The sequence below is a fragment of the Phyllostomus hastatus genome, unplaced genomic scaffold (genome assembly GCF_019186645.2).
Source record: "Phyllostomus hastatus isolate PE091 unplaced genomic scaffold, TTU_PhHast_1.1 phas_contig_40, whole genome shotgun sequence".
Taxonomy (NCBI): Eukaryota; Metazoa; Chordata; class Mammalia; order Chiroptera; family Phyllostomidae; genus Phyllostomus; species Phyllostomus hastatus.
Genome location: NW_025333872.1, coordinates 34,465,356 through 34,537,444, shown reverse-complemented (window position 1 = coordinate 34,537,444; position 72,089 = coordinate 34,465,356). Strand labels below are relative to the sequence as shown.

At 37.3% G+C, this 72,089-nt stretch overlaps 1 protein-coding gene and 2 pseudogenes across 1 annotated transcript; 1 reads left to right on the top strand and 2 right to left on the bottom strand.

Annotated features, from left to right (window-relative positions):
* Positions 1-6,415: 6,415 nt before the first annotated feature.
* On the bottom strand, positions 6,416-7,443 carry LOC123821807 (annotated as a pseudogene).
* An 8,282-nt stretch (positions 7,444-15,725) lies between these two features.
* ELOVL4 (ELOVL fatty acid elongase 4) lies at positions 15,726-47,862 on the top strand. Its single transcript, XM_045842576.1, has 6 exons — positions 15,726-16,161; positions 39,384-39,571; positions 40,703-40,783; positions 43,597-43,768; positions 44,800-44,927; positions 47,355-47,862. Exons 1-6 carry the CDS (start codon positions 16,062-16,064, stop codon positions 47,625-47,627), a joined length of 942 nt encoding a protein of 313 aa, XP_045698532.1. The 5' UTR covers positions 15,726-16,061; the 3' UTR covers positions 47,628-47,862.
* A 16,541-nt stretch (positions 47,863-64,403) lies between these two features.
* LOC123821806 lies at positions 64,404-65,383 on the bottom strand (annotated as a pseudogene).
* Positions 65,384-72,089: the final 6,706 nt, after the last annotated feature.

Here is a 72,089-nt window from a genome sequence, read left to right as displayed (position 1 = left end):
GGCCAGGTCTAAGAGCAGGAGCACATGGATATGGTAGGCATACTGGGATGCTTTGGAATTCAAATGCTCCATTAAGTGTTGCTAATCTTCTTTTTTTTTTTTTTACCAAGTATTCAAATATCTAGATACAAAGATGCAGATTCTTTTAATGATTGTTATTATTCTGACTTGGCGGATACAGATACTTGTAGCAGTTCAGTAACCTAGGCTATTTAGTGATCCAAGTCCCCAATATACAAACGCTTATCAAACATCTGTCTGTATCATGTTGGCTGATGTCTTATTGGCCAAGGCTGACATATGACCAAATCCAGAGTCAGTCTGAAAGGCGAGCCACAAGGGTATGCATACCAGGAGAAATGAGTCATGTGGCATTAATGTGACAGTCTGCCATAAAATCATTGAAGATTGTAATATATAATTATCTTAAATAATTATTAAAATGGGAGCATGTTTGGTCAATTGAAGATCTCAAACTCAATGTATAGATCTTTTTTACATATTTAGTATTTGCATTAAATATACTATTTCCATTTATTATCAATATTACTTTGTAGTTCATTGAATTCATAGATTTTTTTTTAAATAATCCTTATGCCCAAGTGGCATATTTTTTTAAAGATTTTATTTATTTATTTTTAGAGAGGGAAGGGAGGGAAATAGAGAGAGAGAGAGAGAGAAACATTAATGTGCGGTTGCTGGGGGTCATGGCCTGAAACCCAGGCATGTACCCTGACTGGGAATTGAACCTGCGACACTGGTTCGCAGCCCGCGCTCAATCCACTGAGCCACGCCAGCCAGGGCTGAATTCATAGATTTTTAAGAGTATTATTGCTTCTTTTTCTTAAGTTACTCTGCTCCTGGATTTCATTAAATGTTAGCAATTGATTTAACAATATAACCATAATAATTATGCAGTGAATCAAATATTTTAGTACTTAAATTTTTTCTCTTTAGTAAAGAGAGTTAGGCATGTTACGGGATCAAAAGGAGGTTAAAACATTAAAACTATATTTATGGATGAAGTCCTAATTTTAAAATAGTATATCCCAAAACAAAAAACAAAACTCCAACTGCATGTACCACACAAAATACATGAATAAACTAAACTGAGCTCAAGAGCTATCAGCTTGCAAACTGTGGCTCAAAATAAAAGTACATGGTAAAATTAATATGATAATATAACAAGTCAGTTTTTTGCTCTATGCTAAGTGGTCCAGACAGGCTTCAAGAGAGTTACAATATTAATATTTTCCACCATCTATCATTTTCAAAATGAAATCCTCAATCTAATTTGGAAAAAAAAATCAGCCATACAGAAAACTGTTACAGAATTATGTACATATATATTAATGATAAGCATAAAATCAGTTTTAGTTTTGCAGTTAAAATGCTAGTTAAGAAAATGTGCATGCAAATCTTTTAGTCAGAAGGATTTTCATCTATGCCAATTGATAAGAGCTGGCTAAATCAGGCCTGTTTTATGTTTACTGGTAATCACTTTGTGTAGGCAGAAATGGGATGTGTAGGGCTCACTGTGTAGTCTGCAGACCAATAATGTCAGAATTACCTAGGAACTTTTTAAAAATACAAAATCTTAGGCCCCATGACAGACATACTGAATTGGAATCTGTAATATAACAAGATCCCCAGGGGCTTCTGTGTACATTAAAGCTTGAGAAACTCTGACCTAGGATATGTTTACTGGTTAAAAGGTGTCTTTTTCAAGGCACTCGAAGGACATCATCAGTGAGCTCTTGATGGTAGATGTGAAGGATGAGCACCTGAAGCAGGGCACTGACTCTGTCCTTTGTGAGAACAGAGATTGCCTGAATTGGCTATAGACCCCCATAGAAACCTTTGCTATGGACTCCATGCAAATATATTATGTTACAGCTCCTCAAGCAGCTGAGAACTATTTTCATATAAATGTCATTTTTCTGAGAGGACACAAAATCTCCCAGGTATACTTGCTGTCAGCACATTCTGCTGAAACTCACTCCTAAAACTTTCACCAGCACTTCATTTTTTTGACTCAACCTAGTAGTTTCCAGGAAAGCCTCCCTGCTTACCTCACTGCAGGGAGCACATGGCATCAGCTTGTCCTGTTGTTGGTCATGTTAATTTGATCATTTGGTTAGAATACTATCTGCCAAATTTCCATTGAGAAACGTCCTTTTCCCTTTGTAATTAATGTGACCTGCAGAGTGATGTTTCAGATTTTGTATCTTGTTAACTTTAGCTAATAATTTTAGTTTCCATTGATAATTCTAGCCAGAATCAATTACTATGGTGAGAGAAAAATTATGGCTTTCTTACTCTTATCATTCCTTCTACATTTATTGGTGAGCATTTTCATCAAAAGATACAAAGATGTCACTCATTTACATTACTTTTATGGAAACAGTGAAAATTTTGTTTTGCCACCTCTGATGTAAGCTACTTTCATTTATATCTTCTCATTACATGATCATTTAAAGTCTGTGGTGTAGGAAGCACTAAGATGGAAATACCAAAATAGTGGTTATGGTAGCATTAGTTTCTTCTTTTCTTACTAAAACTTGCAGTTTTACAGGGTATGTGCCATTTCTGCTGCATGAGATCAAGAGAACAGATGCTTTAACATCCATACTCTGGCAGGGCATGTAAAGGGTATATCAGAATTTATACATTTCAAGAAATCATTGACTAGTTTTAGTGTTTTATAGTCATAATGTTTTATTTTTTTGTCTACTTATTTTTTTACTTTGTTTTTATTCAACTTTACTTTTCAGCTCCCACTTCCCTACTCAGGGGAAATATCTGCTCATTTACATCTGTAATGCTACAAAAACTGAAGTAAAATTGTTGCATTTCAATTATAGTGAATACAGATTTTTATCAATATTCATCTCATACTATAATCTACTATTTCTTCACTAATATACTAGTAAAGCTCAGTAAATGACATTATAATAATATGCATTATAAATAACAACCTTCATGGTGTCTTGGCTCATTTATTTTTGCCAAATGATTATCAGGAAAGTGGTAATTGGACAAGAGATAGGATGCCTGATGTGTGTGTGTGCAGGTAGGTGCTGGAGGCTATACTCACCCCTTCCCTGAATCCTGCCATGTTAACTGGCCTGAGAGAGATTATGACATGTTTTCATCTATATTTTCTAGATGAACCTATTATATCTACTTATCCATTCACCCATTTATGCATCCAACCAACCATTCATCCATCCATCTGTCCATCATCCAACATTTGCCATTTATATTGATCATCTACTTGTTTCCAGGCATTGTTCTTAGGACTTCATACACAAAGATGAATAAGACACAATCCCCATTCTTAAATAACTCATTACTGTCTAGGAACAAATCCTCCTTTAAGGCCATCTCTTTTTTCTTTCCCAGTTATTTTTTCCCAAATGTGAGCACTGTTTGCATTTTTCTCAAGGGTGGTGCATATCAAAGCTCCTTTGAGGATTGTTATCTGCATCTGCTGCTTCTGGGAAGCTGACAACTGCTGTGCAACGTCTCTCAGGGTCTCCTTGCGAGCCCACTTATTAGAGGAACTGTCTATTTCCCTCACCTGCTGTGAAATCACTGAATAAGGAACATGACACAGGAGAAGAAGGCAAAGTGCAAAATTTGTTATGAGAGGACAGATAAAACTTCTAAATAAAATATGTATTTTCCTTTCCCAGTATAATTTTAATGCAATATCTAATGGAAGATTAGAGAACATAGCTCATTATCCTTCTTAGGAACTGTAAAAACAATGAAAAGTTCTAAGTTATCTAAATTACATTTGTGGTGGCTAAATTTGTTATAATCCTTTTAAATTATCTTTGTGTTGGAGGAAGTTTTGTCAACATGAAAATAAACTACCTAGCATGCTATAATTTTTCCCCATGGAAAGAAATAGTTAGCAATGGTTATTTTCTTTTTGCACATACACAGTTACTTTTAGAACATTATGTATGGTTACTTAATTTAATTATTAGTGATGAGAGATATATCACAATATCTTTTTAAAAATCTTTTCAATTTCCAATAAAGAATTTATCCTCTTTAAAGTATTGGTAGTGAACAATTTCAGTGACAAAAATGCCATGCTTTAAGTATACTTTAAAATTCATTGTCTCATTTGACCTGCATAACAATTACATGAAGTAGGCAAGGAATGAATTATCTTCATTTATTAGATAAGAAGAACCATAAAGACACTAGTGACTTGTCCATGCCCACATGTGTGATAGCTGGAGATAAAAACAGAATGGAGGCCCCCTGATTCCTGGTCTGGTACGCTTTCCATCATAATATGCTGTGTTCCTAGTTACTCTTAAAATCTATGATCTGCTGCAGACAAAATGACCTAGGAAAATTCTTTCAGTAAAATAAGCAACCTGCCAGCTAGGAGCTAATAAAATGTTCTCGAAATATATTGCTCTCTCTCAATCTTATCCTTATTTATCCTAGACCATTCACTTATTCATACATCATACATACATACATACATAAATGCATACCACAGGAAATTTACCAAGAGTCAAATTATTTCACAGTTTTGTGGATTTTGTGCCAAACATTAATTCATGTCATCCTTTATTTGGAAATCTTTTGTACTATTCTGGATGAAAATATTACTAGTAATAGAAGGAATGTTGCTGAATCTAATATGTTGTTGGCAATTAAACATTGGGAGTTTGCTGATCAGTTAAGTTAGCTCTACCAGATAGACCTTGTTACTTATAGATTTGATTTAGTTTCTCCATAAAATGATCTCAGCTGGGCAGAAGGGAATAACATTTCTCTCACTTTTTGCTTTGACTTTATAACCAGGGAGAATTTTATGGTCATGTAAGTTCTAGTCACTGCCAAACCCTTGCAATGTAATCCAATACACTCTGGCCAACACGACACTTTCCAGTTTACAAGAATTTCCCCTCAAAGAATGCCCATTGGCCCCAGCTATAAAATTGAATGGTGAAAATTATTTTAAAGTAAAAAATAAAAGTTATAGAAGGCAGCTTCATGCTGAAGAAATCACTTGTGATTTGATTTTCAAGTAACAATGGGGTAGTATCTGACATGGTCAGTAGAAACTCAATGAGTGTTTGTTGAATGAACATGAGTTAGTTCATACATATTCATGACATCAATCTTAGCTATTACCTTTTCTAGTAAGCCACTGACATCCCAGTCTAAGTTAGGAGATCCTTCATTGTACTTCTGCACTCCATTGCACTCTTATTCTTCTGTTTTAATTTGTCAGCAATATTGTTGGTGAGGTTCATATCATCATTATTACTATATTTATTGGGTGCCAGAGGCTGAGGAAGTGAGAGTAACCCACTTTCCAAAGTTACATAGTAGGAAAGAGTCACTTATCATCAATCACCATAATTTATTGTACTCATCTTTTTACTTATCTCTCTACTACACTGTCAATTCTTTGAGGATTACCTCTGAGTAACAGCTTTGAATAATAATAATAATAATAGCAGCAATGAACATTTATTTAGTATTCACACCACATTATATGGCTACCCTCATTTGAGTTTCACATGTTTATGCTGCAGATACTATTATAAAGGTACATAGTAGTTATTTCTTTAACAGATAATTCTAGAATTGAAATAATCACAAATGGTTATAACATTTTTCTCATTTATTTATGATTTAAAAAATAATCTTTTTATTTTTTAAAGAATTTATTTTATTTTATTTTTTAGAGAGAGAGGATGGGAAGGACAGAGAGAGGAAGAGAAACATCACAGTTGCCTGTGCACACCCCCAACTGGGGACCTGGCCTGTAACCCAGGTATGTGCCCCGACCAAGAATTGAATCAGACATCTTTTGGTTCACAGGGCAGCTTTTAACCCACTGAGTCACACCAGCTAGGGCTAAAAATAATCTTTATGTTTTAGAGCAGTTTGAATTTAAATAAAAGTTACAAAGAAAATACAGAGTTCCCATACACCCCACGCTCAGTTTCCCTTACTGCTAACATCTCACATCAGTATGATGCCTTTGTCACAATTACTGAACTAATACTGAGTAAGTACTTTATTCATATTCCATTAGTTTTTACCTAATGTTCTTTCTCTGTTTCAGGGTCCCATCCTGGATACTATATTACTTTTGTTTTTTATGTCTTCTTCTTCTCTCTCTCTCTCTTTTTTCCTCACCTACCAGTTTCCTTTTATTCCTCACAAATCCTGAGTCAGGTGTTGTGGTTCCTATTTTGCAGATAAGTGGATGGAATCACAGGTTCAGGTACATAGTTAAGGTCACACAATTGGGAAGAGACTACACTGGGATTTTAACTGAAGTCCAAATTGGCTCCTAAGGCTTAGCTCTTACATGCTGTGCTGGGCTTCCTGGAGACAAGGTACAGCTCTGGTCCCTATAGGGCTCTCAGGCCTTCACCAGAGGCTGGGAGGCCTTCCAGAGGGTAGACATCTGAGTATACACTGTGCCCCCACCTCACTGCTCCTCTCCATAGTTTCAATTCATGTCTCCCACACAGGCCCAGGGTCCTCCTGGGGCTACACACCACTTGGAGTGGTCTTCTGTGGTATTGAAGGTGGGCCCAGCTGGCCCAGGGAAGGCTTCTGGGTTAGCCAAGCAGTAGCTGGGCCCCAGAGCAGCTGGAGGGCAGGGCGCCACTAGAGTGTTGTCAGAACTGGACCTGCAGATTGCTACCAAGGGCTTCTGCTTCTACCAACCAGCCAGAATATAGGTCATCTCCAAACCTTCCAAATTTGGCAAAGCTCTGTAAGATGGCCCCTGCCTTTGATGGGAGTGTTACACTGCTATTCCAGGGTCTGTGGTGAGCATAGTAGCCCTTGACCACTTCCTCCAGGTCAGGTAATTTCTTGATGAAGACCCCTTCTAGTTTGAAGTCAGACACCTGGGAGTAGGTGTAGTTCAGCTGTCTACCAATCTTTGAGAACTGGTCAAGGGAAAAGACATGCAGAGTAGGGCCTGCCCATTATTGGGTCCTGAGGTGGCCATCTGTCTGCAGCACATGTAGGAAACCCAGGGACGCTGTGCAGCAGCAAGAAGCCCCTTTCTTCCTCCAAGAGCACCGCATTCTTCATGTGCCCCTGGTTAGAAGAGTTCTGCAACCTGAAGTCATGAGACGGTTGGTCATTGTAAAGTAGGTGAACTGACTGGTGTTCCTGTATAGCAGCAGCAAGCGGTTCCTGCCTACAGCTCCCTCCAAGCCGTCGAAGGACCCTGTCCCATCATGCCAGACCCCTAAGCCTTCATCATTATTTGGATGAAGCCCCCAGCACTCTGACCCCCAGCACTCCTCCCCTGGAGGCCTGGCAGCTTGTAGACAAACCAGACCACAGGCTGCTCCAGTCAATGAAGCAGGCCAGGGTCCCTGCAGGAATGCATAGCAGTGAAGTCAGGCGCAGCAGGCTCAGTATGGCCATAGGGTGGGACCACTAGATCAGGAGGTGGGCCAGGCTTGGCTCCTGGTGACTTACATTCCCCAAATCCCCCTAGAAACCTGGGGCAGGACCCCACAGGATGGAAATTTCCCCCCTTTCATGTCTTCTTAGGTCTCTTTTGGTGATGACAGTTTCTCAAACCTCCCTAGCTTTTGATGACCTTGATAGTTTTGAGGAGTACTTGTTAGGTATCTTGTAAAATGTCCCTCAGTTGGCATTTACCTGATGTTTTTCACATGATCATACTGAGGTTATGGGTATGAGGAAGAAAGATCACAGTGGTAAAGTGCCATTTTCCTCAAAGCAGAGCAAGGCTACATACTATCAACATTTCTTACCTTTGGTAATGTTGACCTTGATCACCTGGCTGAGGTAGTGTTTGTCAGACTCACCCATGGGAAAGTTACTCTTCTCGCTTCCCTTTCCACAGTGTGCTCTTTGGAAAGAAGTCTGTGTGCAGCCATGACTTAAGGAGTGGGGCGCTACACAATTATTTGGATTTCTTCTGCAAGGGATATTTACTTCTTCTTCCTCACTTATTACTTTATTCAATCATTTATTTATGTAGTATGGACTCATGAACATTTATTTTATACTTTGGGTTACAATATAAAACTGTTTTCTTGCACAATGTGTTTTAGCTTTGGGCATTGGAAGCTATTCCAGTTGTCTCCTTTGTCTCCTTGCCATACCCACACCAATTTGTTTTGTGTGTTTTTCTCTTTACTTTTGGATACTAAAGAATGTTCTGGGATCATCTTATGTACTTTCTGCCCCAGTCCCAGAATCAGTCACTTTTCCAAGGATCCCTGGTTACTTTGGAGAATAGTATGAAAAACCAAGTTCTGGATACTAAGTATGCTCATTGCTGGTATGATGTCAATGACTCTCAGCCCTCTCAGCTGACAGAGCAAGAACATATATGTGCATACACTAATCTGTGTATATGCAAATATCTATAAATATATCTACATGTAACCAGCTCTATCTACATTAAAATAAACATGAGTTTATAATGGTATCTGTTAGCATAAACTTCCACTCCAACAGTGAGAAACCTGGCTCACACCATTTGCTACCCATTTACTTAATTGTTCAATTCCAGTGTATAGCTATAGCAATGTCAGGATTGTTGACCTGTACAGCCGTGGAAAGCAACTTTATCAACTAGTACACATTGCCTATGCATAGTTCCTTTTGCCTTTAGCCTTATAGACTCTACTCATTTCCAAATTTACTTAAGCCAGCAAGTTTTACCCTGGCCCTTTTCAGTGAGGTTGTTCCATACAGTTTATGTCACAATTAGATTCTTTTGACACAGTCTATATTCCATCCTGAGATTTCCAAACCTCCTAAATGATTTTTTGCATTTTTCATTTGTTAAGGCTCACTTTTGCTGCAAAGTTTTATAGGTTGTGAGATATGAATTGTGTTATTTATACACCACTGCAGTGTCATGCAGAACAGCTTTGCTGCCCCACAAAATCTGCTGTACTAGATATAGCCAACCCCCTCCTGACTTCCTCAGCCCTGAAAGCATAGTCCTTTTACTGTCTCTATAGTTTTGCCTCTCCAGAAATGTCAAATGGAACCATACTAGTTTCTTTCACTTAGCAATATACTTTTAGCTATGTCTTTCATGGATTTATAGCTTATTTCTCTTTATTGCTGAATAATATTCAATGGTATGGATTTACCACAATTTCTTTTTATTAATCTACTGAGAGCAATTTGGTTAATTTCAGCTTTTGGTGATTATGAGTAAAGCTGCTACACAGATCCCTGTGCAGCTTTTTTGTGGACATGAGTTTTCAAATTAGTTGGGTTAGTATCCAGGAGCACAATTTCTGGATTGTTCAGTAAGACTATTTTTAGCATTATAAGAGACCGCCAAGCTGTCTTCCAAAGTGGCTGTACCAATTTGCATTCCTGATATTGGTGAATGAGAGTTCCTGTTGCTCTATAACCTCACCAGCATGGTATTGTCAGGGTTTTTTGGTTTTTGGTTGTCTCTCTCTCTCTCTCTCTTTTTTTTTTTAGCCATTCTGACAGACAGTGGTATTTCACTGTTTTTTAAATTTGCAGTTCTCTAATGACAAGTGACATTGAGCAGCTTACATCGTCATTTGCCATTTGTATATTTTCTTTGGTAAGGTGTCTAGGTCTCTTAATTATACCTAAACTGAGTTGCTTTTAAAATTATTATTGAGTTTTAAGAGTTTGTATATTTTTGATACAAGTCTTTTATGAAATAAGTGTTTTGCAAATATGTTCTCCAAGTCTGTTTTTTTTCATTCTTTACATAGTGTTTCACAGAAAAGTTTTTAATTTTAATGATTTACTAGTTTATTTTCTTCCATGGGTTGTGCCTTTGGTGTTGTATCTAAAAACTCATCACCAAAACCAAGGTCACCTACACTTTATCTTGTTTTCAATCAGAGGCTTTATTATTTTGCTCTTTACATTTAGGTTCATGACCCAATTTGAGTTAATTTTGGTGAAAAATGTATGGTCTCTATGTTTTTCTTTTTGTTTTGCATATGGACACACAATTTCTACAGAACCATTTGTTGCAAAGACTACCTATTTTCCACTGAATTGCCTTTGGTCAAAGATCAGTTGACAATATATGTATGGGTTTTTTTCTGGGCTCTATTTTTCCCCATTGTTCTGTGTGTCTATTCTTTACCCAATACCACACTGTCCTGATCACTGTAGTTTTAGAGCAAATCTTGAAATCAATTAGTTCTCCAATATTGTTCTTCTTCAGTATTATGTTAGCTATTCTAGGCCTTTTGAATTCCGTAAAAACTTAAGATTGTTTGTTAATATTCACTAACCAGATTTCTGGGATTTTGATTGGTATTACACTGAATGTATGGATTAGGTTGGGAAGAATTGACATCTTAACAATAGTTAGTCTTCCAGTCAATGAACATGGAATATCATTTCTCTCCAATGATTTATTTCTTTTTTGATGCATTCCACCATGTTTGTGTAGTTTTTATATATAGATCTTGTTTATAATTTAGATTATATAACTAAGTTAAATTTATATCTAAGTATTTAATTTTCCTAGATGACACTGTAAATGGCATTATTTTTAAATTTCAAATTCCAATTGTTCATTACTGGTAAAGCAATTGATTCTTGTATATTACCCTTTTATCCTAGGAACTTCCCGTATTCACTATTAGTTCCATGAGTTTTTTGTTGTTGATGATTCTTTCAGATTTTTCACATAGGTAATCATTAATAAAGACAGTTTTATTTCTTCTTTTCTAATCATACATTAATAAGCCATTTTTGTCTTATCATACTGGCTAGTACTTCCAGCACAATGTGGAATAGGTGTAGTGAGAGAGGATATCCTTCTCTTGTTTACCATTTTAGGGAAAAAGTGTTCAGTTTCTCATCTTTTTGTATGATGTTAGCTGTAGGTTATTTGTAGTGGTTCTTTATCAAGTTGAGGAAATTCCCTCTATTCCTTGTTTGCTAAGAGTTTTTGAAATTTTTGTTCGGTTATAGTTGTCCTCATTTTGCCCCATTACTCTCTTCTGCCCTACACATCCCCACCACCCACCTGCAATCCTACCCTCCCCACCGCCATTGTCTTTGTCCATGGGTCCTTTATACATCTTCCTTGATGACACTTCTCCTTCTTTTCCCTGTTACCTCCCACTCCCCCAACCCCTCTGGTTACTGTCAGTTTGTTCTTTATTTACATGTTATTGGTTCTATTTAGTTTGCTTATTTGTTTTGTTGATTATGGTCTACTTATAAGTAAGATCATATGGTATTTATCTTCTACTGCCTGGCTTATTTGCTAAGAGTTTTTATCATGAATAGATATTGGATTTGTCAAATGCCTTTTCTGTATCAGTTGGTAAGACCAATATGGTTTTTTTCCCTTTAGTTTGTTGATATGATGGATGACACTGACTTTTGAACATTGAGTCAGTTTTGCATAATTGGAATAAATCTCATGTGGCCTTAGTGTCTGATTATTTTTACACACTGTTGGATTCAACATGGTAATATTTTGTTGAAAAACTTTACATCTATATTTATGAGATATTTTAGTCTGTAGTTTTCCTTTGTTGTAATGTGTTTGTCTGCTTTAGGTATTGGGGTAGTTGTGGCCTCATAAAGTGCATTAGAAAGTTTTCCCTCTGATTGTATTTTCTGGAGGAGATTGTAAAGAATTGGTATCATTCCTCCTTAAATGTTTGGTAGAATTTACAATAAAACCATCTGGGACTGGGTGCTTTCTCTTTTGGAAGGTTAGTATATTTTTGCCAATATATCTCCTAAGGCAAGGGAAATAAAGGAAAAAATAAACAAATGGGACTACATCAAATTAAAAAAGCATCTGCACTGCTAAAGAAACTGTCATCAAAATGAAAAGAGAACAGAATGTATGGGAGAACATATAGGTCAATGACACATGGGACAAGGGTTTAATCTCTGAAATGTATAAAGAACTCATATGACTCAACATCAGGAAGACAAACAATCCAATTAAAAAATGGGCAAAGGACCTGAATAGATACTTCTCCAAGGAGGACATATAGAGGGCCCATAGACATATGAAGAGATGTTCAACATCACTAGCCATCAGAGAAATGCAAATTCAAAACACAATGAGATACCACTTCATACCTGTCAGAATGGCTATCATTAATAAATCAACAAACAAATGCTGGCCAGGCTGTGGAGAAAAGGAAAACTTAGTGCACTGTTGGTGGGAATGCAGACTGGTGCAGCCACTGTGGAAAACAGTATGTAATTTCCTCAAAAAATTAAAAATGAATCTGCCTTTTGACCCAGTGATTTCACTGCTATGATTATACCCTCAGCATCCCAAAACACCAATTCAGAAGAACCTATGTACCCCTATGTTCATAGCAGAACTACTTACAATAGCTGAGTGCTGGAAATAGCCTAAGTGTCCATCAGTTGAAGAGTGGATCAAAAAATGGTTATACATTTACACAATAGAATACTACACAGCAAAAAGAAAGGAGGAGCTCCTACCTTTTGTGATGGCATGGATGGAACTGGAGAATATCATGCTAAGTGAAATAAACCAAGAGGTGAAAGGCAAATACCATATGATCTCACTTATAAGAGGAATCTAATGAACAAAATAAACTAATGAGCAAAATAAAACCAGAGGTATGGAAACATGAAACAGACTGACAGCTGCCAAAGGGGAAGGGAGAGGGGATAATGGTGGAAAGAAGGAGAAGGGACTAGTCAAAGAACATGCATGAATGACCTATGGACATGGACAACAGTGTGGGGATTGACTATGGGAGGAGGGGGTGGGCTGGGTGATGGAGGGCAAAGGGGAAAAAATTGGGACAACTGTAACAGAATAACAATAAAAAATTTTAAAAAGAATAAGAGTTGAGATTATGGGGATTTTTATTTCATTGTATTGTCTGTTCCTTTTTCAATACTCATGATTATCAGAAGAATATATTCATTTGATGTAATAAAAATAATTATATACAAGATAACAAATAATAAACACTGTAAAATGGCTTAAGACAAAGATTGTAATTCCAGATTAGTTAAGAACATAAATTATGTCATGGGTTCTACATATTTCCCTTATCCTTGTGGAGTTGGGGAAGAGTGGTAAGGGGAATAAAATAAAACCCTGGAACTAATAGACAGCAGTTAGTATTATTAGTGATTTTCTCCATTTTCTGCAATATTATCCACTTAGCAAATTTTACTTTGTAAGATTTACGGTCTTTCTACAGCTCTTTTATATCAGACTACTTCCTTTCACACCTAACTCAGCAGATTCCTATGTTCCTCTGTCTTTAAAAGCACAGGTTGCTGACAATATTGAAACATAGAAAGGTGAAAACACTAGGAAAAAACGGATAGTTTATGTTGTTAATTCTGTATATGCTATAAAGCATTTTTTCTATTTTACATAAAGTAATTTTTTATTACAATCGTATCATCTCCTTTGGTTTTTATAGATTACTGTGTCTGTCTTATAGTTAATCCACAACAAAGAACTCTGTTCTCAAAAGTTTTGCAGATACTATGGATGCTTATATTTGATTTTGTTCTGTCATGATGTCTTGGTTAGATGGCTGTAACTCCAGGTGAGTGGACATGCAGGATTCCTTCCATTTGCACAAACAGACTAGGTAGGCTTTTGTATTTCTAAACAACATGTGAATTGAATACTGTACTCTTAGTCTCTAGGCTGGGTAATAAGGCTCCAGAGTGTGTAAGTTCTAGGGCTCTAGTTCTTAGGTTATGTTTGGATATGTCATCAATGCTAATAAACATACTACTCTTCCAGGTAGAGTGTGGAGATGTGCGTGCGATTCTTGACACTTTTTTCAACACTTGTCTAGGATTTTCTTATATGTGACTGGCGCCCCCTAGTGAATAGCGGGACTTACATTGACTTCCACTATAAAAGAACTTGTTTAGAAATTTTTCTATTTATTAAACAAGACGCTGAAGTTTTGTGTGTGTGCATGAGGGTGAGGGTGGGATCTGTTTTTCATTAAAAACATTCAGGATTTCACAAAATAGAAGTAGTAATCAATTTACTACATAAAGTTCAAACTAATCTGAACTTGGCTAGATCATCAAAATACATGAACACATCATTGATCTTCACCATCTCTCCAAATGTGGAGACTTGGGTGGACTTTTTATATAGCTACTAGAATCTGATACACATAACTTGGGGCTGAGACTTGAGAAACTATAATTTCAACCCCAAAACCTTTAATCTGGTAAATATATTTGATAAATTATATTTTATTTGGTTAATTTCAAGATTAGAATATATAATGAAAACGGTGGTTGCTTAAATGATAAAATAAATCAGTTACTTTTAACTATGTCGTCTCCCACTTTAAAGCTCTTGCCACTTGTAGCAGTTCTGAAAAAAGTGTGTTATAATTTTAATATCATCATAAATATTAATTATTACTTACAGCACTGAATTAGGTCCTCAATGTGGAACCGAAAATAATTCTTACCCTCTAAGATGGTTTCAATGTAAAATAAAGTCAAATAATATATAACCAGGTCAACTGGAAAGTAAATCAAATAAACATGAAAGAAAATATTCGCATTACTTTAACAGTGTCAAAAAAAAAACCAAAACAACAAAAGCAATCACACACTTGACTCAGTGGCCTTTAAATGGAGCACCCTAAACTAACAATTAGAGAAAAGGTTAAACAAAAAGTAGGTGACATGTTTAACTAACAAGTAGGTGAAAAGATTATTGGACTGTTCTCGAAGATCTTGTTTGATATCAGAAACTATCAAATTATTAATTTCATGTGGTGTATTTTTGCTACTTTTCAAGGGTAGATTACCCTGTTGCCTCCTATCTTATTATCCAAACAGGTGTTTTTTTTTTTAATTACTTTTTCCTTGTTTGCCTAGATTGTCCTTTTAGATTCACCTCATTTTCTTCAGGTCCAAACTGACCTCTCTAATTATAAGGCAGGCCCCTTTTGGTCCTCCCTCTTCTCTGAACTTGTAATGGCGTAATTTAGCACAATTCTATCTCTTTGATTATTCCATGTATATTAAAAGGCTGTACAGAACACGTGCAAGCATTCATTCAAATTACAGTTGACCCTTGAAAACAGGGCGGGGATGGGGGCTAGGGCCGCTGACCCGTAGCAGAACATTCGCATATTAACTCAAGTAGTCCATCCACTTACGCGGATTCTGCATTGTATTTATTAATCTGTTAATGGGTAGACCCCTAAATCCATTCTCCATCATTGTAGCTTCACGAATTTAGAGGGATAACTTGTGCATTTCCCTTGTTCTGGTGGCAAGCAAGTGCTGACAGGGTGAAGGAAAGAGAACACAAGAAAAGTCGAAGTGAATGACAGGTAAGGACAAACGCACCTCGCTAACCTCATCCTTCAGCACAAAACGCCCATTGTTCCCTGTCTTGTTTCCTAAGATGTGTCCCGGGCGGATGCAAGGTCACCGTGGGACGGCGGGTACTCCTCCGCCGGGCCCAAAGCCGGGGAGGTAGGTGGGGAAGAAGCCCTGGGAGCCTCAAGGGGGAAGGTGGCGACCTAGAAAGGGGCCGGGACCCCGAGGCCCGGGTGCAGCGGCGCGCGCGTGCGCCGGCCGGGCTGCCGCCGCCCCCTACCGCAGCATCCCTTCGCTAGTATCCGCGCGCGCGCGCGGGCGGGAGGAGGGGCGCGCAGGCCCCACCGCCCCGTGCGCGCCCACGTGACACCAGCGGAGGAGATTGGAGCGGCGACAGCAGGAGGCGGCAGACGGGTGCAGCGCTCGGCGCTCACGACAGGAGCTCCCCCTCTTCCTCCTGAGCGCCAAGACGGTACCTTCTCCTCCTCCGGGCCGGTAGTTGCCGGTAGCTGCCGCCTCTGCCTCCGCCGCATCCCCGCTACCGCGGCGCCCGGAGCAGGAGGAGAAGACGCACCTGGGCCGCCGCCGTTGGAGGGAATCCCAGCTGACGCTCGCTCCCTCCTTCTGCCGTTGCCTCCGAAGTCTGCCCTTCCGCGGGGTCTCCGCTTTCTCCTCCCGGCCGCCGCCAGCTCCTGCTCTCCGCCGCGATGGGGCTCCTGGACTCGGAGAAGGGCAGTGTCCTGAATGTGGTGTCCACGGCGGTCAATGACACGGTGGAGTTCTACCGCTGGACTTGGTCCATCACAGGTAAAGCCGCTGGCGTCCCCGTCTTCGCCCGGCCCCGTGGGCGACACCAGCCCCCTGTGGCTGTTGGGAGGCTGTGGATCAGAGGAGGTGCGGGGCGCTGGGACCCCGACGGGGCTCTGGTTAATCAGCTCCGAACGTTACGGCCTCACTGCCCCCGCCCCCCCACGCTCGCTCGGTTTTCCCTGAGCTTCCACCATCTCTCATCGGTTTCTCAGATGCAGGAGCTGACATAGCAGGTGGAGTCTGTGCTGCTGAGAGCTCGTCGCAGGAACCTCCCACCCCTATGTTCCCACATCTCCAGATCTCATATGACAGTTCTAAATTATGCACAGGATTGGTTTTAACATTTAGTTATATTGCGTGTGGAGAGATGGCTCGGGCAGGTGTCGGGGCGGTGAACTTCAGTGTTGGCTGTCTTTTTTGCTTCTTCGGCCTCCTGGCTGCTTTGACACAACCTGCTAACCTGCTGGTATTTTGGCTAGCTCCTATAACATAATTTGGAAATAAAAGCAAAAAGCCGTTGTTTGGTTCCTTGAGCCTTGAAGAATGTTAGTTTGTGAGGCTCTTTGACAGCAGTTATGTTTGAAGTGATTGTAATGGCTTGGCGCAGTGCAGTGCAGTCAGGGGGAGGGGGAGGCAAAAAACAACAACAACAAAAAACCACTGGGAAAGAAAGGTCTTTACGAAAGGGGTCTCTACAGCAGCACCTAGAGGTTGTCCTAGAAGCTTACATACATATACAGTTTTCTTAAATCAACAAACTTTTTCTTATAGTTGTTAGAGTTTATTCGACAGTATTGTCCCATGGTTGATTTACACATGGTCCCTTCTGCTTTTATAGCATAAGCTATTGTGATGTTATTTTCACATTTACCCATTTATTTTATCCAGTTGTTTCAGTTGCTTTTGGTTTTAGGCCATTTAAAAGTTTTGAAATAAAAATTAGGTTAACAGGATTTTAGAAATGATCTTTTTTTTTTAAGATTTTATTTATTTATTTATTTTAGGGAGGGAAGGGGGAGAGAGAGAGACAGAGAGAGAGAGACAGAGAGAGAGAGAGAGAGAGAGAGAGAGAGAGAGAGAGAGAGAGAGAAACATCAATGTGCGGTTGCTGGGGGTTATGGCCTGCAACCCAGGAATGTACCCTGGCTGGGAATCGAACCTGGGACACTTTGGTTCCCAGCCCGCGCTCAATCCACTGAGCTATGCCAGCCAGGGTGAACAATTAGAAATGATCTTTTGATTTAAATATTTTCAGTCCTTGCAGTATTGCCCTGCATCCCAGCAGGGGAGGAAATTAACCTTGCACGTTGTGACTCTGCCTTTCTAGAAATTATAACATATTCCTGTTGTTTTTGTATTCATTAGAGTAAATGGGTAGTAGTTACAGCATGAATACAGTACAATGCACGGGATATATGCTGTGGAGAAAATGTGTTGCTATAATTATTTCTGGGTGAGACAAATGATTCTTTGACATTGATTTGGCTTTAACTTCTTTTGAGAATTGTGTTCTTTTTCATAAATTCTTAAGTTTGACACAGAGAAGTAAGCTATTTAATTAGCTATTGCAATAGAAAATGGTTAAAAGAGGCTTTAATGGAGTTTTTCCTTTTTAAGTCTTCTGTGTATTGTTTACACTGAAGTTATGCTGTACCTACATAACCTGGTAAATGCACATATATATATATATATATATATATATATATATATATGCATTTATATGTGCAATATATATATTTCCTGGTAAATGCATATATATATGCATTTATATATGTAATATATATATTTCCCTTCATCTCTGAAGTGATTTTGGTTATTTAAACATTGCATCAGGGTTTGCCATTACACAATTGTGCAGAGCCAAACATCAGAGAAGCTCTCTGGCAGGTAATTGCACTTTGCATACTTTAGAGTTCACACATTGTCAAGGTCCTCCAATCTCCATATAGCCAGAGCCACACCCAGGAGTTCTCATTCCTGTCTGTCATTTCCTTCCCACCTCTTGAGTCCCGGAGAGAATTGAGAGCAAAGATAAAATATACCTTTGTATGGTTGTTAATTCCTTCCTAATGATGTTTGTGTAAAAACATCATGAATGAAATAGGGAAATTTTGCAGTTGCCTTATGTGAAAGTTTGCTACTTGCTTATGAAGACATAAAATAATATTGTTGCTGAGACTGAGAAGTCAAAGTAGCCACTGGGACCAAGTGATCTCCAACTAGCAGGTCAGAGGAAAGGTATTCACCCATTCCTTTGGCTATCCACTTACGAAACCTGAGACTGCTTCCTTACTTTCTGTAATCAGCTACCTAGTGTAGATAGATGGTATGTCTTAACTACCTTAGAGGCTTAGTGGGATGCAGCCTGTTCTGCCTTGCTGCTGTGTAAGGAGGAGTATTTTTCAGATTCAGGTAGAACAAGCATGAAGCCTATGGTGTTCCATTTCTTTTCACGGCCTCATCTCCTCCCTTCCATGCTTTCCAGATATCTTTTCTTTGACTCATTAGCACTGATCCAATTCCAAGAGGATATCTTCTCACTGTAATTTCATGAAAATCTGGGCGAAGGAGTTTCAAGCATATTAGATGAGGCTGAAGAAAAAGTCGATGAGTCAGAAGTTTGGGAAGGGGGGCAATAAAAATGGGTGGAGAGAAAGATGGTCTTGAGAAATAGTGGTGACTGTTGTGAAAGGACCCAGATTATTCAGGGAGAGAAGTGAGGGAGCCCTGTGCCATGAGAGCTTTCATCCTCAGGACTGGTTATATGCTTCTGTCTTTCTGTTCTATTACTTCACCAAGTCTTTTTCACCACTGATGTTTCTACCTAAGTGTAAATAAGCTGTATCTACTTGGTACTGTTATAATAGAAATAATACAGATCTGTAGAACATATTTGATGACCCAAGAGATTTTTGTCTTAGGACAGTTTCTGCAAAAATAATATTTTGAGCTATTTTATCAAATGGTGCTATTTAATAAAACATGTCCAAAGCAATCTATAAAGCAATCTGTAAAAACTGGGCTTTTCAGCAGCACATATCTAGCAAATACAGCATGTGGTCCATAGTGTATCAACACAGAAAATGTCCCTTTTACTGTACCATTGACACTTTGTACATTGAATGGAAACTTTGAAAGAGTTGTACTTTTAGAAAAACAATAAAAATGTTTTTATTTCCATATACTATTATCTTTTTAAATATTTTAAACAAGTAAATTAATCTTGGTTTATATTACATAAGAAAGTATAGAGTGATGTGGGACTTTGCACCAGTTGGTGGTATGAGAGTAGGTAGTTACTCTGATGTCATTGTGTTTATTTTTTTCTATTCTTTTACTTAGAAGTATATTAAAATTATTAGGACTGGTATCCTAGACTCAAAGTGAATATCTAATCAAGAGATGTAAAGTGATGAGCCTAAATATCCCCCAATCTGTAACAACCTAAATTATCTACATCACCCATTGTTCATTCATTATTTTAATAAATGCTTATTAGTAACCTTTTGTGTAACTGACATTTGGCATAAAAACATCTGGATAGTTAATAACCAGCCTTCCTGCAGTAAGACCAAATGTCTCCTGAATCACTGTATTTCTTTTTGAATCCCTGTTTTTAAACAGCCATTGTTCATGGTGTATGTATGCACATGCATGTGTATGTGTGGGAGGTTGACATTGCTCTCCATTTGCAGATATAGTATCCAACATTTTGATGAAAAATTTGTGTCTACTTGGGAGTTTAAGTTAGAGTATGAAAGACCAGCCTTGCTGGGTCCTTACATTCACTTTGGAAGGGGCAGAAGGAAGAGGGAGAAGATTGGTAGAGGAGGAGGAATGATGGTGAAGTTTGGAGGCCAGGCTTAAATAATCATTTATTCTGTCCACATGACTTGCCATATGCAGGCACAGTACTGGGCTCTGGGGAGAGAATGAGAACACTCGATCATTAATTGTCTTCCTGCAGCTTACAAGTCTAGAGGGTCAAGGCCATGGTCTGAGGTCAGTGTGATCTGTCAGCTAGGCCTAGCTGGGCCTAGGGAAGGTTAGAAAAGTCCTCTACTCTTCTCATCTCTCCTTCTACCTGTACGACAGTCTTAATTGTGACAAGCATATTCAAGCTGTTTTAGAATATGTTCAATCATGTGAAGCTGCTGTGGATACTTTGGGAGAGTACTTGGAAACTGGCAGTGTGCTGAAGGGCCAGTGAATCATCTGATTTGCTGAAACTGGGGGCTTGTGGGAGGGGACCTTTAATTCAACTCGAATAAGCTAGGCTAAGAGCAGCAGGTCTGTTCCAGAGATTGCTAGGCCCCAAAGAAGCTTGTGTCTTAAACACTGTGCAGTATATTTACATTCATTTTATTTTTATTTATCACAGTTAATGTACACATTTTTATTTGTTATTGTCAAAAGTAGGTTTTGTTTTTGGTTTGGATTAGTTTGGGAACCCAGTGACCATTTTCAGTGTTTCTCCAATAAAAGGTGTTGCAAGGTCTAGGCAGCTAATTAAAGACAAATAAGTGTAGTATTGCCAGTTCCCAACATGGGATTTCCCTTGGTCAGTGTTTTCCATGAGGTTCTAGAATTGTTCTTCTCTAATAACCAACCTGAAGCTTTTAAGAGGTCCACACCATTTTAGGGTTTTCTGGGGGTTTTTTCTTTGTTAGTTTGGTTAGTTGGTTCTTGTTTTTTCCCTTCACCAGAGCCTGGTTTAGGTGGCAGAGTCCTGGACTTCTGTGGGGGATGCTCTTGTCAGTTTCCTCATCAACATACAGTAGAAATCTCATCACAGATGGCACTGTAAGAGAGTAAAACAATGCCAATTCTAAAACTGGTGTCAGGACACAGTTTTATACAGTATATTATATTAGTTTCTTTGGCTGAGAGAGAAAAGGTTTTAAGAATTACTCAGATAATTATCAGACAATGCTTCTGTGATCTTAAGAGCCATGAAGAACTTAGTCATTCTTTTAAAATTCAATTTGTTTTATTTTTCTCAAGTCATATGATATTGTCATTAGTGAGTGATTTATTATTATTAACATATTATTTTCAATTTGAATCATTTATTATTTTGAGTTATTTATTTTGAATTAAACATATATGAGCACACAGGGAAGAGTTGTGTAACAAAATCTGTCTCTTCTCTTTTTGGATGGCTTTTTTTTTTCCTTTTCATTCTCAGGACATTTCTCCTTAACAAATCAAGGTGCTATTGTTTTGTTTTTCCTTGGAAGGAGAATGTATTAGAATATATTTTTTAAAATCATGTGGTTCTATTTTGTTCATTAGTTAATTTTGTTCATTAGATTCCTCTTATAGGTGAGATCATATAGTATTTGTACTTCACTGACTGGGGATGGGATGGGTGGAGGAGGGCAAAGAGGGAAAAATTGGGACAACTGTAATAGAATAACAATAACAAAAGATTTAAATAACACATATAAAAATCTAAAAACAATCACATGGATATGGACTTTTAGAAAGAAGGGAAGAAATACATAGCCTTTCACAACCAGTTTCCAAATTTTCTTTCTAACCTGGTTAGTTGGTATTTCCCTGCCCACAGACATGCAGCTCTAGCCAACGTGGATAGCTCACCGTTGAGTGAAATGTGTGCGTGCCCCACGGCCCTTTCCCAGTCTACTTCTACAGATGTCCTTTCACCAGGACCACCACAGTTTCCCTTCTTTATAAAACCTTTCTTGGCCATGGTACCCCAGGATCTTCATTGCTTCATTGCTTCATTGCTTGCCTTTAGCAAGTACTTTTGTACCTCCTCCTACCATTCTTTCTGTGAGTCTATTGTCTCTAACTGTTTAAACCATTATTATTTACCTTTTCACTTCTTTGTATTTTTCTCCCTGATACTAGGGAGTAACATATGTTGATTTCATTTGGATGGAGAAAATGACCCCCTTAAGCATGGTTTCAGATAGTGAGATATTCTGGTTGCTAAACGCTAATAAGATTTTGGATCACACTAAATCACAGGAAACATTTTTAAATGATTTTTGTCATGTTAGTCATAAATTCAGTTAATGTTGACTAAATTTAATGAAGGAATCAAACCACTAAATCATTTATTAGCTAAAAAGTTACTTTCAAGAGATATAAAATCAGACAAAATTCTCTTTCCCTCTTCATTGCCTATGCAGCATTGTGTGGTGCGGGGAAGTGAGGAGGGCCACATGGAATAGACAATGGAAAAAAGTACACTGGACAGGATTTAGATGAGCTAGGCTTTAGTCCTGGATCTCCTGCTAATTAGCTTTGAGAGTTTGGGCAAGTCCATTTGCTTTTCCAATCTCAACTTTATTCATTTGTAAATACAGAGAGTTAAATTAAGTAATCTCTAGGGTCTCACCCAGATCTAAAAATTCTGGTTATAGGTGTAACCTTTTTTTCTTTTTTCTTTTTATTGTTGTTCAAGTACAGTTGTCTCCATTTTCACCTCACCATACCCCCATCCCTACCTCCCACCCTTAAACCTACCCCCCTTTGACTTTGTACATGTGTCCTTTATACATGTTCCTTGATGCCCCCCCACTATCCCCTTTTTTCCCTCTCCCTCTCTGATTAATAGCAGATTGTTCTTTATTTCAAAGTCTCTGGTTGTTTTTTGCTTGCTTGTTTGTTTTGTTGATTAGGTTCCACTAATAGGTGAGATCATATTTTATTTGTCTTTCACCTCCTGGTTTGTTTCACTTAGCATAATGCTCTCCAGACAGCATGGATGGATCTAGGTGTAACTTTTAAAAAATTCTATAAATACCCTGGCTGGAGTAACTCAGTGGATTGAGTGCAGGCTGCAAACCAAAGTATCACAGGTTTGATTCTCAGTCAGGGTATATGCGAGGGTTGCAGGCCATGACCCCCAGCAACTGCACATTGATGTTTCTCTCTCCCTTTCTCTCTCCCTCCCCTCTCTAAAAATAAATAAATAAAATCTTTAAAAAAAACATTTCCCCATTAGCTAGATTTAAAAAAAATCTTTAAAAAATAATAAAAATTCTGTAAATACGTGAAGCAATTTCAGATGAACAAACATTGATCAATAATTCAAAAACCTCATTCTGTGTAATAATTACAGTCTTTCCAACAAAACAGTTATCAGTGCTGCTCAGATAGTATAAGTAACAGATTCATATTTAGTCTGTTTTACTTTCTCTTATATGCTCCATAAGAAGTAGGTAAAGGAATAGAAAAACAAAAGGATACAGATGTTTAAGCTCCTACTGTGACATAGCTTTGTTTTACACACAGCACTGTGATAATACTGTATCTTATTAATTATCTAGTTAGTCCTTGAATAACCAGGAGTTAGCTATTTTGTCAAAAGTAGTAGCAATAACATTAAAGGATAAGTTTATTATACATTATACATATAATGTATACAATTATGTATTACATTTATTATGTAATATGCAACTACTGAGGATGGCTTGTTACATGGTCTTGGGCAAGTTATTTATGATTCTTTGGGCCTTATATTTCTACCTATAAGGTGAGAGAGCTGAAACTCTACATGATCTGTTAAGGCCACTTTATTGAATCTTTATAATATCTCCTAAAGCAATGGTTTCTATAGTTTAAACTTAACCTTTATATTTTTTCTATAAAAATGTAAAATTTTATAATACATCATTATGAAAGATTTTCAATTATAAACACTTTTTCTTCTGCATTTCTAATTTAAATTTGGAATTGTGGCTTAAAATTTTTGTAAAATTCCTAAAAATGTGTAGGTTTTTGAATATGGAGAAAACAAAGAAAGTAAATGGCTCTCATTGAGTATGTTTCTTAACTAAAAGATTAATTCAGAAAACCTTTTGCTGTATATTTTTCTTCATAAAATGTTGCTATTCTTAAACAAATACCTTAATGTGGCATTTTATTTGTATTATATTTTAATTAAAATATGTCTTGAAATTTGAAATGCAAATGTATTAGATCATTGAAGGAATGAATAAGTTACTTTTAGATGTAGTCACATAAACATATTTGTGATTTCGAACTGGAATAATCAAAAGAGTAAGCTTGTTTTCATTTTTATTTGTTTATCAAATGAAAACTTAGGCATAAGATATGTATTAAAGAATTTTGTATATTTTTACACACTCATGGTCATAGCAGCATTATTCGTGATAGCCAAGAGGTGAAAGCAACCCAGATATTCAGTGATTGATGGGTGGATAAAGAAGATATGGTATATATATACAATGGAATATTACCCAGCCTTACCAAGGAAGGAACTTTTGATGCATGCTGCAGTGTAAATGAACCTTGAGGACAGTATGCTAAGTGAAATAAGCCAGTCACAAAAAGACAAATGCTGATTAATTCCACTCACATGAGGTCTCTAAAGTAGTTAAAATCATAGAAAGAAAAAGTAGTCAGGGTTGCAAAAGGCTGGGGTGGGGAGGAGGAGACGGGAGTAGTTGTTTGGGTGCAGAGTTTCAGTTTTACAAGAAAAGTTCGGACACTGGTTGCACAACGATGTGTGTATACTTAGCACTATTGAACTGTACGCTGAAAAATGGCCAAGGTGGTAAATTTTGTGTGTTTATCACACTGAAAATGAATTTAATATATTATGTAATTAATATAATAGCACCTGTATAAATTATCTTTTTCAGTGTTAAATGCTAAAGCAATTGATTCTCCTATTTTTCAGCTTATAGTAAAATGGCTTTATATGGAGCAAGCATAGCTGTTGCCTTAACAAAAGTCCCAAGGGGCTAGAAAGCAGCAAAGAACAAGGAAGACAACCTTGCCTTTGTATTTTGCTTTCCAGTTTTACCAAGAACTTCGCAACAACCCTGGGAGATAGGCCTGGAGACATTTTTATTTCTGTATGTGCAGAAGGTCCTGAGAGTCATAGAAGCTCAATAACTTGAAGATGAACACTGTATTGGAAATGGGTCTAAACAGGTCATTTTGTCTCCCCATCACACTAGCCAAGCAGGAAAGCAACAATCGGTCCTCTGGCCTATGTATCTTCTCTTATTTTACCTAATACTAACTATCTTGTCTACATAGTATCACTATTTAGAATACTAAATCTGAGCAAAGTCATAATACCACTAGAGATAATCTAAAGAAAGACATCTGAAATGTTCAAAGGGACTATAAGGCTGTTGTATGAGATTAAATTAAAAGGTGATATTTCTTTATATAAATTCACATATTTATGCCATATAGAATATACAGTATAATTTACATATAAAATATAAAATGTGGTATTTTGCTTGAGAAGATAAAATTGACCTCCATATGATGGAGTAACTTAAATTCCTTAAAAAGAGTTTATCAAAGTGAATTATGAACCTGTTTGCCAAATTTCATAATACAAGAACTAGAAACTATTGTTAAGTAGTAGAAATTGTCTCCATTTTTCCCCCTTCACCTACCTAGACTTCCCCCCGACTCCCTCAGGCAATCCCCACACCATTGTCTGTGTCCGTGGGTCATGCACGTAAGTTCTTTGTGAGGCATTCTTCTGTACTCCATGTATATGTATGTATACATACACACACATATATGTATATATTCTGTACCATATAAATATTTATATTTCCCTTAGGACCTCCTCTTGAACCACATGTTCCCCTGCCTTGGCATTGTTTTCCTGTTCCCTATGAACTTGCTTTATGAATATGTTATTAAAAATTAAATCTGTTGGGGTAACATTGGTTAATAGCATGTAAGTTTCAAGTGTACAGTTCTGTGACACATTATCTGTAGATTGCATTCTGTGCTCACTACCTGAAGTCTAATTTTCATCTTCCCCCTCCCTTACCTTCTTGTCATTTTTTTAAACTATGAATTTAGATACCATCTGCACATGGTGGAACTCAGTGCTATTTATTGAGCTTCTAGTATGGGACCATGTGGATTATAGAATGCTGTAGTATGCATTTTATACACCTTACCTTATTTAATGTTCATAGAATCCCAATAAAGTAGGTAGTATTTTATCATTCTGTGATGAAGAAATAGACTTAAAACTACACAACTGGAAAGTAACAGAGCTGGGATTAAATCTTCTTCCCTTGTGAGTGACCTTTCCAGGCAGGAGTACAACCTCCTTATTCGTTCAGCAAATACTGTTTCATTGTCCAGTGATAACAGTGAACATTTATTGGTGCTTACTGAGCTCTAGATACTGTGGACAATGCTTATATTTGTTATTACATTTAATTCTCATCTTCTTTTGACCTAGGTGCTATTATCCACATTTTCCAAGTGAGTAAACTGGTTTTCCCTGTATTATCCATCTAGTAGTAACACTCTCAAATTAAACCTCAGAGTGATCAGTCTTCAGCTTGAATCACATATCGATTCACTCACCTCATCTATGTTGTTTTTTCCTCCTTTGCTGCCTCTGAACCCATCATTATTTATTTGCTTTTTAAGGGAATTATACTTTCTCTCACTTTCTACCTTTGTTAAAATCTCTGTTCAGGCAAACTTGGAACCAAAATCCGCCCCCCCCATCTGTTTTGTAACTCCTCCCTTCATTGTTTTAGATTCTTTGGTGACTGTTATACAACCAGGTTACACAGAACATTTTTGCCCTCTAGTTCCAACCCTTCAGTAGACTCTCAGCCATTAGTTCCCTCACACTTTCAGATACCAAGCTTACACTTGCCTTGCTGGTGAAGGTCTCCATTCCTGCCTGTCTGCCCATCACAGTCTGACCCCTTTGCCATTTTGTGACCCAGGTTCTGCCTGGTCCTCCTCTGTGTTCTGCCAGAGCTGCCCTTTCCTTACATTCATCCAGGTGATCTTCCCAGATCAAACCACCATCCTCTTTCCTGCACCCCCAGGGGGTTAAAGCAGAAATTTCCATGCTCACCTCCCTGACTAAATAGGAAACAGATCTGACTCTCATTCCTCCACCAACTCCTGAATGTGTACTTTTTCTAGAGTATCTCAGGTCATTTCCTGCCCCACTGTACTGAGTTATGGAAGACCTTTCTCCTCAACTTCTGCCTTTTCACTCACTGATACCCAAGCTCTTACTTGGCTTGGAGAATATATTAAGTATCATATTTTAGATTGGAACCTAGAAGAGACCGTATGGTTTTATTTAGTTTATTCCTGTCATAGAGATTAGCTCTTTCTCAAGATCTCAAGTCTAAATAGACATAGATGTTAGAAGAGAAAGAAGTAGCTGATTTACTCAGGTAGATTCTAGGCAAAATTAATCAAATTTTTATGACTTGATTACATATTATATAAAGTTGGCCCACATTTCTGAGCAGACTAGAGCAGTTCTTCTTAAACTTTAATATGTAAATCACCTGGGAATCATATTAAAACACAGATTCTGGTTTAGTAGGTCTGTAGTGAGGCCTGCGATTTTCTGCTATTAAGCTTCCAGGACATGCTTTTCTGCTGGTACATGGACCACACTGAATAGCAAGGGAATGGAGTATTTCTAATATCTTTGATAATCTGCTTGTCTGTGCTACTATGGAAAAGAAAGAATTTAAAAATGTTCTTCAGCTATTGATTTTAAAATGTACTTAAGAAAACCAAACAATATAATAAATTTTTATAGAACATTTAGTTGTTGTTGTTGTTGTTTTTACCCCAACAGGGACTGTATATCTTTTAGAACCATATTGATCAGTAACTGTTGTTCATTTTGGCTGAATCAAAAGGGTAGTTTAGAAATGTCCTGAATGTCTGTTCTAACAGTAGCAATCGCTAAAATAGTAATGATTCATTTTGTAGATACTTTGTGCCCTTCCTTAAGCCTGCTAGTGCTCACCATTTGCTTGGTGCTTCCACTGTGCCAGCCTTTGTGGCTGCAGAGATAACGGACAGCCCCTGCCCCGTGTGGCGTGGGACACAGACAGACGGTGGCAGGACAGTTGCATGACATGACAGAGGTAAATCACAGTGTGCTTTAAAAGTTTGAGAAAATCCATAGTTAATATTTTCAAGTACAAAAAGAGTTATGTTGAAGGAGTTTCCTACAGAGGGTTTTCAGTTTGAGCCTCAAAGCAACTCTGTGGTTTGGGTAATCTTACTGTTGCCCCCATTTTACACAGGAGGGAGTTGTGGCTCAGAGACTTTCAGGCCGACAGTCACTAGGCTGGAGAACTACCACTAGAGCTGGAATCCAGTGCTCTCACATCAGGCTCTGTTCCGTGCCCCGTGCCACACTGCCTCTGCTGCACGTGACTTCCCAAATCCTTCCCAACAAAGAGTATTTCCTACTATAATATTATGCTCTTTCTTGTTACATCTAGGAATTTAGATATTCTAAAAATTAAACATTTTATTAATTTCTTTGGACAGGAGATGATGACCATCTTAGACTAATTGGGGAAGAAAGCTCATGCTGACTGGTAGAAATCTTGAGTTCTAAAAACCTTTGAAAGTTATCATCCTTTCAAAAAAAAAGAGGAGGTCTATTAGAGATATTTAAGGAGGCTGCTTTAGTATACATAGTGATAATTTGTTGTGAAAATTAGTTACAGTTATTTGTATATAATAGAAGTTTCTAACAGACTTGGGTTACTTCAAAACTATTGGATGGATTACATGTATTTTACTATTTATTATATCTGGTTTACATTTTCTTTAAAACAAGGTGTTTAAAAAAGCCCCTCTAAATAACTGAAAATTCAGAGTTAGATTTGCTATGTAATTTCTCTCCTGAATAAATATAAAATGTTCTGTCTTCTCAGTTTAAACTCTTTCCCTAAGATTTATTATTGATGGTAATTTTTTAAAATTGGGTTTAACTCTTTGGCTTGGAAGAGAGAAGGATTCAGTGGTTGGATTATTGTCAATAATAATGATTATTGTCAACATTTATTGAGCTCTTATTCTGTGTCAGACACTGTACATATTTCATTCCTCCAAACAACCCCCTGTTTATCATCCATAAGGCCAGAGAGACTAAGTAACTTGTTCAGGTATATTCAGGTGGTAAGTGAGGGAGGTAGTATTCTAATGCTGGTGGTATGACTTGAGGGTCCATATTCAAAGCCTAGAGAACTCTAGATCAGGGAGAAAAGGCCTAGAAGACATCAAAGGGTGTGACTTTTAATGGGAGGGGCTCAGATTATTTCTGACATAGGATGCATTTGTATGAAGATTTGGAGTGGAGAGGAGATAGGGTGCAGCAGAAGGAATGCCTTTGTGGTATCTGTATATGCTAGGAACTTGTACATTTAATCAGCACCCATCAACTCTATGACATATTACGTACTCACTAAAAAGAAAAGAACCATTGATTCTTCATCTGAAGAGTGTGTTGCCTACCCCATCATTTTGGAGAAATCTTACTCTCTTGGTCTCCATAATGTCATTTTATCTTTTCCTTCCTCTCTGGCCACTTTGGGCTATTTCTTCCTGGGCTATTTTTGGGCTATGGTTCTCTCTGTAAGAAGACCTTTACTCCTGTCTGCTTGATAAATTCCTCTTCTGTTCTTCAAGAAACAATTCAAATGTTTGCTCTCAAAGTTCACCTTGTCTCCTCTCTCCTGTCCTAACATTGTTCTTAAGACTAGCCTCTGATATTGTGCTCACTATCCTGCAAAGCAATTGATTTTTTATGTCCACCTTCTCCTCTAATACCTAATGAGTTTTGAGAGGTCAGGGACCAAAAACCTCCCCCAAATCACTTAGATCAGAAGAGGCGGAGAGTCTGACTTGAAAGTCTATTCTATCTAACACAACATGGGATTTTAAGAAACAAACCTGGTTAAGAATAAAAGCCTGCTGGTGGATCATGGACACAGACAACAGTATGGTGATAGAGGGAAGGGGGGTGGGGGCAGGTGGAAGAAGGTGAATGGAAGATGAATGGTGATGAAAGGAGACTAGACTTTGGATGGTGAGTGTACAATGCAGTGTGCAGATGATGTGTTGTAGAATTGTACACTTGAAACCTATATAATTTTATTGACCAATGTAACCCCAATAAATTCAATAAAGAAAAACCTATTGGTGGAGGGTGTTTTAGATGGATGATTTTTCTTCCCATTTTTGTTTTTATTTTTTGTTGTTGTTGTTCAAGTACATTGTCCATTTTCACCCCACCTCAGCCCCCGCCCCACCCATCCCTGCTTCCCACCCTTGAATCTACCCGTTTTGGCTTTGTCCATGTGTCCTTTATACATGTTCCTCGATGGACCTTCCCCTATTATCCCTTTCCCCCTTCCTTCTGGTTACTGTCAGTTTGTTCTTTATTTCAATGTCTCTAGTTATATTTTGCTTGCTTGTTTGTTTTGTTGATTAGGTTCACTTATAGGTGAGATCATATGATATTTGTCTTTCACCACCTGACTTACTTCATGTAGCATAATGTTCTCCAGTTCCATCCATGCTGTTGTGAGGGGAGGAGTTCCTTCTTTCTTTCTGCTTTCTTTCTTACACAATGAATAGTATTTCATTGTGTAAATGCACCATAGATTTTTCATCCACTCATTTACTGGTGAGCACTTAGGTTGCTTCCAGCGCTTGGCTATTATAAATTGTGCTGCTGTGAACATCGGGGTGCATGGATTCTTTTGAGTTACTGTTTTAGGATACTTAGGGTATAATCCCATTTTTAATAAGGTATAATTTACACATGATAAAATTAACTCTAATTTTTAGTAAATTGTTTGTGAATTTTGACACACATTCAGTTGTATAAACATTACGTGTCCCTTAATGCAGATAAAATTGTATGATTGCTGACCATAGTAATGTTTGTAAATAAATAAGTCCCATTTGACATGAGCTTTATGAAATAGAATGTTCTAAATGGAAACTATTTCCCAAGAAAGAGTTAACCCTAAAGTGTCTGGGAGGGTTAAAGTAATGTGCCTTGGTAATTCTTATTATTAAAGTCTCTTGCTCCCAAACTTGATTTGCTTTATTTAATATTTAGCTTTAGGCTTGCTTAAATTTACTTTAAAACTATGATAGGTAACTCATTACCAAAAAAGCAAAAGCAGAACAACAACAACCAAACAGAAATCCAGTTCTTTCTACTTACAGAAAAAAAGACCCAGTAGTTAAAATTTTCTGAATTTAGGTGTAACTTAGCTCTCTAAAACTTCTCATCGGTTCTAATTCTATATTCCAAAAATGGAGAATAAATCTAACCTTTCTTTAGGTCCTTTAGTACATGCTGAGGTCTTTTTCTTTTTCTCCAGGCCAGACATCCTTCGTCCTTTCCTATCACTCTGTCATGGCTTCTAAAGCTTTCATGATCTTAGGCAGGTCTACCAGGTGCAGCCCCTAAGAAAGCATGAACCTTGGTTTGTTTGAGGATCTCTTGTTTGTGTGTGGGTTTTCTTTTTCCCCCTGTTAAGGGAACTTTTGTAGGTCTCTCATTTTCTTGAATTCTATCTTAAAGTATCATTTGTGCCTATAATTTAGGAAGAAATTGGGGATTTTTCTCTCAATATTAATGGACATGGCGACTGAGTGGTACTGAAATAGCTGTCAGGAGCCATGAGGCTCTTGCGTGCCACATTCTTGGGCAAATCTCTTGACCTTGCTGAATCTCACTTTTAAGATAAAGGGATCATTTTTAAATCTAAAATTCTGTACCTCTAGTTTAGGTAAAGGTTTTCATGCAAGATAAAGACTTGAAATTATTAATAAATAATTCAAAATAAGAGCAAAATCACTAAGACATGAAGGTATAAACATATTAATAAAGCTATTAATAGTATAAAATACAAAAATAAGACAAACAGCCCTGGCCAGGTGGCACAGTTGGGTTGGGGCATCGTCCCGTGGACAAAAGATTGTAGGTTTGATTCCCAGTTAAGGACACGCCCGGGTTATGGGTTCCATCCCCAGTCAGGGCACATGTGAGAGACAACTGATCGATGTTTCTCTCCCACATCAATGTTTCTGTCCCTCTCTCTTTTCCTCTTCCCCCACCTCTAAAATCAATAAGCATGTCCTCAGGTGAGGATTAAAAAAAGACAAACAATATGACAAACAAATTGACTAGAGTCAGTTTGTATTTGTGCCATTATTGATCCCCTCTAAACAAGCTTTTTCAATAAAACATTCCTAACAGTGTTACATAAAAGCCATTTGAATCTCCTTGATAACAGAATTTGACTCTAGTGGTGGCAGGAAGGACAGGATTCTTTTTTTTTTTTTTTAGTTTTATTTATTTATTTTTAGAGAGGGACGGGAGGGAGATAGAGAGAGAAAGAGAGAAACATCAATGTGCGGTTGCTGGGGGTCATGGCCTGCAACCCAGGCATGTACCCTGACTGGGAATCGAATCTGCGACACTTTGGTTCGCAGCCCGCGCTCAATCCGCTGAGCTACGCCAGCCAGGCACTTGGACAGGATTCTTTAATAAATTTTTTTCTTCTTTTTTCCCCTAATAAATTCATGGTATGGAATCCCACCTATAACTGTGTAGGATTAGGATATTGCCAACATACTAGCAATATATTTCTTTTACTCTAATATGCATAATCTATTGTATATTTGGATTCAGTGTAACTTAACTGAATAGGGCACTTAATTTATACTTTATCTTTAAAATATGTTATTCCAAGAATAAAATCCCCAGAAGAAGAGATTAGATTTGTGGTCACCAGAGTTGGAGAGTGAGAGAAGGGGGAAGAGGAGGAAGGTGGTCAAAAGGTATAAACTTCCAGTTATAAGATACATAAGTGCCAGGGATGTAACTAATGTACAACTTGATGACTGCAGCCAGTGCTGCTGTGTGATAGATAGGAAAGTTAAGAGAGTAAAGTTTAAGAGTTCTCATCACAGGGAGATGTTTTTCCTTTTTTCTTTTCTTCTTTTTTATTGAATCTGTATGAGGAGATGAATGTTAGCTGTACTTATTGTATTAATCATTTCACAATATATGTAAATCAAACCATCATGCTGTGTGCCTTATACAGTGATATATGTTGATTGTTTCTCAGTAGAACCTAGAGGAAAGAAAAAAAAAAGGGCAAGCAAATGCAACATCTTTCTTGGAAGAAAAGCAACAAATAAATTTATTTAGCTTTTGAGTAAATGAAAAGCTGGATAATTCATTATTTTAAGGTTATATAAATTATACAAGTTCTGTACTCATGATTTTCCTTGACTGTTCTAATCCCTAATTTTTTTTTTGGTTCAAAACTTGAGGAGCAGGCCTATGAGTAATGGCAAATTTTCTATCATTGTGTTATTGTGATGAACTCAGGCCATCTTTTTAGTGGAAAAGGAAACATATAAAAGCAGCATGTGGTATTTGAATGTTGTCAAATTACTAAAGGAAATATTAATGCAGGTAAATTCAGAAAGACACAACTGCAAAGACATGGAGAAATTTCATGGAAATATAACGGAAATTGTTATCCTGTGTTCAGGTCACTGACAATCACTACAACTTCCATAATAATCACTGGAAGTAGTAATTTTGAGAGCTGGAATGGCTAATTTGAAAAGGATCTGGTGTGAAATGTGGCCTTTTATAGTCTGAGAACAGGTTTCGTTAAGCGGTGGCCACATGAATGCATGACTTGCATTGTTAGGCAAAGAAGGGCACCTTTTTTCTCTGGAGAAAGCTGTGTGTTAAAGACATTGAGCCTTATAGAGCACACATGCACTCACCAGATACTGGGTTGAAGTGCTGTTGGTTTCAGGTTAGAGGCATGTACCAACAAGAAGGGGGTCTGGAAAGAGCTGTAGGAAAGGGTTGCTGTACACTGAAGAAACCTTGAGTATTAGTAAATGTACATTTAGATTTCACTGAAGGGATAGAGAATAAAGGACTAATATGAAAAAAATCAACTCATTTATTCATCAAATAAATACTTAGGCACTTTGGTAGGCCTTGTAATGTAAGAATGAAAGACCTAGCCCCTGCCTTCAGAGAGATTACATTTTGAAGCAAGGTCACTGGACAGTGTGAACATGTACAGACACTCTGGCAGTGCAAAATGAGTCCCCTACTCAGTGAGAAATGCCTGTTGATCCAGTTTTCCTCACTTTCAGTTCCATTCTTCCTCCTAACTATTATTTTAAAAAGCAACAATTTTCAGAGGTTAAAAAAAAACTTAAGGAATCACCTAGTTTCTTGGTACTCAAAATGTGGTCCATGGAATATTAGCATATCAGTTGGCGCTTTCTAGAAAATGAGGAATCTTCCTAAAAATTGGCAACACCCCAGACCTACTGAGTCATAAGTTGTACTTTAACATTGTCCCCTCCCACCCCTAGGTGATTCTTCTTCTCATTAAAGTTGGAGAAACACTGATCTAGTTGACCTCTCTGTCAGGTTTCAGAGATGAAGGAGATGAAGACATTGTGCCCATGCACAGCAGCAGAGCTGACATTAAAACTCTGTTTACTGATAAAGTCTCGCATGATTTCTCTGATACCTGTTCTGTCTGCTCTGCTCCACCTGTTTACTCCTCTGTTGGCCTCTTTTAGTGTTTCATGTTGTCAGATCTTCAGCTTCTTCTTTCTTTCTCTGTTAGTTCTCTTTAATCTTTTCTGTTGAATAAGAGTATAGTACAGGCTACCCACACTATACATCAAAGAGACCAGATTTTTATTTATTTGTTTTTTCCTTTTTTTATTGTTGTTCAGTTACAGTTGTCCAGCCTTTTCCCCCATTATTCTCTCCTGTCCTGTACCCTTCCACACCCCCATTGTCCATGCCAAGTCCCCTATTTGTGTTCCTTGCCTTGCCCCTTCTCCTACTTTATCCCCCTTCCCTCTCCCCTCTGGTCACTGTCAGTTTGTTCTTTATTTCCATGGCTCTGGTTCTGTTTTGCTCATTTGTTTGTTTTGCTGATTAAGTTAAACTTATAGGTGAAATCATATGCTTTTGTCTTTCACTGCCTGGGTTATTTCACTTAGCATAATGTTCTCCAGTTCCACCCACGCTGTTACGAAGGGTAGAGCTCCTTCTTTCTTTCTGCTTTGTAGTATTCCATTGTGTAATCTTGTTTTCTGGGCAATTTTTGGACCTATTTCTGTAAATTTATTTACTTGCCGCTCAGAACTTTCCTTTTTTAAGTATATTTTGTTGATTGTGTTATTAAAGTTGTCCCAGTTTTTCTCCCTTTTCCCCCCTCTGCCTGGTACCCCCCTTCCCACCAGCAATCCCCCTCCCCCTTAGTTCGTGTCCATGCATTGTGCATATTAGATCTGTGGCTTCTCCATTTCCTATACTATTCTTAATGTCCCCCTGTCTATTTTGTACCAAACAATTATGTTTTTTAATCCCTGTACCTTTTCCCCCATACTGCCTTTCTCCCTCCCCCCTCCCAACTGATAACTCTCCAAATATTTCCATATCTATGATTCTGTTCCTGTTCTGGTTGTTGGCTTACTTTTGTTTCATTTTCATTTTTGCAGATCCAGTTGATAATTGTGAATTTGTTGCCTTTTTAATGTTCATAGTTTTAATCTTCTTTTTTTTTTTAAATAAGTCCCTTTAACATTTCATGTAATAATGGCTTGGTGCTGATGAACTCCTTTTGTTTTACATTGTCAGAGAAGCACTCTATCTGTCCCTCCACTCTAAATAATAGCTTTGCTGGATAGAGTAATCCAGGTTGTAGGTCCTTGCTTTTCATCAGTTTGAATACTTCTTGCTAGTCCCTTCTTGCCTGAAAAGTTTTTTTGAGAAGTCAGCTAATAGTCTTATGGGAACTTCTTTGTAGGTAACTATTTTCTTTTCTCTTTCTGTCTTTAAGATTCTCTCTTTATCTTTTACCTTTGGCATTTTAATTAAGATGTCTTGGTGTGGTTCTCTTTGAGTCCAACTTACTTGGGACTCTCTCTGTTTCCTGGACTTGTATGTCTATTTCCTTCACCAAATTGGGGAAGTTTTCTTTCACTATTTTTTTGAAGTCAAGGAACTTGTATAAAGGACTTACAGTCTTTCATTATTTTTTCAAATAAGTTTTTCTTGCTCTTCCTTTTCTACTTCTGCCATCCTGTGATTCAGATGTTGGCACTTTTGGAGGGGTCCCAGAGGCTTCTTATACTATCTTCATTTTTAAAAAAAAATCTTGTTTCTTCTTTCTGTTCTAGTTGAATGTTTACTTCTTCCTTATGTTCCAAATCATTGATTTGAATCCTGGCTTCCTTTCCGTCACTGTTGATTCCCTATAGATTTTTCTGTATTCCACTTAGTGTAACCTTCATTTCTTCCTTTATGTTGTTGCTGTACTCAATGAGTTCTTTGAGCATCCTGGTCACCAGTGTTTTGAACTCTGCACTTGATAGGCTGGCTATTTCTGTTTCATTTAGTTCTTTTTCTAGGGTTGTGTTCTTTTCTTTCATTTGGGCCATATTTCTTTGTTTCCTCAATTTGACAGCCTCCCTGTGTTTGTTTCTGTGTGTTAGGTACAGCTGCTTTTACTCCCTGTAAATTGTGTGGGGAGGAGCCTTAGGTAATCATCAGGGTAGGGCAACCAGCTTCACTGGTTTGTGGCTCTGTGTGGGAGGAGGTTTTGGAGAGGGACTGTGCCACTACCTTGTTTCTGGGGGGTCACTTGCTGGGTTTCCAGTCACTTCACTAATACCCCTATGTGACTGGGACCCTTCCAGTTGTTGCCCTGGTGTTGAATCCCAGAGTAGGTGGGTTTGCAGACATTTTAAGACCCCTGAAGCAGAGTTTCTGAAAATCTGGCAGTTTCTTCTGCTGCCACAACACCCACTGGTTTTTACAGCCAGAGGTTATGGGAATTTACCTTCCTGGCACTGGAACCCTGAGCTGTGAGGTCTGGCTTGGGGCTGGGATTGCTGGCTCCCAAGGTATCCCTCCTGATTTTTATCCACCACAAGTGAATGTGGGACTGCCTGTGCCTGTTCTGCCCCTGCTGCCAGCTCTCTGCACCACACAGGGTCTCCTTACCTCTCTGTCCATTCTCCACATCTCTGCTCCTACTACCTGTTTGGATGAATGTGGCTTTTTGGTGTCAGACTTCCATACAGTTCGATTTTCTGACAGTTCTGGGTGTTACTTGCTTGAGATTTAGTTGTAATTCTTTTTGTGGTTATGTGAGGAGGTGAAGCATATCTACCTATGCCTCCATCTTAGAATTTCTTTGGTCAGTAGGAATTCTGTGTGTGATAAGAGTGAGAAATAACCTATGATGGAAGAAATTAGAATCTCTTCACAGATGAATTTATCTTCCTTTCTTTGTTGTCTAGATTATTGCTTAAAGGGGTGCTGTTGCCTTTGTATCAATCTCATGGAAAACCGTACCTGCCTTTAAGTTTGAGGCTAGGAATAGCACACCACAGCAACTCCTTTAGTGATCTGAAATAGAGCAGGCTTTAAGATTTAGCGGGATTGTATTACATTTTTTCTATAATGTAGAAAAACAAAGATCTAAGTAGATAAACACCCCATGTTTTAAGGGGGCCATTGGCATAGAAAGACATGGTCATAGAAGGATAACATGACAACATTAAAGAAAAGTGAACAAGCAGTGATAGGACCATAGTGGACGATGCCTTCAAACAAAAAGCCACTGCCTCCCTCCTTGTAAGAGATTTACTCTCTCTTTCCTGTCTTTTTAAGTATTTTAGTTTATTTTAGCTCTGAAGTGTGTTTTGATTTGAGTGATAGAACCATAAATGTATAGATAGATAATAGGTCCCCTATATACTATGAAATAAATTCATATTTCTTGTTCTCATATGTGTTTTTCTTTTCGGTCACTATTACACCATTCTAACAACTCTGATATTGTAGAAAACATAGTTATTATGTCACTTCCTGACTTTGGAGACTATGTGACTAGGTATTGTTCTACTTGTGTTTCATGTCTTGGATCTATTTTCTACTGACAATGTGTAGAAACAGATTATTTTTATGTAAAGTATTTTGAGATGTAATTATCCAGTCCAGAGCTATTTTACATACATAGTTTTAGTAAAATGGACAGTTTAAGTAGAAGACATTGTAATGAGCAAGTAAAAAAAATTTATTTCATATAATTTATTTTGGCTTAGGAACTGGCTGAAAGGTGGAATATATAGATATATTTTTTTTTACTATTTTAAAACTATATAATATTCCTAAAAATAGAACACAGATATGTTTTGCTTTACCAAGAATAAACTACACATTAAGCCCTAGAACTGGTATAGCTCAGTGGATTGAGCATGGGCTGCAAACCAAAGGGTCACCAGTTCAATTCCCAGTCAGGGTGCATGCCTGGGTTGTAGGCCAGGTCCCCAGTGGAGGCCACATGAGAGGCAACCACACATTGATATTTCTCTCCCTCTCTTTCTCCCTCCTTTCCTCTCTCTCTAAAAATAAATACATAATATAAAAATAAAATAAATCAATAAACTTGATTAAAAAATAAACTACACATTAGACTCACAACCTTTTAAATGCTGTTTAGCTTTTAGAAATATAATTTAATTCCAATATCTTTTTATAATGTATTAGAAAATTAATTTTTGTTAACCCCATATTTCATTTTCATGAAATGTTTTACTTGTGGCAGAAATATTGTAAAATTGATTCATGATTGCTTATTTAAATATTAAGGGTATTTTTTTCATTTTAAATGAAATAATTTGCACTTTATATGTATATATTTACACATATATTTATAAATTAGTTATATTCATGGGTAAAAAAATAGACTATGTTCTTAAGGAAAAAGTTAGAAAAATGACTTGAATGTTATGATTAGCATTTAAATAAATTACAAAACTGTAATGATATCTAACAGTCATCCAGTTATAACTGTACTCTTGCCTTCTGTATCCAGAAATATCCCAGGAAATGGCTCTCATTTCCCCACACTTCTTCAGTTTACTAATTCGGACTGTCTTAGACATAGGAGGGAGCAGCCTCCAAACTGCACTGATGAATTTCACATGTTTAATATGGAAGACACATTTCTCCTTAAAATATTTAGTATTTTTCTGTCTGTGGAGGCTTTTATTACTTATCCGAAGTTTGTTCCACATTTTTAGTGAGCTTTATTTCTTGTTTTTGTTCTCTAGGTTCTCTATAAAACATACTGTGTGCCATATATAATGAAGCTTCATTTTCAGAAGCTGCTCACAAGAATTGGTCTTGTCTCTTTGGGTTTTATGCCATGTATTTTTGTTGTAATTCAAAGGATGATGATCTGTATTTGGTCAAATTAGGAAAACTATTTTGAAACATAACTCCTAATAAGTTCATTTTATAAGACATTTATTTTTAATGATTTTATGTTATTTTGTTTTCTCTGTAGATAAACGTGTGGAAAATTGGCCTCTAATGCATTCTCCATGGCCTACTCTTTGTATAAGTACTCTTTATCTCCTATTCGTGTGGTTGGGCCCAAAGTGGATGAAGGCCCGAGAACCTTTTCAGATGCGCTTGGTGCTTATTGTCTATAATTTTGGGATGGTTTTGCTTAATTTGTTTATCTTCAGAGAGGTAGGTTTACTATAAGAATATGAAAAACCATCATTGTGACATTGTACCCCAGTATAACTGTTGGTTACTTTAAAAGTAAATTTTATATTATTGACATTTTTCATTTTGGATACCAAAAATATAAAACATATATAAGGTAAAGGACAAGTATTTAAAATGGAATTTTGAAGCAGACAGACTGTATTCCAAAAAAACCCTTATGAGCTCTTCTGACATTGGAAGTTTAATTTTTCTGAGACTCGTTTCCCCATAAAATGGGGAAAATACCTATCTCCTAGGGTATCAGAGATAAAAGTGAGATAATTTTTACATGGTGTTTACCACATATTAAGCACTCAGTAAATAGTTGCATATATTTATTTATAATTTCTACTCAGCAGTTTCAGCTTTGTAAGTGATCAAAATATGCAGGTGTAACATACCAATTTCAAATTAACTCCAATTTCTTATTGTCATTGTATTTTGGATTGGAGGTAAATTGAGGTAATTGTTACACAGTTATTGCTACTAATCATTTATACTTTTCCGACATAATTATTTATATTGTACCCACAATTTTTCCATGAAGGGAAATCCTAAAGGCTAGATAGGTATAACTATTTTTTAAGTTATGAGTGAAAGGAGTTTGTTTCTCAGAAAACTTTTCATTAACATTCTGTATGAATGGAGAGAACTGGTCTCGTGATGCTAGGAAAATAAATAGCATTCTCCTTAAAAATTTTTTTTTATTTAATTGACAACATAGGCTACAGAATCTCAACTTGATTAAAAAAACTTGAATTTATTTGGTACTTTTACCTAGTTTGTTAGATGCAAACAACTCTGGATCAAGTCTAGTGTGGCTCTTGGATCTGAGTCATGGTCAATCAAAATTTCTCTTAATATTATGAAGTAGATAGAATTGATGTTTTAGTTCAAAAATTATATGTGATTTTTAATCTAGATTTCAACTTTAGAATAAATCTACACAGTAAATTTTAAAAATTCTAATACATTAAATGTTTAATACATTCAAAATTTTAAAGACAGTACTGGTTTTAAAAATTATTTCAAAGATTGCATATGTATTTAGTGTTTTTAAATGCTGTATCTATTAAAACTTTAGTCCAAATATTACCTTTTTTTTTTCAGTTATTCCTGGGATCATATAATGCAGGATACAGCTATATTTGCCAGAGTGTGGATTATTCTGATAATGTTAATGAAGTCAGAGTAAGTACATTAAAAATTCTCTAAATCAGTCAAAGTGGGTCTAATTTTATAGTCCCCAGTCTGCAAAAAACATACTTTTATATAATGGTAAAAGTGTACTGGGTTGTTTTGAGCCAGTAAAGCTGTGCTTTTTTTTAAGTACATAATTAAAAATCTGTTTTCATACCTCCAGTGTCTTTTGGTGGTGTGAGAGTGAATATATGTTGGATTACTAGAATGAAGTACTTTTTAAAAAAGAGTTCCGTGTTTAGTGTAAAGATATTTTAGATTTTGGTTGTTTTTGGTCAAGAATAAAAATGCCTGCAGAGACTCTAATTCTTTGTTAAGAAAGTCTGAGGAAAAAAACATGTTTTATAAATTATGCAGTGTTTAGTAAGTTAAGTATAGCACAATTTGTATAGGTATGGGCTCAGTTTTTATTATATTTGCAAAAAAATAAACCAATAGTAATAGAATATTATCATAATTTACTTTCCAGCAACCTACATTAGCTAAATTAACATTTTACTCACTTGGAAGAAACAATAAATTATCTCATTTTTATTAAGTATTTATTGAACTACTCTTGTGTACTGTGGTTTATATTAAAATTATGTGTACATAAAACATAAATAAACATGTTATGTTTTATGTTACATGTAATATATGTAGTAATAATATAATATACAGTAGCTTCCCTTGAGAAAAATAGCATTTTTCAGTGGGGTTGGATAATGTAAAGGTCAGTATTCATCAAGACCTAAGATCAGATTGCTTTAATGTACTTGCCATGATATGTCTGTGTCTTCATGGTGCTATCAGACTTTTGTGCTGATGGAAAAATCACCCCTTTAGTTGTCATTCTTGCTTTATTCATTCACTGTATGTGTCCTGAACACCAATCACATGCAGATAGTATGAGAGACACTGGGGACACAGGTGGAAGGACAGAAGATCCAGGCCTTTGTGGAGCTGGTGTTCTAGTGAAGGGTGGGAGAGGCAAGCAGTAGTCATGTAAACAAAGGATTAACAAGAAAATAAAACCTGTGATGTGACTGAGAGAGAATGAGGGGAGTACTTTATTTAGATTTGTTGGCTAGGAAAAAAAATTTTTTTCAGATAACCATCTTGTTAGAGAACCTCCTCAGTAGAGTAGAGATCTGACTTCCGTGGTCTTGCTTGGTTTGTGGGAGAGGAAAAGGAAAAATAGTTTAACTTGTTTTCTTTTAGGAGTTCACTTAGAAAAAACCCTTGGGTGAAACAACATGCTAACATTCTTAGGATAAAGATTTAAAAATACTATTCTGGTGATTGTGAACCACCCTCCTGGCATTCATAAAAATTCAGTACTTAAAAAATTTGCTATTGTGAGAACTGTAATCTAGGAGAAGGAAGAACCAGAGATTCCTAACAGATTGCATTTGAAATTTTCTTCCCTCTATCTTCCTTTTAATATTAGATATTGTAGAATAAATACTTTACCCAGACACTTGTTTTTGTATTTGTTGTGATGTAACAAGAAGTTATCACTTTTCACTTTGATGTAGCTCTTCAGAGATACCTGATGCAGTTTACAAATGAAAGATAGGAATTATTTATTGCTGTTCATGAATTGTGGCTAATTTAGAAGCCCAGATTGGGGAGGGGATAAAGACATTATCTCTTACCTTATAGGTAAAGTTTACTATGCCAAAATCGTTACCTTATTTTAAAATACTAGCATAATAATGACTATTAAATATTGTGTTGCTGTGAGTATTAACTATTTCAAACCTATTTTCAACCAATTTTATAATTTTCAACAATATTATTACTCAAGCAAATTCAGTAAACATTCTCAACCTGTAAATACAAGACTTTATTTTCTCTTTGGTCCACACTTTATATAATTTTGTTTTTCAAAAGAAAACAAACACACAAGAACTTATGACACCCAGTAGGTGCAGGGATAAGATGAGAAAGGGAACTGTGAACTCTAAAACATCAGCGCCTGTCTGTGCGTAAATCTGTCAAACCCCCACATACGAAGGTTTATTCAGTTATGCACTGCCTTCTTTTTTACATGTTTAGGACACATGTCCTGGAAAATATTTGACATAGAAAAGTGGAGTTTAGGTTACTATTATAGAATTCTTGTAAAATATTTTAAAATATATATCCAGAGGTCACCTCTCATTGGAACCTTGAATCCTTAATCTCAGCATGTACAGTAATCTTTCTGTACCATCTGGTGTCTTAATTAGAGCCCAGGAAAAGAGAAGACTTATTCATTTGAGCAGGATTATATTTATGACCTAGGAAATCTTTGTTGTTTCATTTTGTTTATGTCACTATATCATTTTAAAGATTTTACTGGCCAATGCAAACTACTATGGTTAAGTGCTTTGTTGCACATGTTGAAGTGAGAGAGACGTAATAGAGACCAGTCGCTACCCATAAACATCCTTGTAGGAATATCTGAGGTATAATATAGGCTTAGCGTGAACAATTGAAGTACATTTACAAAGTAAATACCTGTTTCTCTACCAAATTGAAAAACATAGCACTATGAATGTGTTTGCAGCGCTCTAAGTTTAGTGCTACAGGGGTCCAGCTAGGTAATATGACACTTTTTCTGTATTGTTGCTACAGAGTAGATATATATTTGGACTCTTATCTTTCGCATTCCCCCCATGGACAGATGACTAGATTTTACACCTACTTAGGCAAAAATGACTTCATGCCTCATATGTTTGTGTAGTGAAAATTATTTAGAACTTACACACAATGGGTAGAAAACCAATGTGATGGCATGCATCTGGTGTTTCTAACATCCTTTTTCTTTCTTTTTACAGATAGCTGCTGCTCTGTGGTGGTACTTTGTATCTAAAGGAATTGAGTATTTGGACACGGTGTTTTTTATCCTAAGGAAGAAAAACAACCAAGTCTCTTTCCTTCATGTGTACCATCACTGTACAATGTTTACATTGTGGTGGATTGGAATCAAGTGGGTTGCAGGGGGGCAAGGTGAGCATTTTCAAAAGCATATCTGTATGCATTAAATTGTGTAAATCTGTTGGGTGGAAAGTAATGAGGACCTGGGAATTTGAGTTGGTCTATAATTTAACTTGTTTTGTGATTATTTCTGTGTTAATTTCATTTTAAAGAAATTTGAAGAAAGTAAAGCTTTAGCTTTTTGTTTGTGACTACTTTAACACCTAAAGATTTGCCCCAGAGATGAGCATAAGGTAATTCTAAATGCAGACAATAATATTTTGATGGGGAGCAATTCTAGTGGTTCTGATCCAAAGGATACCAAGATTTATCTTCTCAGTGTGAAGGCTTCATCTTCAATCCAAGCCCAGAGCCAACTCCACCTCTAAAATAGGCCTTAAATTGGCCTGTTGGTTCTCACTCAAAGGAAGTTGTGTATAGACACATTGATGTTAAAGATAATGTGAATCCATAGTTTGGCTGAGATCTGGCTCCAGCTGCTCAGATACCTGTGGATTGAAGACGATTTACATTATTGAGCTGGAAATAGACCATTCCTCTCGTGGGGACCCATGGGACAAATCGTAATAGTCCAGTTCACCTTGCTACTTTCCACTTAAAATTATTTAGAAGCCTAAGAAGTAAGTACCATTTTTGTAGATACGTATATTTGTGTATGTAAAGGCAATAATGTGACAATTACAAATTTACTTAAACCATTATATGCACTATGACTTTTTTTCACATTTTTTATTGTTATTCAAGTACAGTTGTCTCCATTTCTCCCCCCGCAGTCCCTCCCGCCCCATTCAAAAGCTTGCTACTTTGAAAGTCCTTTGCATTTGAAGAACATCTTTTTTAAAATATGTTAAAAGTCTGAATCTACCTTTTAAAAATATCTAGCATGATCTGAAGAGAAGGCTTTTCCAGTAGTGTTACAATTTTTATTCCTAATCATTACTCAAGATTAAGTGTTAGAAAATAATGTGGACTCATTTATGTCCAAATGGTTTATTGCCTAATAAAATTTTCTGTATCTTGTAATTACTTTTGTTTTTCTAAAGCGTTTTTTGGAGCCCAAATGAATTCCTTCATCCACGTGATTATGTACTCATACTACGGGTTAACTGCCTTTGGCCCATGGATTCAGAAATATCTTTGGTGGAAACGATACCTGACCATGTTGCAGCTGGTAAGTTAAATGCTTCTAAAGTTTCATCTGGTGCAATACTGAAAATGTTTGAGTTTACTAATTATAAAGTATGAAGTCATTTTTGACAATTTTCTATTGCAAATTCAACTATCTCTATGCTTCATTTGTGGGATTGAGGCCGCTTGGCCTGTTCATAGACCCACTGGTTATGGCCTTTTGCTTTTTAAATGTTTATAAGAGTTAGACTAGCTCATGTCTAAGAGAACTATTCTTTAAAAATATTCATGAAATGGGCAAATAAAGACCTAAGTACACCACAACGTACATAGACTCATATATGACTAGAAAAATAATGACATCTTTCTTGGGTGATTTTTTCAAATTTTTACTTAAAATATTATTATCTCTATTCATTCTGTTTACTGTTCAATTTTCAGTCGTTGATAACAAACCCCATACATTTACAATGTAAAAGTTGCAGAAATGGCAGAGGGTCAAGGAAGGGTAGGGGTAAAGAAAGGGAGCCAGGACCAGAGAGCTACTCTTAATTCTCCAGCATGAAGTCCTTGAGGAGCAGAGCTAGGCATTTTAAATTGTTAGCCTTTAGAGCAGACAGCCTTTGGAACAAACCCCAGTAGGACTTCTGTAGCATTTGGGTGCTTCAGTGTAACTTTCAAAGGCAGGCACTAGCCCAGTAATCAAACTGGAAATCCAAACCAACCTGGTAGCTATTCTTTAAGCCTCGGATTTTATTATAATTTGCTTTAATCATAGTATGTAAACAATTTTATCAGTGGAATCACATTTGGAAATACTATTCATCTCTGCTTTAAGTTGCTAAACAGCTGACTAACCAAACAGGAAACACAACTTTTGGGAACTGCTGGGTGTAAAGGATTGATTTGTAACTAAAATGCCATAGGAAGTTTCCTTCAGTTTTTGTGAAAGCTGTGTATATAATTGTGTAATTCATTTCTCTTAGTAATTAGTAAATGGTCCCCCCAAAATAAAGAGATGACAAAAATCACATGAACTATTGATACCTATTTTGTCGGAACCTGCACCTGACTCTCCTTGAGTGATGCCATACTCAGCCACACCCACATACACACACCCTTTTTCGGTGATGCAGATTCTAAGAACCATTGTGAAATCAGAAGTTCTTAAACTCTGGATTTGGCCATGGAAAATTCTAAAAAGTTTTTAATAAATTTGAGGCTTACCTGAATTAAATTATTTTAATAATATTTAACATAATAATACTGTTAATACTGTGCTTAAAAGAGAAACCACAATTGTGCTTTCCAAATTGGATGTTCATTTTATGAAGGGTAGTATATTCCTAAGCCAGAAGTTATTTACTTTTGTAGATCAATCTTGTAAAAACTTAGCACTTGTTAACATCATGAAATTTATAACTTTTATTTTGAGAACCATTCACTTATTGATAAATTAGAATTTAAACTTATTTCCTTCATCTTAATGAAAAGTATCTCAATTTTGGCTTTTCTCCTTTTAAAAACTCTTCAAATTGAAAGTGATTCTCTCTTTTTGCACTTATTCTCAACTACCTACTAAATTTTACCAAGCATCTTAGTTTTTAAAGGATAGTGTTAATTCAAATGCCTATGACCTATCTGCTATTCTGTAAAAGGTTTATTTTTGAAAGTATATATACCAGCTTGCTGACAATTTTGTGGAAGGAAATCAGTCTCACCCTGACTGCTGTGGCTCAGTAGGTTGAGCATTGTCCTGCAAAGCAAAAGATCACTGATTTGATTCCCAGTCAGGACACATGCTTGGGTTGCCCGCCAGACCCAGCTGGGGTGCATGCAAGAGGCAACCATCAATGCTTCTCTCTCACACATCAGTGTTTCTCTCCTTTTCTTTTTCCTTCCCTACCTCCCTCTCTAAAAATAAATAAATAAAATCTTTAAAAAAAAAGAAATCAGTCTAAAATGTGGGAGCCACTGATATTTCCCCTCATTAGATAATATTACTCAGCATTATCCAACAGATATTCATGGAATCCAGACACAGTGCCAGAGACTCAGGAATCGTCATAGCAACACTGGGTCCTGCCTTTGGAGCTACATGCTAGTGGAAAGATGGGTGATCTAGAAGTCACCAAATGCAAAAGACAATTTCAGACAGCTGTAATTCTTATAAAGTAAAAAAAAGAAGAAAAGAAAAGAAAACCCACACAAAACAAAAGCGGTTAAATGGAATTGGTTAAATGGAATTGAGATGGCTAGTTGGGTGGAGGCACTTTAGTTCTGTCATCAGGAAGCCTTGTTGAGGAGATGGCATTTGAGCAGCTACCTGAATGAGAAGGAGGTAGGCGTGGGAGCCAGAGAATATTAAACTTTGGACAATGTGGCAAAAGTTGGGCCTGTATTCGCTACATAGAAGATTCTGAAGTTGTTTACTGTTTATTGTTTACTGTGCACTGTTTCTGTTTTTCAGGTTCAGTTCTTTGTGACCATTGGGCACACAGCCCTGTCTCTCTACACTGATTGCCCCTTCCCAAAGTGGATGCACTGGGCTCTGATTGCCTACGCGATCAGCTTCATATTTCTCTTTCTCAACTTCTACATTCGGACATACAATGAGCCCAAGAAGTCAAAAACTGGAAAAACAGCTGTGAATGGTATTTCAGCCAATGGTGTGAACAAATCAGAAAAACTGGTGATAGAAAATGGAAAAAAGCAGAAAAATGGAAAAGCAAAAGGAGAGTAAATTGAACTGGGCCTTAACTGTTGTTGACAGTGAAGAATTTCCCATTTCATATAAAATTTCAGGGAAAACAGAAGCAAATGAGGGTTTGGGGGTGGGGAGAAAAAGGCAAATGTGCTCCTATGTATTAGTGACCTTTAGATTGAGTAAAGTGTTAAATACTGTACCCTGATGTTTTATTTATGAAGTTTTTATTTTAAACATTTTTTATTAGCTTTGATATTGTCTAGACCAAAGCAATTATTATGTGACTTTGGAGGCTCGCTCTCTGTTCACATCCGTTTGTCTAATGCATGACATTTTTCATGTATCTTATATGCAGCCATTCCTCAGTCTGATGATCACAGAAACACAGTCTTTATGAGTTTTTTGGTTAAATTACTAATTACCTACTGATTAAAATCAGTTACCTTCCTTTTTTTGGTCCGAAGCTGGAAATACAAACACCTTAAAATTTGCACATTTGAATTCATTTGCTGACTGAAATGGTTGAATCTCTCCACCACTAGTCTGAATACCCTTTTGGTTGTAATTAAATTTTAAGAATCTGATGATCTCTGTAGACTTTTAGAGGCTTGATGATGATGGTGTTGGTGAAAAAAAGAATTACAGTAAAATCCTGTGTAGCAACCCAAAGGTCGCCATGACTTGTGGCACAAATCACTGTGGGAAACAGTTTTTGCGACTTAAACGCAGCCTTTCAATACTTCTATCAGAAATATATATTATGCAAATTAAGATGAATGTCTGATTGGAACATGAAACAACTCATGTCTTTATTGGTAACATCATAAAATTGTTACAGAAATGTGCTGTTAGATGACAGTATATTGATTTTTATCAGACTTTTAATGTTTTGATTTGTGGCTGTTACCAATTTTTCATATGTGGAAATATACCTACCTCTTCTGTTGGAAAGAACATTTAAAATTAAATAAATTTTAATTAAAAAATCAAGGAGTCCTCTAATGTAGATTTTAATATTAACTTTATTAATTTTTGAATCCACTAATGTTTGTTTGTTTTTTTTGTTTGCTTTATTACAAATGGCGTACACTAAACTTTTCTGTGAAACTATTCTCTTTCAATGTGTTTAATTTTGGAGTGATATTTTCCTTGTGACAGAGTTGCAGGATCTTATTTATTAACTAGATGAAGTGTAAACCCATTTTGGTGCAATATTCTTGACTCCTTGGTGCTAAAGATCATTAAAATCAGTGCTTGATTGTTATAAGGTGTTAATTGTTAAGACACAAAATGAATAACAGTAAGAGTAGTCAGAACCAGACAGTTAAATTTGTTATTTATGAATGAAGTATTTCATGTAATATATATGAACAACTGTATAGTGTCTTATTACACAGGTTAAAATGTTAGGGGTGTTGCACAGGCATCATTATGGAAAGAGAAAATGTGACCAATAAAAAAGCATGAATATTTCTATATATCTCAAGATGTCAAAACTGCATGTGCAGGATGTATGCTGTTTCTGCAGATCAACTATCTCAGAATATTTGTAAATTATAAAATATTTATTGTGCATTAAAATCACACACTTCCCCCCCCCCCCCCAGAGGCATGCAGTCATGAGAATTACAGAAACTTTGCAACACATGATAGTTTGGCCTAAGAGGATTCAACACCTATGTTTTTGCTGCTCAGTGTGTAATGACTAGAGATTTGTAAATCTTTGTGAACATTCTGTACTGATTCCCCAGAGCTATTCATTCCCTACTACCTGATTTCAGCAAAATAAATATACTACTGCTGTGGGGAAAATGATATTTTTGTTCATAAGTTTATTATAGTGTAAATTATCTTCTAGATGCATATTTATTCGATTCAGTTGTTATTTCTAATTCTGCTGCTCATTTCTAATGCAGAAAATAAATGAAACTAGAACTTGGGTGTTTATAATTTCTAGTAAAAATTTATTTTTTATGGTAGCATAGTTTTTTAAAATATATAATCTTTATTATATTTTTTCCATTACTATTTAGTCCCTTTATACTCCCCCTTCCCTTAGCCATCACCACACTGTTGTCCATGTCCATGAGACCTTTTTCCTTTTTGCTTAATCCCTCTACCCCCTAACCTTCACCCCCTCCTCCACTAGCTGTCATCTGTTCTCCATCTATGAGTCTGTCTCTATTTTGCTTATTAGTTCAGTTTGTTCATTAGATTCCACATATGAGTAAAATCATGTGGTATTTGTATTTCTCTGATTGGTTTATTTCACTTAGCATAATGTTCTCCAGGTCTATCCATACTGTTGCAAAGGGTGAAGTTTACTTCTTTTTTATGGCCAAATAGAATGCCGTTGTGTCAGTGTCCCATAGCTGTTTTAGCCACTCATCTATTGATGGACATGGGCTGCTTCCATGTCTTGGTGATTGTAAATGACACTGCAGTGAACAAAGAGGTGCTTATGTTCTTTTGAATTGGTGTTTTGGTTTCCTTTGGATATATTCCCAGAAGTGGGATCACTGGGTCAAAAGGTAGATCCACTTTTTATTTTTTGAGGTATTGCCATACTGTTTTCCACAGTGGCTGTACCAGTCTGCATTCCCACTAACAGTGCAAAAGGGTTCCCTTTTCTCCACATCCTCTCCAACACTTGTTTGTTGATTTACTGGTTTAAGGATAGCCATCCTGACAGATGTGAGATGGTATCTCACTGTGGTTTTTATTTGCATTTCTCTGATGATTAGTGATGTTGAGCATATTTTCATTTGTCCATTGGCCATCTGTATGTCCTCTTTGAGGAAGTATCTATTCAGGTCCTTTGCCCATCTTTTACTTGAGTTGTTTGTTTTTTTGGTGTTGAGTTTTGTAAGCACTTTATAGATTTTGGATATTTACCCCTTATCAGATATATCAGTGAATATGCTCTCCCATTAGCATAATTTTAATTTAAAAGTGTGTTGCTTTTGGATCCAGACACAAAACCTGTTTTCTTCTACGTTATTTTTACACTTGTCATTTTAAATGTAAGCTTTAACACTTCTTAATTCTGTGCTTTTTTTTTTCCCCATGCCAAAAATAAAGTGGGGGATCTTTTACATTCTTAAGCTTAAATCATTCAGTTCTTGGTATACCTTAAGGTTCTTTATCATAGATGATTTTAAGATGTGATAAAAGTAACCTTTTCTAGTAGCTTTCAGAATATCTGTACCATTACTCTTAAGTTACATGCCTCATACATAAAAATCAGTGGAAGATTGCATATGCTTTTTGGTAAGACTTTGTCACTAAGTACAAAAGTATTTTCTTAAGGAGAAAGCAGGGGTTTTATTAAATATTGGCAATGAGTAGAAATTCCTGAAGCATGTAACAGTGCATTTTCCAGTAGAGTTCATGACTGTTTTTCTCTTCTCTGTGTCACTCTTGACTCTGTTTTGCTGATGGACACTGACTGATGACTCACTTTAGTATTAGCATTATTAATTTAGTCATTCTCTTCTTTTCTCTTTCCATTCACTGTCTAGGCTTTCAAAAATATTTTCATATTTATTATTCACATTTTAGAATATTTCTTTGTTTTGTAGTTTATTGGAAATATTTTAATTTACAGGTTTGTTTCATATATACAACTTGGTTACCTTATAAATAAGAAAGAACTTAGAAGTGGAAGTGATTTTTGCTTTCCTAACCATTTGATAATATAATAATTTAGGCATTAGGTATTGACTGTTGGCACTGAACTTTTGAATCTCACCTTCATTAAAACGCAACATCAAGCTGAGCTGTTCACACTCTCAGCTCTTTCCTCATCATAGCCTTAATCCCTGCCAGCTGCATTCCTAGCCGTCCTTATTGAGATTCAGATACGTGGGATGTAAAGTGGATGCTCAGTACAGACATGGGGCACTTAGACTTAGGATCCTGCCGGATGGTAAATAGGTCTGCAGAGTTGAGAAGCACCATGATGCTGAGCTACATACACAGGAGCCCAGCATCTGAGCAATAACCATAAAACCTGTGTAATGAGATTGGCCACCTGCCACTCTATACACAAGTAAGTTTGACATAGTACCCTTGGGGAACAAGTCCTAAATTCACATTTAAATCTTAGGTATTTTAGGCAGATGACATCTGAACCAGGAGTATAGTTGTGAAAAGGAAGAGAATAAAAACAAATTCCTTGTTTCAAAACTATACAAGTCATGCAAGTATTAGGAGTAGGTTTTCTTAGTATGAAGTATGGAGGGAAGGCACAGCTTTTAATTTTATTTTTTTAAAAGTAGGATGGAACATAACCACGTTCCTGAAGGGGATTTGGAGATCTAAATTAAAAATTATAATTGATGTATAGAACCACTACAAGCTGAAGACAGATTCTAGCATATATCACCAAAAGCATTGTGACTTGTGAAGAAGGTAGTCAAAGCTGTCTTTAGATGATTAATTAGTGGGAATTTTAGGGAGACAAGGGATAATCTGAATTATTCCTTAGAGTTCTTTTAGACCTGCAGGTTTAGGTTTTGCTATATCCTTTGAAAAATTGAACTACTTTTTTTTTTTACTGGTTTAAAAAACAGCCCAGATCTTAGGTCTTCTTTTTCTTTGTCTTTTTCATATTACCATATTAAGTTATGTTTACATGTTCACATGTGAACAAATTTTCCTTCATACCTTCATTACTTGCAATCCCTCTGGTCTTAAATAGAAATTTAACTAGAATTTTATTTTTCTCATTCTTATAGGTGAGGTTTTCCCAGAGAATATGTCCTCAAAGTATATCCTTTGAGAATAAATGCATGCTAAAGCACATCACTTGATATCTATCTATCTACCTAATTATAATAATCTAATGCAGGTATTGGAAGGTCACATTGTTATTGAACATGTACACAGAGATCTAAATTAAAAGCCATTCTAAAACTAAAAATCTGGGAAGGTTTAAATAGTACAGCCATTTTTTAAAAGATGGGGTCTTGAAATTATTAGGTATTTCCCAATTTAAATACAAGACTCTGAATTAAAAGTGTTTTGTCAGTTCATATGCATAGTATGTATATTTTGTCAGTCCCCAGGTGTCCCTGAATCCATTTTTTTTTTGCAATTTTAGAGAAGCCAGTTAGATTGCGCTTTTTCTTGCTTTTAATTTTTTTCTTTGAATTTGGCATGGAGGAAAAGGAAAACATCCAGTTGAAATTTCATCTGTGTCATCCCTGATGCATTGTATTTAAAATGAGTTTCTCCTCCCTGTGAGGAAGCTATCTTAAGAACCAGTCTTTCAAGAATAGTGATTACCTAGCTATTTGGTAATGAGAGGGTGGGTAGACCAGGAGTCTTGCAGGGTAGGTAGCATTATCTTAGTGACAGTCACACCTCACCTTTGAATGTGGCTTGTGTTCCAATTAATAAATCTGGAATCAAATGCAACATTTACATTTTTAACTATTGCATTACATTATTCTTACATTATATTTTATTGTTTATGCTATTACTGTTGTCCCAAATTTTTCCTCCTTGGGGTCCCCTCCAACCAGCCTCATCCTCCAACTCCCTCAGGCAATCCCAACACCATTGTCCATGTCTATGGGTCATTCAGATATGTTCTTTGGCTACTTGATTTCCTGTGCTGTACTTTATATCCCCATGGCTGTTCTGTAACAACCAATTCATACTTCTTAATCCCTTTACCTTTTTCATCTATCCTCCTGACCCCCCTCCCATCTGGCAACCATCAAAAAATTTTTTGTATCTGTGAGTAGGTTTCTTACTCTTTCTCTTATCTTCTGGCATCCCTATAATGTGAATGTTTGTACACTTGAACTTGTCCCAGAGGCTCTTTTTGCTATCCTCTTTTTTTGGACTTTTTTTTTTCTACTTGCTGTTCTGAATGGTGGTTTTGCTTCCTTATACTCTAAATCGCTGATTGATTCTCAGCTTCATCCACTCTACTGTTTACTCCCTGTAAATTGTTCTTTATTTCAATTAGTGTATCTTTTGTTTCTGACTGGATCTTTTTTTTACGTTTTTTTAAAATTTTTATTTATTTATTTTTAGAGAGAGGGGAAGTGAGGGAGAAAGAGAAGAAAAGAAACATGAATGCTTGGCTGCTTCTCATGCACCCCCACCACCACCGGGAACCTGGCCCGCAACCCAGGCATGTGCCTAGCCTGGGACCTGAACTGGTGATACCCTGGTTCACAGGACGGCACTCAATCCACTAAGCCACACCAGCCAGGGCTGACTGGATCTTTTTATGCTGTTGAGGTCCTCACTAAGTTCCTTGAGTATGCTTATAACCAGAATTCTGAACTCTGCCTCTGATAGATTGTTTTTCTCCATTTTGTTTAGCTCTTTTTCTGGTGTTCTATTTTGTTCTTTCATTTGGGCCATGTTTCCTTGTCCTCATTTTGGCAGCCTCCCTTGTCTCCTTCCTCATTTTGGTGTTTGTTTCTATGTATTAGGTAGAGCTATATATCATCCAGGCTCTATAGAGTGGCCTAATGTAGTAGGTGTCCTGTGGGATCCAGTGACACAGCCTCCCCTGTTACCCAAGCTGGGTATTCAAGGTGTGCCAACTGCGTGGACTGTGTACACCTTCTTGTAGTTGAATCCTGATTGCTGTTAGTACATCCAGGGTCAGCCACTGCCAGTGTTCTGTCCAGGGTCACACAGGATTAGCTACAAAGCAGTCTGCAGATGGCTACCACTTGTACTGGCCTTGGAGGTGCCCAGCTGCAACCAAGCTGTGAATCTAGGCTGGCTACTGCTAGTGCCAGGCCTGGAGCAACTTAATGAGAGTATGGGGCTCTCTACTGAAGCCAGATGCTACTTGTTTGAAAGAATTTAGGAAATCAGCATGAGCCAAGATAAACCATTCATAGGGAAAGGCCACTGGAAACAGCTTGGGTGATTCTGAGAGTTGGGCGGGGCAGGGCCTCAGGGAATCACCAGGGTGGGGTAAACAGTGTGAACCAGGTTGATAGAGTCTCAGACATGGCGCCTGCCTGCTGGCTCTGTGGCTCTCAGTGGGGAAGGCTCAGAAAGGAGCACTGGCCTCTGCCAACACTTCTGTCTGGGAGAAAGCTGTGCCCAGTTTCCCCCCACCGGATGTTGGACAATTCATTTCCTCCCTGTATATCTCTGATTCCTTTCAGTCTGCTGCCCCAGTGCTGGAGCTCAGAGGAAGTGAGTCTAAGTGAGTCTGTGCATGGTCCTTCTAAGAGGAACTGCCTGGGACTGTAGCAGTTTGTCTTCCACAGCCTCAATCCCCACTGATCTTTATAGCCAGAAGTTATGGAGTCTTATGTTCCAGGCACTAGAACCCTGGCCTGGGGGCCTGGAGGGGGCTGGAACCCCTCATTCCTGTGATATCCCTCCTGGTTTTTACCCACTGCACATGGGTGTGTGACCAGCCCAATTTGTGTCCCTGCCCCTCTTACCAGTCTCGTTGTGGTTTCTTCTTTAATTCTGTAGTTGTAAGACTTCCATTCAGCTCAATTTCTGATGGTTCTGAATGATGGTGGTTCTTAGTTTAGTTGCAATTTTGATGTGGTTGTGCAAGGAGGCAAGGCGTGCTTATCTATGCTGCCATCTTGACTGGAGGCCTCACAACATTTACATTTAACAAGCATGTTATATAGTTAGGGTTTATAAGCTCTACATATATAGTTGGATTTCAGATATTTTCTGAGTTCAGTTATAGTGAAAATTTAATAAAGGTGTTATATGGTCACAAAAGGACAAATAACTGCTCAACAAAGTTATATTTATTCAACAACATACCAGTGTTCTGATTATGCTCAAATTATTACTGTCATTATTACATACTTGTAGCAGTGGTATCAGTCTTCTTCTTAGAAAGAAAAAGAGTATGAGAGTTCGTGAGGCAAAAGAGCAGCCAGATGAACTTGGGGGACAAATTTCTAGCTTGCCATTAGAGTTGAGATTTGGAGTTCACATCCTAGAGTCTATCCTAAATATTAACCACTTCAGAAAACCATCTTTAGGTTAGTGTGCTAGGTATTTATTGGCTCTACAAATTCATTCCTATTCTTTCGATACATTCTCTGTCTTTCCCTCCCTGGTATTACAGTGTCTGGAGGACTAAAAATTACATTTCTCAGATTCCTTCACAAATTTAGGTTCTGTAAGTGTGAGGCACTTAGGAAATTATTGGCAGGCAGAAGGGAGGTAAATGCCATTCTACCCAGATGCTATACTGATGTAATTGTATAAATGGGCTTCTTACATATATGCATTGGCAACTGCTGAACTACGTGTTCCACAGAAAGTTGTGGCATTCATTGGGAAAGGATGGGACCCAAAGAATTGAAATGGGGGCATCTGGGCAGGCTTGGATGAATCTGAGAACCTGACTCTTCAAATACCATTGAATATCCCTGGCCAAGAAAAGCAGACCCCTCCCTCGTCAGATGACATTAGTTCTTTGCTGCTTGAGGTCCTGTAATAACTTCAATCAAGGAAGCAACCTTCCAAAGGAATGCTGATCTTCCTTATACCTGCTTTCTGCTCTTACAATGTCATCAGATCTGTAAAGAGAATTAGGCCAATCACAGCACACCCAGGGGGACAGGTGCACAATCTACCCTGGGAGGAGATAGCTTAGAATTATAGAATTTGGCTAATTTTCCCTTCTAGAAATGTATAGGAACAGAGTCTAAGAGGGTTAAGCAAAGCCAAAAGAAACCAATCTTTATATTGGACTGAAATTATTAATAGTGGTGCACTTACCAGAAGCTCTTAATTTGAGGACATATCTCAACAGTGAGGAGAAGCTTAAATGATTTGTCAGTTGCTTAAACAAAACCTGGGGTCATTGGTAACCTATATTTAATTGAGATATATGTTAGAAATTTATTGCAATAATTTGGAGGGGGAAATCCAAAGGCTTAGGGAATTAGCAATGTTGGAGACAATTTATCACGTGCAACTCATTTGCCCACTCCTTCACTGTGTTTGAGAAATATATTGGTAATTTGTCCTTGAAAAACTCTGTAGTGGATATTTTCTGTAGGCTGGGGAGTCCAGAATGATATTCCTTTATCCTCTTATGTTTTAACTGAGACTTGTAAATTAACTGACAAAAGACAGATTAGCAGGAAAAAAGGTTATAACTTTTATTGGTGTTAATATTTTAAATTTAGCATGCATGGGAGCTTCATAGAAAATAACATGAAAAACCCAAAGAAGTGAATAGACTCAGGGGCTTATATCACATTTTAACAAAATGCAATAAATTATGGAGGAGTAACTGGACAAAGGAAAGCACCTGGGCTTCTAGGGCTGATTAACTGTGACTAGAAAGCCTGTGGGTGAAACTAAAGGTAGATAAGGTTTTTTCACAGGTTTGTTTATGCAGACTCATTTCAGTGCCGCCTCCACTTCCAATGCTTCTCCTTTTCCTGATATAGGAGAGGGGAAGAGCTTCACAAGGGAAATTCATGCCCTGCTCGTAGGCAGGTAGAGAGAAGGCAGAGGGTTATTCCTGTGTCTCCTTTTTCTCAATTGCCTTCAACTCAAAATAATTACTATGTCAAAGTGGCATATTTTCAGGTGACACATTCTGATTCCCTTCAGGAATGATGAGGGAGGAAGGGCGCCATCTCTGAAATGGGTTCCCTGACCTCAGTAGGAGTGATGGTATGATAGATTGCCAGAGGCCAAATGGCAGTACTTAAATGCCAGGGACAAAGTGGGCAAGGTCACAGTAATGAGCAGCAGAGTCAGAGTGCTTATTAGAATAGCTTAGTCCATAAGAATTTTTGGTGGTGCCTAGTTTATTATGATGTCCCTGGGACTGAAATAGATATGCTATCTACTGAAGTCCCACTTGATCTGTACATCTGACTCTAAAGTTAATCAACACAGGCCTGGCTTGAGTCATCAATAGGGAGATATTGTCCCTCACCAATTTCTATACCTGAATCAGTTTATAGACCAGAGCTCCTTAAGTAAGGGAATGTTGGATTCCCTTGAGGAAATTCCCCATGACGATGTCACAAGGATATACTATGAGTTCTCTTCCTGCTTTTACCAAACAGAAAGGGAAATAAGCAAACTTTGGGGGAATTACTGGGACACTGAGCTGAGGCTGACCATTAGGCACCCAAATTGCTCTTGTGGTCACTTTCAAAATGGGTTGTTATGGAGGCCAGATGATAAATGCAGTTTTGGCTGGAGTCCATTGCACAGTGGGCTCAGTGGGTCCCTGAACCCACCCCCTCTGATTCTGGAGTGAAGAGCTAGATTAGACATACTCAGCCTCCACATTGGTTCCTTATTTTACGAAAGGAGGGCTAGTGCGGAATGAAGGCCTAAGTCAAAGCTCCTAAAACATCCCTGCCTTCTTGAAACAGTGGACCAAGAGTAATGTCACATTTCTGGGTGCATGTCAGAGGTTCAGGCCAGCATGAAAGGCATGAAAGATTCAGGGGTGATGATTTTTCATCATATACCCATTTCAGTCTGCTGTTTGACCTATGCAGAAGTTGGAGAGTCTTGGAAAATGACAGTGGCTTATCCTTTACTTATTCATGGAACTACAGGTTTAAGGGCTCCTCCAGATGTCAATTAACTAAAGCAAGTCAACATAAATTTGGTATCTGATACTCAGCTATCAATCTGTAAAATTTGTTTTTCTCCTTTACAATAAAGAGATTACAGAAGTAGTTTTTTTCACAGAAGTAGTATGTTTTCACAGTCTTACTTCAGGGCAGTGCCAATTATCTAGTATTCTGTAATAATCTAGGAAGCTTATTTGTCTCATCTTGCCATAAAAATTGTTTTGGTTCATACCGATTGGATGTGGTGAGTAGGAGGTAGCAAGTACCATAAGATCCCTTGATAAGGAGCAATGTGTATCAAAGAGTAGGAGGGAAAAAAATGATGATGTAAATTTCAGCCCTGACTGGTGTGGCTCCGTGGATTGAGTGCTGACCTGCAAACCAAAGGGTCACTGATTTGATTCCCAGGCAGGGCACATGCCTAGGTTACAGGGCAGGTACCCAGTTGGGGGCGTGAACAAGGCAACCACACATTGATGTATCTCTCCTTCTCTCCTCTTCCCCTGTTTCTCAAAATAAAATAAATAAATTAATAAATAAATAAATAAATTTTAAAAATTATGTAAATTTCAGAGCTGTGACATGAATAAAGTTTTTGGCAGTCCAGTGGTCTATAGCAGGTTAAGATTTTTTTCCCTTCTTTGAAAGACAATTGCTACACTTTGTCACCTATCACTATTAAAGAGGTGAATAGTAAGTCTCATTGAACTTTTGAAATAACATATATTCATTTGAGAGGGTTTCTCTGACCCATTTATCAAGTAAACCCATAAAGTTGCCAGGTCTGAATGGGGCCAGAGTAAGAGAAGGCATTATTACTACTATGGACTGCATGCAAATTACTCTGTGAGTTGAACCTTAAGATCCAATAGATCAAATGGTGCTTGAAGTGTCTGGCAGAATGGAATTCTATTGGGGCCTCTAGCAAGCCTTGATTTAGAAGTACAGAGCAGTCCTCTAGGATTTTAGGGCAAAGCCTCGGTCTATTCTCCAAATAACTATTCTTTTAAGAAACAGATTCTGGATTGCTTCTGGACCAAGGTAAAAATTTGTGTTCTGGTTGTGGAATGTTACATGATTGTCAGCTGAGCTGCCTGTCATGGGCTGGCTGTTACCTGATCTCCATGCCATAAACTAGGGTGCACGTAGCAGCACTCTTACCAAGTGGAAGATTATGAAGGCACAGGCCAGAGGCATGAGCAGTGCCTGAGACCACTATTTCTTCATGCCTGCTGCCTTGACACTTCTCCCTCAACCCACATGTTTGACCTCTTGGAAGTTCGTATGAATTGTTGGCTGGTTATGTTTGTGTGCCTCTGATCAATTTTGCCTTGTTTGGTGTCCTAGGATACTGACCCATTTGGGTACTGCATTACCTTGGCTTCCCAGCCAGCTGACTTTCAGTTGGATTTAGTCAATAGCGATCAACAGGTGAATGGATAGAATGGTGGGACATCTCTTCCATGCTCTCACTGCTTTGGTGCTACATCTCTGAACCTAGCTACTTCCCTCCACAACCACAGGCCCACCTGGGAAGCCTCTTATCCATAGTCTTAATTCTCGTTGAACTCCAGGAACACTGTTTTCTTCTCTTGTATCTTCACTTCTGGGGATGATAATAGCATCACACTTTTGCTAGTGTCTGGATACCTCACCATCCTCTGTCAGGCAGAAATGGACTGTGGCAACATTATGCCTTCCCTTAGGAATATACCTGAAAGCTATGTGGAAGGGAAATCCTTCCAATGAAAGGACTTTGGGCAGTAGATCCAGTTGCCCCTCTTTCTTGGGAGTTGATAATGGTTTGGCCAGATGTTCAAGGACTGGAAAGGAGTGAAACTGAGAATAGGTGACAAAAGGTTCTGAGGATTTCAGGATGTGACATTATTTGTGTCCCAGGTAAATGTTTACCTAAGGCACCCACTGTAGAAGAGGCTCTCAATTAACAGAAAGACAGGGCGACCCATTTTATGGACGTTAATTAGCCTGTTTTCCTAGACACCCCATGTTTACTCAATGGGTTCATAAACAAAATGAGCAAGATGGAATGTGATGGACTGAATGGTGGCCCCAGAGATGTAAGAGTTTATTCTCTCTCACATTGATGTTTCTCCCTTTCTCTCCCTTTCTTTTTTTGGGTGAGGATTAAAAAAATTGAGTGAACCATACTATTTATGGTTTCATGACTAGTTGCAGGAGCAAGATCTGAAATAGTTTTGCATGTATTTTTTGCTTTATGTTTATATTGCATAACAATGAAAAATTTTCCCTTTCCATTCCTACTTGATATAAAGCATATTAATGGTGGTGAAATTTATAATTTATTCTTTAATTTAAAGGCTATCAAGGTGAAATTATAACAACCAGAAGATAAATGAACAATATCACTACAGGCAGTGAATAGATTTTGGATCTTCTCTTTTAGGGGAGAATGAGTTTATTTTTGTTTATATGAGGAACAATTGTATTATACAAGATTAGGAGCAAGCTGTTTTTTTAAAGATTTTATTTATTTATTTTTACAGAGAGGGGAAGGGAGAGAGAAAAAGAGGGAGAGAAACATCAATGCATGAGAGATACATAGATTGGCTGCCTCTCAGAGGCCCCCAACTGGGGACCTGGCTGGCAACCCAGGCATGTGCCCTGACTGGGAATCAAACCAGTTACCTTTCAGTTTGCAGGCCGGCACTCAATCCACTGAGCCACACCAGCCAAGGGCATGGAGCATTCTGTTTTTACTCTGGTTTTTGTTTTGAAGCTAAATATGGGCAGAAGATTATGGATGTTGGGTAACTAACACAGCAGATTGTGCCTGATACTGTGTTTAGGTCCATGGTATTCATCCCCACCTCTTTTTTATCCCCTCTCCCATATCACATACTGCATGGTTTAGAGTGCTAAAAGCCACATTTCCTGACTTCCTTTGAGGCTAGAGTCCTGTATCTGATTTATATTTTACCAATGAAATATACTGGAGTGACTGAGTTTTTTGGAGGGAGAAGGCAGCCAAAACAGCGCTGATGGACTTAACATCGACAGCAGCTGGATTCCATGTTCCATCATTTATCATCAGCTTCCTTGGTTTGGAGCTGCTGTGATGTCACTGATGGTGGTGGTCATGGCTGAAGCAATTTTCTGACCTCTGAATCCCAGCTGCAGTTTCTGGTTTCTTGGATTAAAAAATATATTGGTGGTGACTTCTGGCAAGATGGAGGCATAGGTGGATGCACCATACCTCCACGCACAACCAAGATTTAGAACAACAACAATTTAGAGGCAGAATAACACCCAGAACTGACAGAGAATTTATCTGAATGGAAGTTGGACAGCCAAGAAGTTGAAGTAGACTTGTTCATCCAGGCTGGTAGGAGGGGCAGAGAGGAGCAGCCAGGCGTGGGTCTCGGTCCAAGGAGAACTGGGAGAACTGGGTGCATAAGGCAACCGGAAGCGCGTAAGGCATCTGGGGTGCACAAGATCCCAGCGGGTGGACCCTGAGTACGCAAGCGGCAGCTGGCAGACCCAGTGAGGTGGCAAGTGTGGACCAGGGCAGAGCTCACAACCCAGGATCCCAGAGAAGGGACTGAGGTCCCAGGAGAACAGAGCTACCGCCATTGTTCCCCCCGCCCCCGCCCCCGCCCCCGCCCCCACATACAATGTCACAATCTAGCAACTGGGGTGCCCAGCCCTGGTGAACACCTAAGGCTCCACCCCTCACCGTAACCAGAGTGACCATACCAAAAAAAAAAAAAAAGAAGAAAGACAGAGAGAGAGAGAGAGATGTCTCAAACAGAAGAACAGATCGATGCCCCAGGACTCATCCTTTTGAGCAACCAAGAGATAGCCAATCTATCAGATGCACAGTTCAAAACACTGGTGATCAGGAAGCTCACAGAATTGGTTGACTTTGGGTGCAAATTAAACAAAAAAATGCAGGTTACCATAAAAGAGATGAAGGAAGATGCATGGAGAACCAATAGTGATGGGAAGGAAATTGGGACTCAAAACAATAGAGTGGACCAGAAGGAAGAAAAAAACAACCAAACAGGAAAGAATGGAGAAATAAGAATTCAAAAAAATCAGTAGAAGGTTAGGAACCTCCAGGACATCTTTAAATGTTCCAACATCTGAATTATAGGGGTACCAGAAGGGGAAGAGGAAAAGCAACAGATTGAACACATATTTGAACAAATAATAAAAGAGAACTTCCCCATTCTGGCAAAGGAAATAGACTTCCAGGGAATCCAGGAAGCTCAGAGAGCCCCAAAGAAGTTGGACCCAAGAAGGAACACACTAAGGCACATCATAATTACATTAGCCAAGATAAAAATGAAGGAGAGAATCCTAGAAGCAGCAAGAGATAAGGGGACAGTCACCTACAAAGGAGTTCCCATCAGACTGTTAGCTGATTTCTCAAAAGAGACCTTACAGGCAAGAAGGGGCTGGAAAGAAGTATTCCAAGTCATGAAAGACAAGGACCTATATCCCAGATTACTCTATTTAGCAAAGCTTTCATTTAGAATGGAAAGGCAGATAAAGTGCTTCTCAGATAAGGTCAAGTTAAAGGAGTTCATCATCACCAAGCCCTTATTTTATGAAATGCTAAAGGGACTTATCTAAGAAAAGAAGATAAAGAAAAAACGTGGATAGTAAAAGGACAGCAAACTCACAATTATTAACAACCACATCTAAAGCAAAACCAAAAGAAACTAAGCAAAGAACTAGAACAGGAACAGAACCACAGAAATGGAGATCACATGGAGGGTTAGCAACAGGGGAGTGGGAGGAGGAGAGAGGAGGAAAAGGTACAGAGAACAAGTAGCATAGATTGTAGGTTGAAAATAGATAGAGGGAGGGTAAGAATAGTATGGGAAATGTAGAAGCTAAAGAACTTATAAGTATGACACATGGACATGACTAAAGGGGGAGATATGGGTTGGAGAGGGTGTACAGGGTAGAGGGGAGTGAAGGGGGGAAAATGGGACAACTGTAATAGCATAATCAATAAAATATATTTTAAAAAAATATTGGTGGCCCCTGACTTCTATTCCTTCAGGCTTACACCATCGTATAATTTAAAAAATATATTTCTCTTTGAAAACACTAATTTCTGTTTCTTACATGAAACCCTAAATAGTACAGATGAATATTAAGAAAATTCACACACATCTAAATTAAGTTTAATATGATATAACACATGATATTCTAAGAATGCAACAGCAATAAAATTTTATATGGCTCTAGCATGTTAAAATGGTCATTCTTACCTTTGATAGGCCTTTTTCCCTTCCCATGCCCAATCATTTTTCTAACTAAATACTGAATAAATGTCTTTTATATTTGAAGGGGTACCGAATAAAGACAAGGTCTTGGGTGCAGATACTTTGAGAGTTGATTCCAAGAAGTTGGAGTAAAAGTCTGAGGAGAGTAAGACAGGGAACAAGGAAAAACCAATAAAGGGTATTTTTAACTTGGTAAGTTAGTTAACACTGGGAGCAACTGAAACACAGGGTGGGACAAAACTAGGTTCACAGTTGTTCATATGGAAAATAACACAATAATTAATAAATAATAACAAAAGAATAAAGTCTGTGTTTAGCGTACTCACAACTAAAGCTCCTTTTGCCCCCACCCCCACCCTGTACAATTCTGTTGGGAAGGCTCTGACAAATCACAAAGAAATCTTAGAATTTTGTATCTGGAGGATAGGAGACTGAAGCATCCTTTCTCTCCATTTCTCCTTTCAATTTGTACTCTATATTTTTAATTTTAATTTTAATAGTGATAATATTTATATTCCATTATGTTATCATAATTGTTTTCTATGTTTTGTCTTGAGGATTATTCTAAAAGTTGAAAATCAATAAAAGGCATTTACATTATTTTGAATATGTAAATCATGTGATCTTCAGAACGAAGTACTGTGTCTTTTTTCTCTTTTTTAAAGAAGAGGCAAATTCCAGAAGTTTTTATTTTTGACTAACAGAACACAAAACTGGCAGAAGTCCCGAAGGAGATGATGGCCAAGTCTCACTTCTCTTTGTCTTGTGGTCCTTCATCTTCTCAGCACTTAATGTGTTTTATTTTAAAGATATTAGACATCTACTTAGATCACAACTGCAATCCACAGAATAAATACATGGATTATCTTTTAACACCCCAGTCTCATGTTCCTTTATATAGAAAAATGTGCTAAATGTCTGTAGTTTAATTGGCCATAGTTGTCCCACCTATGGTTTTACCAGCGGTCTGTGACTTGGTGTTCTGAGAGCCTTTCTTGAATCATAGCTCTCTCTGTTAGAGAAGTCCTGCTGCTACAGCTCATTGTAGACAGCTCATTTGGAGACAGCTCATTGTCTCCAAAACGTGAAGATGGTAACTGGGCTGAAGACAACTTGGAAGGATGGTCAGCAAAGTGAGGACCACTGGGAAACTGTGCAGAGACAAATCTTGTCAACAAGATGTCAGCTCCTTCAATTAAAACTAGAAGAATGCCCCAACTCTGGCCACTGGTCCATCTTTTGCAGCCAGGATGGCTCCTGTTAAGGCTCCACTCGTGATGAAGTTCCAGGCGTCCTCCTTTGATGTGAATCTCGCTGCAGCCAATCATGGAAGACAGACCTCCCCAGGCTGCAAAGCTACCTCCCAATGGCGGAGCCCTGGTTTTAATCACTATCAAACTCCCTCGAGGTCTGTGGTTTACGCCCACTGGAGAATTGTGAAAACCTTGGATTGGTTAAAAGACACCACCACCGATGGCCCCAGCACAGTTATCCACAAACTGCCAGAGGCAGGGCTCCTGCAGGTACCTTTCCTCCTGACTCCAGAGAGCTAGTGAGACCTGGCAAGCCCTGAGTACTGAGTATTGATCACATTTCCTTTTTTTGTATAGCTTTTATTTTTCTTTTACTTTTGGATTGCCTTTTTAAAAAAATTTCTCTCTGTTGTTCAGTGTCTACTATGAAATCTATGAATCTCCTTTGTCCCTAAATACCACATTTTGGGGTACACAAAATGTGTTGCTCTCTAGACCATTGGCACAGCTATTCTAGTAATTCCTTTCATTGTTCATAAGGATTGAAACGCTGTTTCTTGGGTCAACATCTTCCTCCTCCTTGGTTCATTCTCTCATATTTTCTGAATTATATCCTTTCATAAGACAAGTTACATTGGTGATATATTTTCTAAGTGCTTACATGACTCAGATCGTCTACCCATGCGCTTAATAATTTGGCTGAGAGCAGAATTCTACACTGAATATCAATATTTTTTCCTTAGAGAATTTAGGAGAAAATATCCATTGTGTTTACATGACTAAGTTGTCTGAGAAAAATTGAATTTCAGTCAGAATTTTATTTCTGTGTTAATGATTAGTTTTCCCTTGTCTGACAGCATTTCTTTATTCTTAGGTTTCTGAAATTTCACAACAACATGTCTCGGTATAGTTATTTTTTCACGTACTCTTCTATATACCTGAAAATCTGTTATTTTAAAAATATCTTTAATTACAATGAAGAAAAATTCTCTTCTATTTTTTCTTACAATTTCTTACCCTTTTATCTTCTGTGGTTATCAACCACATTTTAAATTTCTAAGATTGTTATTTTCTCTGATTATTTATTTTCCCCATAGCATCTTGTTTTTGTTTGAGTGTAACACACTCTCAAATATTTCTAACTTCCTCAGAGAATTTTTCAAAATTATTTTTGTTCCCTGAATTACCTTTGTTTGCTTTAGAGTCAAATTTTTAGTGTATCTGTCTTGGTCTTTCATTCTCAGAGCTGTGTAATTCATGCTTGCCATTGGTATTTGAACATGACACAAGACAGAGGCTGATTTGAGCTGTGTGCTTACGGCAGAGTGTGTCGTCTGTTCAGCTGTGCTACACTGTGAGCGGGCAAGAAGCTGGCTGTCACACCGGGGTCCTCTCAAGGCCAGAACGAGAATCAGAAGGACTATAATTTGAGGCACCAACACCTATACTATCCACCCTAGATCTCACCATAATTTTTTTTAGTACTTTCCATTTTTTTTAGTGCAGGTATAAGAAGTGAAGGTTAGTCTTGTAATGCTGTGAATTTTGTGTGTGAGAGTCATGGAAGGTAATGGGGGTTTATACTGTTCCATAAACAGGCTTTCCAAACCCCTTTGTTTTCAACTCAACCTGTCGTGGCCAGCCTTTACCAGTATGGCATTTTCTGGGGGTTATGGAGGGAAAGTCAATGCCCTTCTTCACAATAGCCATCTCTGTATGTCACTCAGTGACAGCGTTCTCTGCTCTGCCTCATGCTTTCCATCTTCCAGAAAATTATTGAAATCTCTCATCTGCTCTGACCCCTTCATATTCTCCTTATTATTGTAGGGTTAGACTTCTTACTAGTCTTTTACTATCTTTTAAATAGAGCTCTGAGAAAAATAGAAAAAAATAAGTGAGTTTGCTCTACCATTTTGAGTAGGAGGTCGCTTGAAAGTATTCTTAAAGCAAATGTGGACTGCAAATCTAAGCTTTGTCACCGGTATAATCTTGAACAAGTTACTTAATATTTCTGGATCTATTTTTTTATGCGTAAGATGGAGATAATATCTAACTCAAATAGTAAATATAGGAGAATTAAGTAGAAAAACGTATACCGGCATACCTTGTTTTGTTGCACTTTGCCACTCTTTACAGATGTGTTTTTTTACAACTTGAATGTGAGACCTTCCACTAACAGAAAGATTACAACTCTCTTTAGTGTGGTGGTCTGGAAATGAACCACAGTACTTCTGGGTTATGCCTGTACAAGGTATTTGTTACAGAGTCTAGCTCCTAGATGTGGCTTAATGTGAATTCTTTGCATTTTTTTCTTACCATCTCCTTAAAAATTCATTATTCTTAAGATCTGTTAAATTTTTTTATTTTTATTCTTATTTTGTGATAATAACAGGGAGGGTTAGGTAGTTGACAGGGTTGTTACTCTTTCTACAGTCATAAAAACAGAGTTAATGCCCTAGGCTTTTTTTCTAATTGCAAGTGATCAATGATCTGTTTTTGTGTTCATCTTCAAAAAAGGTTATCTTCCCTCCCAAGAAACAAATTGTTCACTACTTATTTGAGACTATCCATGGTTTTCTTGTTTTCTATTCACAGGTTAAAGTCTATTTCTAAAATGGTTTTGCTATTCAGTATATTTAGAAAATTACAGGGCCTTTCTTGTGAACTGATTGCATTAAATGTTATTAAAATACCATAATGCACTGTGTATATTAATTACTTAGTAAAGGATCTAGTGCATTGTTACTGTTATAGCATAGCTAGTATATTACGATTTATCACAAATCAGTTGCAGTGATGTTCTGAATTTGGTGGCCCCTTAGAAAAGATTTATAATGAGATACAAATAAAAATATCTCCAGTGCAGAGGGAAACTTTCCAAGTGAATCATTATTTGGCATAGTAAGTGCACCTATGCTCTCCTGATATTGCTGATTATAGTACTATAATTTGAATTCAGGCAAAGAAAATAGTGTGATTTTTAATCAGGTACTGAAGGACTTAAAAGTTTATTTAGTAGCACAATAAATTTTTAAAACTATGTTATCTCTTATTGTTTTATATTAGGAATAATTTGTACTTGTTATAAGACAGGGTTAGAATTCTCTGGTTAGAATAGCAGGAGAGATAATCAGATTAAGGGCTCCTGATCAGGCACTGTGACAATAATAGAAAGTAATGACCTTAAATCCAGGGGGGCCTGCTATGCATCCCTGGATTAAAGAACATTATTAACACCATGACAATTCTGTATACATCTATAAATATCTTGCAGTTTGAATGTGTGTAATTACAAACGAAGCTGCTATAAGCACCCATGTGCAGATTGTTGTGTAGACGTAAGTTTCCAACTCCTTTGGGTAAACACCTATGAGCAAATTGCTGGATTGTGTGATAGGAGTAAGTTTGCTTCTGTAAGAAACCACCAAACTCTTCTGCAAAGTGGCTGTACCATTTTGTGTTTCTGTGAGCCACGACTGAGCGTTCCTCTTGCTCCATATCCTTGCCAGCATTTGTTGTTTGTTGGTCTGGGATTTGGGCCATTCTAATAGGTGTAGTGCTATTTTTCTGTTGTTATAATTTACAGTTCCCTAATGACATATAATGTGAAATATTTTTTCATATCCTTATTTGGCATCTGTATATCTTCTTTGGTGAGGTATCTGTTCAGGTCCTTTTCCCATTTTTATAATCAGGTGTTTATTTCCTTATTGCTGAGTTGTAAGTATTTTGTGTATTTTGCATAGCACATATGTCTTTTGCTAATATTTTCTCTGTCTTGAGAGAGTCTTTTCTTCTGTCTTGATAAATCATATTTTTGGATTAAGTAATTTATATACTTTAGGGCACACAATCTGGATAGAGATAAACTGATTTTATAAATATATTGTTATAACCCCGGCCAGTGTGACTCAGTTGGTTGGACATTGTCCCCAAAACAACGTTCTCAAGTTCGATTCCAATTCAGGGCACATGCCTGGGTTGCACCCCTGATCAAGGTGTGTACGAAGGGCAGCCAATCAATGTTTCTCTCTCACATTGATGTTTCTCTCCCTCACTTTCTTTCTCCTTCCGCTCTCTCTAAAATCAGTAAGCATGCCCTTGGGTGAGGATTAAAATAAATAAATAAATAAATAAATAAATAAATAGTCATAGACTATTATTAAGGCAATACCACTTGCTTCTCAGAATAATCGGTCACAGGCATTTAGAATTAATTGCTTCCATTTCTCACGTGTACAGTTAGTTTCATTTATATACTGTTGAATGAATCATCACTGTTTAATGCCATTAGTGTGCTGTAGACTGAACAGGAAAAGGAGGAATTTTTTTTCAATGAGAAACTGAGGTAGCTTAGTTCATCCTTATTTTATTTCTGTATTTAAAGTTCACGCAGGTTTTCCCACTTCTCTATCATAATTGAATGGTCAACAATCTTGTGAGCAATGCTCACCTGCTATGGAGTTCAGTGTCACGGCCGCCTCAGTTCAGGACAGAGATTTGCCTGCCTTACACACTAGACTAGAAGCCTGTTTTAGGGAGTAAGCCTCAGGCACAATTAATAACCACATCATATGCAACTAGGAGAGAGGTCTGTTTCTCCTATTCATGGAATTAACAGGACCTAATAGGACTTCTTACAACTGTGGTGTGTAGTCTTAACCTTTCTCTAATAAGGAGAAAGGGGTAGGAGTGACATAGAGAAGAGTAAAACACTAAGGCAGGCATGCAGGTCATTTAATATTTTTCTCATAGACTCAGTAAATATTTAGTATAACAATATACCACTTTGATTTTGTTCTGAAAGGCTTATTTAAATGTAAACTAAGTCTTGACCTGAACGTTTCATTTATTTAGATACAGTTGACCCTTGAGCAACATGTGTTTGAACTGCATGGGTCCACTTATAAGAGGATTTTTTAAATAAAAACTGTGAATGTATTTTCTCTTTCTTATGATTACCTTAACATCTTAATTTCTCTAGCTTACTTTATTGTAAGAATACACTATATAATACATATAAAATATGTGTTAATCAACTGTTTATGTTATTGGTAAGGCTTCTCATCAGCAGTAGACTCTTAGTAGTCAAGTTTGTGGGGAGTCAAAAGTTCCATACAGATTTTTGCCCAGGCAGAGGCTCAGTGCCCCATCCCCAACTTTATTCAAGGGGCAACTGCATACACAGTTATGGTGTATGTGCTTCTTAAAATATCTAGACATGGCAATGGAATTGCACTACCACCTGAAATTATTTATCTTTCAAAGACTTAATTTTAAACATCTTCAGTGATGATTAAACTTGTAACAACTTACAAAAGTTGTAAAGGTTGTTATAGAGGTTAAAATTGCTGAAACAGTAAGTTACATAGAAGAAAACATAGGTATGAAACTCATGGACCTTGGTCTTAGAGAAGATTTTATGAATATGACCCCAAAGGCAAGGGAAGTAAAGGCAAAAATAAATGAATGGGACTATATCAAACTAAAAAGTTTCTGCACAGCAAAAGAAACCACCAACAAAACCAAAAAGCAACCAACTGAATGAGAGACATTTGCATACAATAGCTCTGACAAGGGGTTAGTATCCAAAATATATAAAGAAGTCATACAACTGAACACTAAACGAACAAACTATCCAATTAAAAAATAGTCCAGGGACCTGAACATACACCTCTCCTAAGAAGACATACAATGGCCAACAGATACATGAAAAGATTCAAAACTTCACTGCCTATTAGAGAAATGCAAATCAAAACTACAATGAGATACCACTTCACAACTGTTAGAATGGCTAATACCAACAAGACAACTAATAACAAGTGTTGGAGAGGTTGTAGAGAAAGGAACCCTCATTCATTGCTAGTAGGAATGTAAACTGGCACAACCACTATGAAAAATAGTATGGAGGTTCCTTAAAAATTTAAGAATAAAGTTACTGTATGACCCAGCAATCACTCTTCTGGGTATCTACCTGATAAACTTGAAAACATTTATTTGCAAAGATATATGCCCCCCTATGTTCATCACAGCACTATTCACTGTGGCCAAGACATGAAAACAACCACAGTGCCCTCCGGTAGATGACTGGATAAAGAAGATGTGGTACATATATACAATGGAATACTATGCAGCCATAAGAAAAGATGAAATACTTCCATGTGCAACAACATGGATGGACCTTGAGAATATTATGCTATAAGTCACACAGAGAAAGCTAAGAACCATATGATTCCACTCATATGTGGACTATAAAACTGAAACTCATAGACAAAGACAGAAGTATGGTGAATATCAAAGGGAAGGAGGTAGGGGGTAGTAACCAGATATATGGTGACAGAAGATGGTTTGACTTTGGGTGGTGGGCACACAATGCAATGTACAGATCATGTATCATAGAAATGTACATTTGAAACCTATATAATCTTCTTAACTAATGTCACTCCAATAAATTTAATAAAGAAATAAAATAAAGGTTAAAATTTTAACAATTTATGCAAACTTCTGAATTTTGACTCAGAGCTTTCCCAGTTGTAACCATAACTTACATAAACATTTGGAAGACAGTGGTGTAGCTCTGGAAACAAGATATCTTCTTGTCAAGAAGTAGTGTGCTTATGTCAGCACATAAGTAATATAAAGAGAGCTTTGCCTATCATTTTTATGGTAATTATGCTTTTATACTCTCAGATTACTATCGAATATATTCATTTGACAAGTATTTAATGAATTCTTTCTATGTACCAATTATTGTGCTATCCTCAGGAAGATAATAATATATATTCCAAGCAGGCATGCCGATGACTTCTAAAGATGGGCAAAGAAACAAATAATTATATTATAAAAGTTGAGACAAATTGGGGTCTTGACAAAGGTGACAGAGAGAGAGAGTTAGGACCACTTCATGAAAGTTTGTCTCTAATTTGTAAGTAGCTTTTTGGGGAATAATAATTTTGTGCCTAGATTTGCATTTAACATCTGTAGTGGTTACCTCCATTTTAGATGTGACACTAATTAGAAACTCTTAATACAATGTAAACAGAGCACACTACTACTGTATACACTGACTGAAGAATTCATTGACTGAAATGTGCTATGGAAACAGAAATATGAGAAGATATATAATTAAAAAATCACTATATCTTGGCTATCTATATAAAAAATAATCAGGATACAGACTAGAAAATTTTGACCAAATTCTTATAGCCAGCTAGAGTCTGAACTAGAATCCAAAAGTCCTCTTTCCTAGTCTGTACTGTCATCTTTGGGAATTAGAAGCCATCAATGCATGTAAAAAAAGGTAGATGAAATAGGAAACTCAAAGAAGTAGGTAACTTGTTGGCTTGTTTCATATTTATTGGAAATGAAGTTATAGTTTAATATAAGAAC

Bases quoted from the DNA above. Each gene is read 5' to 3' on its own strand.
- ELOVL4 (XM_045842576.1), top strand. From the start codon at position 16,062: ATGGGGCTCCTGGACTCGGAGAAGGGCAGTGTCCTGAATGTGGTGTCC. The intron at 39,572-40,702 runs GTAGGTTTACTA...TTTTTTTTTCAG, and splicing joins ATTTGTTTATCTTCAGAGAG to TTATTCCTGGGATCATATAA. The intron at 43,769-44,799 runs GTGAGCATTTTC...GTTTTTCTAAAG, and splicing joins GTGGGTTGCAGGGGGGCAAG to CGTTTTTTGGAGCCCAAATG.